At 41.9% G+C, this 72,089-nt stretch overlaps 2 protein-coding genes across 2 annotated transcripts; one reads left to right on the top strand and one right to left on the bottom strand.

Moving 5' to 3' along the window:
• Positions 1-12,382: 12,382 nt before the first annotated feature.
• On the bottom strand, positions 12,383-24,245 carry LOC307073359 (P2Y purinoceptor 2-like). Its single transcript, XM_079733145.1, has 5 exons — positions 24,114-24,245; positions 20,177-20,528; positions 19,654-19,822; positions 16,798-17,128; positions 12,383-13,030 (listed from the first exon to the last, which is right to left on the bottom strand). The coding sequence occupies exons 2-5, from the start codon at positions 20,508-20,510 to the stop codon at positions 12,821-12,823; spliced, it is 1,044 nt and encodes a 347-aa protein (XP_079589271.1). The 5' UTR covers positions 20,511-20,528; positions 24,114-24,245; the 3' UTR covers positions 12,383-12,820.
• A 24,094-nt stretch (positions 24,246-48,339) lies between these two features.
• Positions 48,340-58,803, top strand: LOC307073748 (P2Y purinoceptor 2-like; the record flags this gene model as incomplete). Its single annotated transcript, XM_079733710.1, has 6 exons — positions 48,340-48,430; positions 52,755-52,885; positions 56,335-56,686; positions 56,987-57,155; positions 57,663-57,999; positions 58,633-58,803. The coding sequence occupies exons 2-6, from the start codon at positions 52,808-52,810 to the stop codon at positions 58,801-58,803; spliced, it is 1,107 nt and encodes a 368-aa protein (XP_079589836.1). The 5' UTR covers positions 48,340-48,430; positions 52,755-52,807.
• Between the last annotated feature and the right edge of the window lie 13,286 nt (positions 58,804-72,089).

Genomic DNA, 72,089 nt, shown 5'->3' with positions numbered 1-72,089 from the left:
GACTTTGGACAAAAGCGTCTCAAATATCGTCATGACAGGGGCGTAGGAATGAGTTTAACATTGGGGGGGACACATATCGGAAACCTGACAGATCCGGTATAATTTTTAGGTGGGACAAATGCGCCTGTCTCCGATATTGGAGGGGACACATCCCCTCCGTCCCCCCCGGTTCCTACGCCCTTGCGTGATGATATCAGATCTTAAAACACAAATTCAACAATAGCACATGGTTGAACCACATTTTAGAACAAAACAAAAGTAGGCTAAATTAACAAACACAAAATAAATTATAATTGATGTCCCCAACTTATTAAAAGCAAACATGCTTTTCATGAAGTCTATGCAGCTCGTGAAAAAACGAACACCTTAAAGAAGTAATGAAGAAATTGTCTTGCTTCAAATGCATGATTACATGACAAATTAAGACTCCCATCTCATTTTACAGTTGATTTTTCGATTCAAAACATTGAAGATATCAAGTAAATACACATTGTTGAGGCCTATAGAGGCTAAGAACCCCACGTAAGAGATAATATCCATTTACATAAGGAAATCTATTAAAGCATGAAGTAAGGAGACCCAGGATGTTGATCAAGTTTATGTTTTTCAATAAATTTAGTGAGATCTTTTGTGGCAGTAAATTGGCCATCATGAGTAAGCTGCTTTCATATATTTTATTAGGGGTCCCCTATTGTTTCTGTAATGTTTTTTTTTTCCCTCAAATTCTGTAAAAGTCATACTGCAGCCTATACCGTAAGTCGAAAACTCTTGAAATCTTCAGGTATGGTTACCAATAACCCCCACTACCCATTAACCCAAATTGTGGTACTGCACCCAAAGGTGGCGCTATTTGAAAAAAATATGAGCTAGCCTTATTTCTCCTTACTAGAATGACCCGGACTCAAAATTCTTTCATCATATAGATTTCTAAAATCAGATGCATCTTTTTCACCCTGGCCTTCTGCTCTAAAAATGTTTACTTTTCCCACAATTTCATAGAAAAGCCAAACGTCCACAGTCTCAACCCATTTTGCCTATATGACAATTTTGTTATTGTATAACTATCATACAGCTATCACTAGGTGGATACCATTAACAGTGCAAATTTCAGATCTGTCCTCTTTTAAGAAAGCCCTTAATTCTCTTGTAAAATGTGTGCTTGGAGTTTTCTTGATGTTGTGTGCTTATCAATCATCATTTTCAAAATGTGAATGAGGCTTCATGCAGTTCAGGAATGTCAGTGGCTCAACGGGATAATGCAGTGTACTGGTGCTCCTTAGGTTGAAAGTTTGAATCCTGATTAGAGCATTATGAACAAGCTGAACATTACATTCTGTCATTGCAACTCATTTAAGAAACACAACATTGAACAGCACCTGAAATTCTTCAGGCAATCAACATTCCGGGTCATTAGTTTCCAAGAATCGAACTGCCAAGACACAGTATGGCATAGGGGAACTTCTTCGTTAACCGTTTTTACCTTCATAATTAACTGTCATGTTTATATTTCTTCCATTAGTGTTCTTGGCTACAAATGTTTAATTTCCCCAGAATTTCAACGATTTTTCAGGTATATGCTTTGATGAAAGCCCTTAATTCACTTGAGAAATGTGTGCTTTGTGTTTTCTGGATGTTGTGTGCTTATCAATAGACATTTTGACCATGTGAATGAGGCTGCAGTTCAGGTTTATAAGTGGAACATCTTTCCTTAAATATGACAATTATATGTTATATTTATATATCTTCCATTGTGTGTTCTTGACTTTTAATTTTGCTCGGACCCCGTTAATCACCGCTTGCGGTTATATTTATTATTAGTCCAAAAGTAAAACAAAGTATCAGACTGATATCGGCAGTTAGCCAAAGCTGCAATATCGGAAGTGAGAAAGTGGTATCAGGACATGACTGACAGTTATCACGGTCTTAAGCAGATATGTATAGCCTGTCAGATAAAAATATATTTTAAAACTTTATGTAAACTATAAGATATTTACAGGATTATATTTGTTGAATTTTAAATTTCCTCCCTGGCAACCATGACACAAAACATGTCACATGGAACATCCTTGGCCGCATGTTCCATGATGATGTTGGGATGAAAATAAATTGGAAAGGGATAAATGGGAAAAGGTGGCAGATGGCATTGTAGACATTGCTCCTGCCTCAATAATTGTTGTAAGTATTTGAAACTTTTTGAAGTCACACACTTAGCAGTATTGAAATTGATACTAGCACACGATACTACCAAAATTTCTATAAAGCCCTGCTAGTCCTAAATCATATATTATTACTTTTATTTTTATCATATATATGATATATATATATATATATATATCTATATCAACCAATTTTTCAACATGTACAGCTAGTTTCCGCTACAGTTCTTACAACAACTCTAACTTTAAATTAATCTAAGGGAAATCATGGTATCTGTGGTAAGCGATCAATTAAGTGGCATCAGTCATCACGACTTGACTTTCGCGGGTGAGGGTAAACGTTTATACACTTTAGGATTGGGGTAGTTTAGTAGTAGTAGGTGGCTTCAAATGTCATCGCGAATATAACTTGTTTTTCTAAAAACTAGAAGTTTATGTATTTAACTTGCGGCTTCTACAGGAGCATATACCATTGATTCACAATATAACTGCGCATGATAACATTCTTTGGATGGTTACGACATTATGGCTTTTAATCAAAACCTCTATAGAGAAAATGAATGGGATTTTAACTTCAGGAACCAGACTGCTCTATTGATCCGCGGTGTAGTAGTGGTGTAAAAAACACATACTGGTCTGTACCCCTGAAATCTCCAATATAGATGTTCTGGCTGCACCCTGTAGTACATGGATATCCATATCCAACTGCTCCGTCATAATCGTCATAGGTTTTATGCAAGCGATGATGTGAGTATATAACATTATCACTATCATGCAACATTTTTCATATAGTGGGACTTTTTTCATGATTCATTATTGCCACTGTAACTTGGTAAACGATACATTTTAACGATGTAATGGAAAGAACATAGTGCATTCACTTGCGAGCAAAAATCTGTCTCGCAAGCTAGCGCAACAGTGTAAATTGTAAGCGCAACAGGGTTAGGGTTAGCTGGGTTAGGGTAGTAATGGTTAGGTTTAGAAAGAAGATTGAAAGAGATTGAAAATTTCCCACGACCGGCGATTTGAACCATGCCTCACCAGAGTGACGGCAATGGGCCCGGTAAGTGGACGGGAGTGAGTTACGTAGCAGTTGGATATGGATGTCCATGGCCTACAGGCTGCAGCCAGACCCTACTCCATTTTTGGGGCAGGGGCTGTCATAATTTAAGCAAAAAAGTGTATCTTAAATATTTTTTAACGACCACGACGGTATTTGAGGTACGAAACGCAGCCCATTGGTTGATTTTCTTATAGGACATTGGGCTAGTCCAAGGAAATCTCCCAGCCCTCCCCTCCCTCCTCGGCCTGCCCCTCCCCTCCCACTTGACCAAATTTTGCCATTTGAGCTGACCGACATGAGTGTCCATCTGTGGAAATGGATAATAATAAACCTCCGCTTTCGATTGGCATGCATTTGAGCATTTGTCTGCAACCTGCGTCAGTAGCAAAGAGGCCACCTGCATTTTACATTGCGCAATTTGATGGCCGCCAAAGTGCAGAGGAGAAAACTTAAATAAGTTATCCACAACAAATCAACGAGTGGTCTGCTTCAGAACGCACTCAACTTTCTGAGATCTGAAGTCAGTCATGATTGGCCGAAATTGTTGTCAATCTTGACGCAGTGCAACAAGCAAACCTATCAAATTTCTTTGCGCAGACAGGCAGGTACACACACGTAGGCTACAAACGCATGCAGTCAGAACAACGAATTATTAAAGCCTGTACTAACAATGGTATTAACAAAGAAAATGTTTTGGGATGTGTTAAATCTTCACTAAATAGTATCTGGGGAAATTGTAGGCTAAAAGTCTACAAATGCTCAACACAGGAAATTTTACAGGACTCATTTTCACTCAGACTTAAAACGTCTGCAGCCTATATATAATAGCAGGTCCGTCGGACAAGTTGCTCCTCAACACTTGGTCAAGTGAGCATGTGCCAAGCAGGGTTAGGAAGAAGACAGCACGCACGCACACACACACCGCACGCATGCACACACACGCCGCTTTCACACACATGCACACACGCACGCACAAACACACCGCACACACGCAGATGCAGAAGTTGCATTAAAACGGCAGAATCAAGATAACAGTCCTTCCGTCGACTCCCAGCTCGACTTGTTTTAACATATCCGTCGTTGAAACACTCTCAGTAAAAAACACTCTAAAAACAAAAAAAACGCTCTAAGACTGTAGAAATTGCGATAAAAGAAGTGAAGAGAAAATTTCTCACTTCGACAACACAACGGCATGTCGTTTATTTTATCATATAATAACCGTTAAATTCGAACATCACGCCAACCGGCATATCAACAAGCAAGTCACACGATCTTAAAGAGACAGCGTCCCTATAACACAGAACGAAAACATGTCAATAACACAGTATGGTGAATTATGTCTATAGAGTCCACCACAAGACTACAATTTGTTGCTAAAATTTAATATTACCCTCCTCCTTGAGCCTCCCGAAATGTCTTTACACTTTGTTGCTCAAAGTGTAAACTCTTCTCCTTGAGCCTCCCGAAATGTCTTGCGATATTGATATCCCCCCTCCCCCCTGCCGACTGTTTTAGTTGTTTTATTTTTCTAAGGTTTTGTGTGTAGGCTATGTGTGACTGTAGGCTACTGCTGCCTGTCTTGGCCAGGACCCTTAAAAATTAGATTTTTAATCTCAATGACGTATTTTTCTGGTTAAAAAAACAAAACAAAAACTTCTTAGACTCTGTTAGCCAATGTGCAATCCGCAACCTTGCCCTCGCGCCCCTCCTCCCCCACACAAGCCTGTGCTTTATTTCACTCTAGTTAGCTGCTTCTGCAAATGAACACAATTTTTAACTTCAGAAGAGGCTGTTTGTTATTATTTTCAACTAACCAATAGTAGTTGCCATTCATTTGAAAAATGGCAATGCACTTTGAACCCTGAATTACAGTAAAAGCTATTGAATAATTTATTTGCATGCATAGTATACTATACTTTCCATTACCCCTGTAACCCATAAATTGACTCATTTTATAATGTAATCAAATGCTCACACACTAGCTGCTTTCACACATACGTGTAAGTCCTGATGAAAATCTCCAAAATAATACTACCCCTGAGGTAGTATTTTCTCTGTATGAAATGAAAATGACCTTATATGTGATTGAGGAGTACATAGTCTGTGTTTCTCGCACTACTTGAGTGGGCGTGTTGATGACACTTCGGTCTGCAATTGCATGTCATTGAGTGACATGAATAATAAATGATAAATTAATCCCTAAATGATAATCAGCCTGTTGCCTTTTGTTTGCTGAATGGTTAAAAAATATTTAAATGTTGGCACTGCTTTTCAGAGTCAGTCGTGGTGAACACTAACAGCTAGGTCTTATCATAACTCTAAAAGTCATCATACAATAAATGTTTTTTTTATTATTATTATTGACAACAGTTAGCTGAACATTATAGGTCCCGTCCTTCCACCCCCTGTTTTCTAAGTTAAGAACAGAAATCCACTACATTTGTCCCAGTGTTTGTTATATGTCAAAATTAAGCAAAATTTTCTCCGGTAACCCAGTCGTTCACAACGCCTTTCTTCTTCAAAATTTCTTCTATTAGTGTCTAACTCATACTCCAATCCTTCATAGATCGATGCTCGAGGGTCGATCTCCTGATATACAAATGCTACGAAAATACGGAGGACATGTGTTTAAACGGCTTGTAAGGAGGAAAATATTATGCTCACTTCCGTTAGCCTTAAGCTGCAGTAACGTTCCCTCACTGTCACTTTTGGTTAGGTTTTGGTTGCCCCTTGGTTGCCATGGAAAGTTTTGGTTACGTTCTCCTAACGGTATGTGTTGGTTACATGGTTTGGTTCCCCCAACCTTTGCAGAAGGTTAGTTTATCGTTCTCTTTTGGTTGCATTGTAATCCCCCCCCCCAACCCAACCTCTAAAACAATCTTGGTTTTATAAATTGCTAACTTGTACCTCCCTGTACATGAGCATATTGTAAGAATTGAATGAACAGGCAAATTTAGCATAACGTAAGGAGAAAATTATTATGCTTGATTCATTACGTAATAGGTGAACCAAAATGTTAGACGTTGTAACATTCTAGGCAAAATGTTATAATATGCTCTCAGAATTTGTTACATTATCAACCGGGGTCTCCAAATTATAGCTATGGGTTTAATTACAACTAGGTTTAGTAGCTATAGAGTTTTGTGCAGAGGCTCGTCCTTGCTGGCTTGGAGTCACCCTAGTGTCGGCTTAGCTCAGGAGGTAGAGCAGTTGTCTTGTAACCGAAAGGTTGCTAGTTCAATCCCTAGCTGACTGTTGATGTGTCCCTGAGAAAGAAACATAACCCTACCTGCTCCTGACAAGCTGGCTGACTCTGCTGTCGGTGTGTCAATGTGTGTATTAACCGATGTAAGTCGCTTTGGATAAAAGCGTCTGCTAAACGCCCTAATTGTAGTGTGTGTGGCCATAAAGTTATAGTTTGCAGGTGTTACAGCTTATCATGTAATATTAGTAAAACATTGCTTTGGCGAAATGGATGATTAATTAGTAGAATGTAACCAGAGAAATAACACTAGTGAAATTGTCTCTCTGTGTTTTTCATACTTTAAGGTGCCACTTTGAGGAGCTCTTTATTTTACATGGATGTATGGTCTTACTCTAGGCCTAATTGTCTTATTTGTATATGTATATTTCATTAAACACATGAAAAGACATCTCTAGCAGTGTTTCTTTGACAACCACTTTCACTTCAAGATGGGAATTGTGGTACTGTAGCCATCTCTCTCAAGATGAAAGTCTCAGTTAGTAGTGAAAGAGCATTGAAACAACACAATGTGCCCATATATTCTCTGGTATGTCGTGTACCTCCGCATATCGTATACATAATCAAGGTGGGCCGCCAGACCAGTGAACAAGCACCCTCCAACTGTTTGCACCCAAGTCCCCTTTTCAATCGCAATGTTTGCACAAAATACTATTTCAAGAGCCATTTATTCGCGGATAAATGACCTGTATCTCCAAACTACAGATTCCGCAACTTGTTATCAGGCTGTGATATCTGCAGTATTTTGGAAAAGCGCTTTTGAAAACAAGATGCAGGTATTTTTGTAATTTAGGATTTAGTCCGTCTGTAGGACTATGTCCTTCACTCACTGACAAATTGGTTTAACTTTTCCACTTCCGACGCATTAACTTTACCATCTCCAATGCTTATGCTTGACCATCTCCAACACCCTTTAACATAACTTTGCCATGTCAAACCCTCTAAATCTGTCAAACCAAAGAAACCGAAACTGATCCCAATTTCCATAAACATGACATCAACTTTAAATTAGAAAGCTTTGCGCTATTAAAAACTCACTCAACAAATGTAGAACAAATGTAGTAACTGCAGAAAATGTGTGCTTGAAGTCAATCCAAAGTCAAATACCAATGTACTTCTCCGTGTCGCAGAATGAACTTGCTTATCTCAGGGGTGTCTCAAAAAGACTGAAGTCTCAGGTTTGTGTGTGTGTGTGTGTGTGTGTGTGTGTGTGTGTGTGTGTGTGTGTGTGTGTGTGTGTGTGTGTGTGTGAATATGCATGAATATGCATGTGACATTGATAGCTGAAGGAAAAATTGCAAAGCATTGTTGAAATTGCAGAAATGTAAGATGAATTGGACTGAAAAATCTGAAAGATGAAATGTATTGCAGTGCACTGCTGAGAAATGTAAAACTGACAGAATTGGAGTGCATTACCTAAAGAAGCTAAGAGCTGACTGTAATTCTGTCAAAGCTGGAAGATAATAGTAGTAGTGGAGTATGTATAAGGTTTACCATCTCAAAGAGGAGAATGTTGAAGATTTGAGGTTTCTGCCCATTGACTACTTATATCAAATGTTCAAATTATTGGTAAATAAACAAATAAACTTTTAATTTTAAACTTATTCTAAAGATTATGACACGAGCAGCTATTAAAGTCTCCCTACAGCAGTGTTTCCATCCAGTTTTAAAAAGTCAAATTGCATTTGAAAATGCTCTTCAAAGATGAGTTTTCACTCTGAAATTCCGTCCACATTTTATAACTGTGATAACGTGAATTAGTTGGCCAATGGGTTATGCCATCCAGGCGGCAAATCATTGATATTTTAACTTATCGTCATGATTTTGTACAGCTCACAGTTGTGTATGGGATACCGTTTGTTAGGCGACATTAAACGAAAAGACATGTTAATTTATGCAAATGTAAAAAGACATGTAAATGTTAATTAATAATCATAAAAGACGTAGGCCTATTATTAAACAAAAAAACACACCATTAAAAAAACACTACAGCACACACAAATTCACCAGCTACATTTAAAGGTAAAAATATGTAACATTGATACCAAGCTGACAGAATGGGTACTGCAGTCAAAATTCACTATATATCAGAGGGCTGTCTCCGCCTATCCCCTCCTCCCCAGACTCAAAGCTCAGGTGGGTTGCCAGATTGAGGGCACTGTAAGAGCGCAACATTATACTATGAGACGAGCGCAATAATTATTTGTAGACAATGACAAGCAATGATAATTCCTACACTGAAAGTTTATTTTTATCATATATTCTACATCTACATATTTTTCAACATGTAAAGCTTCATTTAACAGCGAGCTCCACCAATCAAAGACGTCGTGTCACACTTCAGGATTTATGGGTAGTGCAGTGGTTTCATAACCTGACTCACCTCTTTAATGGAAGGAACGTTTTGGAAGGATCGAAAGTACTGCCGTGTTATTTTTAGACTGAACAAAGGGGTCTCGTTGCGTCACACCTAAGCCCACCTCAATACCAACGCTGATTGGCCGATCTTTAAGCGATCGGCTCCAAATTTTCTCCATCGCAGGTTACCAGACCGATCGAGTAATGGTGTGTTCCTGAATAACAAAGACGAACAGGACCGCTATGAAAGCTCCGAGACCAGAAGTGACGTCAAACGTGCAACTCGGAAGGCTGGCGTCCGAGGATTCAGGAACACACCATAAGCCGTGGCTGCAGCACGCAGAACGAGGAGTGGAGCTAAACGTTTGACTCCGCCTGCCCAATAGCAACCGGAAGAGCAAGAAGGTGTGTCTGAGTCCATAATATTGCGCGCTTTTCTGCCTAGAACAGGGGTCGGCAACCCTAGACACGCACCTTTAGTCACCACTAGCACAGGGCAGCATAATCATTGGCACACTTGGAAAAAAAAAAACTTTTATTTTTTATTATTATTATTTAAAAGATTCACAGCGCAATGCGGCAGCATAATCATTACTACCGATTTTTTTTTGCCGTTTATTCTGTTTTGGGCATTTCCTCCCAGTGCAAATATGTTTAAATTAGTTACAGAAAGTGTTCTGAAATGGGATCAATTAATCGTTTTTAAACCTATGTTGTGAGTAATAGAGAAGAAAATATTTAAAATATTGTTGCAAGTGGCCTGTGTGCATCGCCTTCACATGGTATTGCAAAGTTGTACATGTCTTAAAGATATTGATGTGGATGGTTCCAACATTCTCATATATTCTCGTTTTTTACATTTCTCACAGTGCAAATATGTTTTTGAATGAGTTTCTGAGAATGGTGTTTTAAGATGGGACATATGTAATTATTATTTGTAAGCCCATGTTGAAAATATAACAACCAAAAAAACATTAAAATGTTGATGCATGATTGTGGACTATATGGAAATAGTACAATTCCAGGTCTTCTGGAAATGTTTTTGGTCGCTGTGTCATAATTCAGCTTAATTTTAAATATATTGTTGCTTAAGGCACACTCATTAACGAGAAAATGTCAAACTGGCACTGCATATTGAAAAGGTTGCTGACCCCTGGCCTAGAGGTAAGTTGCCGTTCTCTGCTTGTGTAAATTATAAACTGCTTTATAAAGAAACCAACAAGTTGATGATTCAACTATTCATGCAAGTAAAGTTCATAGGCCTTTATGTCAGTCGTGTGAATAATTGCATTTAGGCTGTGTATTTGGCAAAGTTGCTGCAATGTGTTAAATATTATATATATATATATATTATATTTAAAATCCAGGTATATAAACACAGTAACTAATGCACTGTATTTGTGTGTGTTTCTACCCTAGAGTATGTCTGTGAGGAGTAAAGAAATATTCATTCACTTGAATTAGAGTATGATAAGGCATTTGAATATCAACATTTAATGCATGGCCTTACTCTTTGCGTGCATTAAATTTGGTTGGAATTCAGTATAATCAAAATAAATGTAATGAAATACCTTCTTTCATTCATTCTCTGTGTCCATTTGTTACCCTACAAATGGACACTTTGATTATACTTTGATTTACCTTGTGTTGTCTTTGTGTGTGTGTGTGTGTGTGTGTGTGTGTGTGTGTGTGTGTGTGTGTGTGTGTGTGTGTGTGTGTGTGTGTGTGTGTGCATGACAGGTGACCCCCCCACACACACACAGTAAAAAAACAAAAAAAATCAATGATGCAAAGTTCTTCTGTCGTTGGTTTATTTGACTTGAATAATATATTTGAGTGTACAAAATAACGTCTCATTATATATACTGTTTGTCACTCTCTGAGAAAATGCTGTGTTGTGTATATATCTAATTTTTTTTTATTATTATTATTTTTATTAGTACTATTATTATGTAGGCTGGTATTGACATTTAAGATACGAAAAAAAACACGTTAAACCAAAATAACTACATATTGGCACCAGACCTGATCCTGACCGGAACCAGAGGTGTAACATATCAGGACAGAGTGGATCAAGCACAGAGCCGGCGCTGGCGCTGGCCGTTTTGGCGCCCTAGGCGACTCGACATCAACTTGCGTCCTGGACAGGTCTTCCGAGCGGGGGGAGCCTTGCATTGTCCTGTGTACTACGGGGACGGTTTCGGGGCGCCCTAGCAATTGCTCCCGCCTCCCTTCTCCGTTTGTTTCGTATATTTTAACTGACTAATTAATGGCGCCACCAAAGGGCGCCCCCAACGCATTTGTCGCCCTAGGCGATCGCCTAAGTCGCCTATGCCGAGCGCCAGCCCTGATCAAGCGTAATACATTTAACTTACTTATCAGCTCTCCCTGTGTATTTTAATGAAATTATATTATAATCTATCTATATTATAATCTACATGTAATATAGATAACGTTATTCTACATTCTACAATGTGGGTTTTACCCCACTCTGTCCGTAGGCGGAGTCAAACGTTTTACATTTAGCACACTCCTCGATCTGTGCGCTGCAGTCAGGTGCAATTGGAGTGATCTGCGAGTAAATACAATGGAGCTCGCGAGATCAGGATGGTCTCACGAGGCTAGTGGTTAAAATGTTATCGCGAATAAAACATGTTTTTCTAAAAAACTAGATGTTGCCCCGTTTAACTCTTGGCTTCAACAGGTGCCACAGGAGCCAGGAGCCATACAGGGGCCATCGATTTACAATAAAACGGCGCGTGGTATGTATAATCAGAATGGTTACGACTTTTAATCAAAACCTCTGGTGAAAATTAATGGGATTTTTAATTTAACAAAATATTTTTTTTAATTTAACATAATTGAGCATGAATTGCTATTTTTATACAATTCAGGTAGTTATATCTAATACTGCTCATATATCTGAACATTAAATTTAGGTCGAAATTCTCAAGAAGGGATTTACATGTTAAAAGCACTGTCCCTGACCATTGATCTGGTATTAGCCTATACGTTAGAACCTTCTTTAATAGGTCCATGGTTAGAACCACCCCTAAGCTGTCATCATAGCTATTATGTTGAGTTAAGATGTTTTTTTAACCCCTGAACACCCTTATATAAAGATAGGTCTGAATGACACAACTTACAATAAGTGCTCCATGTTCGCCATTGTTGGGTTAAATTCTTGAGCCGTTTTCTTTGATTATGTTATGGACAAACCATATTTTGACCACTTCAAAACAATGAATATTATTTTGAATATAACAACACACACTATTCTGGAAAAGAAATGTTTGAATTTCCAAGAGGTGAATACTAAACAAACATTCAGATGAGTTTGTTTTCAAAGTATAATATGGATATAATTCAATGTAATAAATTAAACAATTTCCATAGACAAAATTCAATGGCTTTTCAAATTAAAAACATTATGGCAGTGATCTAAATGAATCGCATACATACATTTTTCCGAGAAAGTATTTCAAAATAATTTAATTCAAGTAAATTATGGCAGATGAGTGATTCAATGAATAATAGACATAATAGACTTTAAAGCTTAGTGTCCCCTTTATTTAAAACACGTCTTTCATTAACATACGGTGCATTTTAAGATCAAATTAATAACGTTTCCATCTCACTCGCTTGAACGCCTGGTCGAGTGTGGCTTGACGAGGCTGGCTGTAGCGCCAGCTTCAGGGGCTGTGGCAGCTCGTACCTGCGAGCTTGCTAGCAAATGTTTTGCGTTGAGGTGATATTTAAGGGTTGATGAACTCCTGCAATAGGAAAATTCCTTACTACAGAGATTGCAGATAACGGCGTTCCAATCTACAGTTACGTCTGGGAGTTGTTTAAACTTGAATTTTCCGTTCACGGGGCCGAGCAGCGTCTTCTCGTCTGCCTCCATTTTTTTTCAACAGAAATTACGCACCAAGTCAAAGGGCACTATAGAAGCGATTAATCTGCGTAAATTTTTTTAACGCGTTATTTTTTCTGTGATTGATTAATCGGGCCTAATTCAGATACTTCTGGGAGCCCTTTGCTGCTTTTTTCCTGCTTCTTCCTCTTCATGGTTTTACGAAAGTCTTGGCCAGCCATGAAGTAGAGGATGGGGTCCATTATGCTGTTGGCAGTGAGCATCAGACAGGTCACCTGGTAGGCTATGGTGGACGCGTCCATCTGTTCACAGGTCGTCTGATCAGGAGATACAGAAGGAAGATCAAAACAAAACATGCTTGAACCATTTCATATGAATGAGAAGATCTTGCATTGCTCTCAGGACATTGAGAGATAGTGGCAGGTGTTGTCAATTACCAATAATCTGCCATCTCGGGAAAACACAGCATTTAATGCTGAGTTCCAGGGCAGGGACACTTTTCAACCCTTAAGTTACGACTTAAAGGGTAATTCCGGTGTAAAATGGATTTGGGATATGTTTTGTATGATAACGAGTTGAAACGTTCCTTTTGGAGCACAAAAAACGCATATAGACGCTTTCTTCAGTTGGCTGTTTTTAGCCGATTCTATCAAAACGCTATAACCTTGGAACGATGGGGTCACTGGTTATGGTAAAAACTAAATCGTTATTTTAAACCACTTAAAAGGCTAAAAGTAGCCAGACACTTCTTTGGTAGTATAATAAGGGTCTTAACATATAAAACAAGGCATTGAGAACTTTGTAAGTGTACAGATTGTTTATTAAAAAGGACATTTTATACACACAATACCATCAGTGGATCACCCGTCGACGCCATTTTGTTTTTAAGACTCGATAAGTAGATTGGCGAACAGAGTTTGCGTGTTGCTGACCGATGTCACAATCTCTGTGTTCGTCAATCTACCTCTACCTCAAAGAAGTGTCAGGCTACTTTTGGCCTTTTAAGTGGTTTAAAATAGCGATTTAGTATTTACCATAACCAGTGCCCCCATCGTTCCAAGTTTATAGCGTTTTGATAGAATCGGCTCAAAACAGCCAACTAAAGGATGCGTCTATATGCAGATTTTGTGCTCCAAAACGAACGTTTCAACTCGTTATCACACAAAAAATATCCCAAATCCATTTGACACCGGAATTACACTTTAAAGTCACGACTTTGTAGCGCTCCAGCCAAGTCACGACAACAAACCTTTCTGCGGCTCCGTGAGCTATACTACGAACCTCGATTAGCGGGTTGGCTAAGGATGTTGCGCTCAAAGCCTAGGTATGCTGTGACACGGAAGTGGCTGTGTTTTAGCATCGCTATATCACCATGGTGTCTAATGCTGCCAACCTAACCTGGGGGGAATCTCTGCTAAGTAACCATGACAATTTATCAGACTAAATGAACCTGGTCGGTACCAGGGGCCTCTACGAATAGTCAAATCTCCTAACCTTTATGCCTCCTTTCCTTAACCTTTGAGAAAAACGTCATCGGGTCAAGGGGAGATGAAAGGTGACATCTTCCTAACCGACGTCATTGCGCAACGGCGGGTATTGCCGATCTCTAGCGTCTCTAGTGTGAAACTACAACTTTCCGAAGATTGACTAAAACAAGCGCTCTTTGATCCATGCGTTCTTGTCGTATTGATTTAAATCAGGTTATGGCCAACACCGAGAATCACTTAGGTCGGACTTAGCCAACGGGAATATTTTAGGCCACTTGAATTCCAATTCACATGTGGAAAAAGAAGAGGCTAAACTTATGTTGATGTTGAAATTAACTGCCCCCATAGTCTTTGTTAAATGTGAAGTTGGCATTTTCTTTTCTTATGGTGTATTTTATGTGCTTACTAACCAGCAATAAATGAATTCATTTATATTCAAATAATTATGTTTCTGGAATTGGTATCCATTATTATCAATTGTATTTTCTTCTCTTCTATTCTTCTGCTTTACCGCGTCTCTCATGCGTCTTCGCGTAGTGTTGGTAAACTTCGTCGGTGGCATGTTGCTTTAAATGTTGCCGGCGTAAAGGATTATGGGATACCACTATCTCCTTTCCTTTCGCAATGGAAGCTCAGGAGTAACCTATGCTAAAGGAGGATTAAAGGAAGCATCGAGGCTCCTTTCCTAAGCATTTTTAGAATTCGAACCACCTTTCCTCCAAGCATCTCCATAGGAGATGCAGAAATGCAAAAAGGAGAATTCGTAGAGGCCCCAGGCTAACTGTCAGGCTTACTTGAGCAGTGTATCAGAGAAGTCCCATCTATCGGAAACAACTGTACCATCAGAAGGTTGCGCTAAGCCTAGTCCTCACGATTTTGTCCTAAATGTACATATATGAAGTACAAACAGCCTATATTTTCACTAAGGGTCTAAGATTAAATTATGCAAATAAAATAATAAAATGAATTGCTATCTATTGTTATCGTAGATATTTTCGAAACATATTTTCAGACGAATTTATGTATTATTTCATGAATGGAAACCAGCAGCTGGGTGAGTGGTCTAGCATCTGCCCTGTAGTACGGGCGACCTAGGTTCGCGTCCTGGGCCCGTCATTTAATTCTTGCCGTTGGCTTATTTCCTTTATATCAGAGAAATTAGGCCTAACAATTGACTTTTTATATAATACATATGTCTTACAATATCCCTAGAACCCAAATATAACTTGCAAAAACCCATGGTAAAGTTAATGTTAATATTAATGTTACTGATAAGCCTTTGTCACAATGACAAAGACACTACTGCATGGGAAATTGCAGCCACATAAATTCCATTCAGGTGAGTTTCTTGTCAGGCAGCCAAGAAAAATACTATGGTCAGTCAATTTAGAATATTCAAAGAAATGGAAAATAAACGGCATGAAACGTTTTCTGATTTCTCCAGTAATCCTTCCTAAATCACTAATTAGGTGTGGATTGAACCCCGGACGACCGGGTGCAAGTCTGACACGTTACCTCAAGACTATCTCCCTGATTATGACTCTGCGGTCAATGTTACATTTAATTATGTCACGCTTAATACTACTTATTCATTCAAAAGATCAGCTATTTTATTGCCAGGCGGTCTCCCTGTTTTTATTAATGGTTAAGGTGTTCCCTTTTTGAGTTATTATATGCTTGTACTCCTCATAGACCTCCACAAGCAGCTTCTGTTCGCCGCTGGAAAAGATTCCGCTCTGTCCTTTTCTGACATTTAATCCATGATTCGACATTCACGTTACATATCTCGTGAGCACGCATAATCCACGATAACGTAAGCCTGGCTTGAACTAACCTGAGCAAGGCGCGGCTGAACTGGGTTGATGGAACGGCTTTAGCCTCAAGTGGAAGTTGGAGTTAGTTCTAACCGGGCTTAATCAACTAAGCGCCACTTTCGTTAGCGACTTTAATGGAATACCCCCCTGGTCCGGAGCAGTTGTGTAAAAGCACTGCCTACTGACCAATCAATTATCTTGAAAAACAAAGTTATCTCACGTGTAAGAATAAGTCATATATGTTCCAGGGGGAGCTCCGCCTATCCAACATTTTTTGAGCTCGCAGGTGCATTTAACACTGTTGCGTGCACCAAAATGCCATGGATGTTCATACCATTAAACATGTCCTAACAAACGATTTATTTGATTTAGATAGTACCGACAGAGGTCGCCATTGTTGTATATGTGTGTGTGTCTTCAAAGCTGTAACTTGGAGTACATCGATCTGGTACGAGTTTGCGGGTAGTGAGTTACGGGTTTGACTGCAGTTCCAGGGCACTTTCACGGGTAGAAGGTTGTGAAAACACGAGTTACGAGTTGTCTGGAACACACCAAAACATTAAAAGAATATCTGAACTAGAAAGTTTCTCAAGGATAAAACGTGCCATCCAGCAAATGTTTCTCTTCAAATCTTTTTATTCTCTTCTGAAAATCATATAGCTATATCTGTAGCTACAACCCAAGCCATTAGAGGTTGCTAATGAGAAAACCTACATAATGTAGATTTAAACTGACAGATCCTGTGTGTCATATATCTGATTGAAGGATGTGTGCAGCACTGACCTGCTCTGGGTGGTTAAAATATAGGGAGATGACGAAGAAGTACAGGCTCTTGGAGATGTGGAAGGGCAGGAAGCAGAGCGTGAATGTCACCAGCACGATGATAATCATCTTCAACGCCTTCTGCTTGGTGCGGTGGGCTGCCCAAAGCCCCTGCTGGCCCTCCCCTGATCCCCAGCTGGACACCAGCAACTTGTGCAACATCAGGCTGTAGCACACCATCACCACCATGAAGGGCAGGACGAACATCACCACAGAGGTCACGGAGCTGTAGACCAGGAAGTCATCGAAGAGCTCCCCGTCTTCTATGCAAAGAATGACTTCGTTGAATTTCCTGGTAAACAACAGATGCATTGTGGTTGGATGCAAGCAGCACTCGAGTTGAGGGGGGATGAGGGGGGATGGCCAGTGTTGGGAAAGTTCACTTTCTACGTGAACTAGTTCAAAGTTCAGTTCACAAATTTTAAAATTAACTAGTTCAGTTAAACGTTCATAGTTCAACATTTTTAACAAAGTTCACAGTTCCAAAAAATGAACAAGTTCATAGTTCTTTTTTTCAATATGTTGTTGTGAGCTATTATTTTTTTCCGGTATTTTGAACATTGAGCCCCCTTTGTGGTTTGTCTAGGATGAAATAGAGTGGTTGAATCAAGTATCGTAGTGAAATACAGTTTCTATCGTGTTTTATTGCACATTTAGCGCATTTTGTAAATCCCATTGATTTCTGTTGGAAGACTCATTGCTCGTTGGCCGGAAACGGAAAGGGGGGGTGTTCGCGTTTGGTTGTAGTCTTTTCTCTCTGTTCTAGCCCTACTATTGAGACGGAGAACCGAGCGAAAAGACTACAACCAAACGTAAACAGCCCCCCTTTCCGTTTCCGGCCAACAAGCAATGATTCTAGGAGGTATTCTAGTCCGCTGAGCTATGAGCTAACGTTATGGATTGTGCATATTTATAATTCGAAATTCGTCTCAGCCTTTATACCACAGATACTCTTTTCACAATTTAACAGCTCTCGTTTTGAAGAACAATCACCGCGCCATTCGTTTCAATGGGAATCGCGACGGTCTATACTTTCAACATAAAGTGTACATATCTATAATTTGAAATTCGTCCCAGCCTTTATACGACAGATACTATAGGGTCTATAGCATATAACCGCGTTTTCTGAATTCAGTTTAATGCAACAGTAAGCTGACAACACCGCAACTGCAAATTAATCACACAGAGATAACCATGGCAACCGGTCAAACAACACGACATTCTGCTCGCGCATCCGCCGTGTTGATAAACAAATAACCCCCCTATTGAACAAAGTTAAACCGAGTGAGCGTGCCGTTCACAGACACCAGAATGAACGAGTTCACAGTAACGTTCATCAGGCAGTAATACAGTACGTTCAGTTCACGTTCGCCAAAAATATGAACGAGTTCATGAACTATCGTTCAATGAACGCGTTCAGGCACAACAATGGGGATGGCATCCCCCTTTGGAATTAAAATGATCAAAATCATCCCCCTTCTGAAACAGCCATCCCCCCTTCCCATCCCGTTATTTTATCAATTAATGTGGAAATATTACCGCTATTTCATTATAGTGGTTTCCTTTTTCAATTCGGCGCAACGTTACTTTTCCCAGGGACAGATTTGACAACGACACTGCATTCTCAGGCAGTATGCTATTGCGCAAGCACGCAGGCACGCTTGCTGCGCGCCTGCGTACTTGCACAATAGTGCCTTCACGAGCTCTCATTCCACACCGTACGAGACAGACACTGGTAGCCTGAAGCTGTCTCTGCATCTAAGACATCGCTTCCGCAGGCAACTCTGTCCCCTTTTCTCCCTTTCATTCCAACCCATGAGCAACGCTAGCCTCCCTTCTCTGCCGAATGCATTTTTGAAAAAAATAATAAGAATCAATTTTTAAAATAAAAAATAAAATCCTTAAAAGTGATGCATGCCTCGAATCGTGTGATGCGTCCGATGAGCTGCGTTTGGGGATAAAATTAGAGCGATGACAGTAGTCATCGCTCTTATTTTATTCCAAAAAATATATAATAATATAATAATAATAATACTACTTATAATAATAATTATCACACCGCTGGTCTCCCACCATATGCGCTGTTATCAGCACAAATTATCTGTCCCTAAAAGTTCCACCATCCCCCCTGGCTTTTTTTTACAACTCGACCGCTGGATGCAAGTGTAGCTTTCTTGAGCATCCAAAACTACTGAGAGTTGGGTGAGATAGAGTAGTGCAGTGGCTATAGTATAGGGAAGGCTACTCCCCGACCAAAATGTATATTTTGTATACCCAATACTGGGTTCGATCTCTAATGTAATTTTACCTATGGCATCCTTGAAAGTGATGCCTAACCCTTGCTGCTGAGATATCTGTAAATTGGATAGATTGGCAAGATTCAGACGAGTTGTTTAATTCCAAATTCACATTTCCGGGTCCAGAAGGGGAGTTGGCAGGTTACCATTTGCTTTCCTTTAGCCACTTCTATTGACTCACAGTTACAGCCTAGCTCCTGCTCATGTGAGGGGAATACACTTCATTATGTTCCATAGAGTTCAATGTGTTCCATAATGCTAACCATGCGAACACACTGGGCCCACGGTATTAAACAACTCGTCTGAATCTGGGTAAGACACTGACAGGCATCTGCCAATCTACAGATATCTCTGCGTATCCCTTTAATCATCTATAACAAGGACACTGGAGGTCACACTAGTTAGAATTGTCTTGTCTGCTAATCAACCTTATAGTAACATTTTAACATAACACTCCCTTATGTATTGCCTTCCAGTGTGTGTGTGTGTGTGTGTGTGTTTGTGTGTGTTGCTTCCTCACTTGGTCCCGGAGAAGTAGAGAATGGGTGCCTGACTAGAGAGCACACAGGCCCACATGCCCACGGACACCAGCTTTGCATGTCGAGTGCTGTTCCAGCTGAGGGAGCGGACCGGGTAGCAGATACCAATGAAGCGATGCAGACTGATGACGGACAGGAAAAGAATGGAGCCTGGAGGCACAGGCGGTGTGTTTACACTGCAGTAGCATGCATCCAACCTTTTTTAACACATGATGGGACATGATTACATTCTATGCTCATCATACGAGTTTAACTATTTGAATGTGGTAATGTGTCATGTGTTGTATTTTGAGGCCACAATATTAGATAGTCAACCCCTCTAGTTTTATGAGCACATCTCTGACTTGCACTAACCTTTCAAAACAGCTCTTCTGTGTTGAATTAAGCACACACTTCGTATGGATGTTAGCTACTATATCAGTTCTTGAGATGTATTTATGTAGTCACCATCACAACAAAAATACTTAAAAAGCCCTAATACTGTTTACTACACGTACTGCGTACCATAATGATTGGTGTTTACGACAAAGAAGGTGATTTTGCAGAGTGGCTCGCCAAAGGGCCAGTCGATGACCTGTTGGTAGATCGCCATGGGCAGCATTAAGACAAACAGGGTGTCGCACGCGGTCAGGTTGAACATGTAGATGGTGAACGGGGTCCAGTGCTTTGTGCGGAACTTGATGAAGAATAGCGCCATGGCATTCAGCGAGAGGCCGGATAAGAAGAGCAAAGAGGAGCTGATGGGCAGCAGGTATTTGAGGACCATATTGTAGTCTCTTTCAGGACATGAGTTGCTACTGTTCTGGTTCGACACCGCGGACTTGCTGCTAAAATTCATCCTGGTTGCTGGGGCCCCCTGTAGTGAGAAAAGTGATAATCTTGTTTTATTTGAGTGTGTTTTAGAAATGTTCATTATGTTATATTTGTCTCTCATTTTGCCCAGACTACTGTAATGAACTAATGCCCTTAAATGTGACTACTTTGTATATGAAATGTTTGTTTCCCTGGGTAAAGGGACATTAGCACCCCCTATCGCCTATTGACAATTAATGCCGGAGGACGTTCCTCCCTCAGCCTCCATTGACTCCCATTCATTTCCACAGGTGAGCCGGCGGCCGGTGAATAACATGGGGTTCAATGGGAGAGAGGAGGAAATTCCTCCTCTGATTGGGTGTGACTAGTGCTGGATTCGATGATTCTTTTCCTTGATTCAGTTTGCGTCGGACAGTTCGCCAGGAAGAGTCGTTCAGAATCGTTCGTTAGTTCGTTCAGTCGAGTTTCCGGTAGCGGTGAATCGAATCATGGAAAGCACGGTTCTCAGATGAGTCAGTCAGACTCAGCTCCTCCCTCGTTCTCATTCTCAAACGATCGTGGAAGTCGGTCATCAATCAACATTACAACTAGGGCTGCAACTAACGATTATTTTAATAATCGATTAATCGGTTGATTATTTTTTCGATTAATCGATGAATCTGATAAAAAAGGAAACACTTGTAATTGCCGCATATTTGTTCAAAAACTGAACATTACTTCAAATTCACAGTGCAGACTGAAGTGTGAAAACACCCAAGTTATTACTCCAACGTCCCGGAACTATTAAAAGTAATATTAAATGATAAAAAAATAAAAAAACATAACTGGGATAACACAAAAAAACATACAATGTATGATATACATTTATATATAAACAGTATATAAGGGATTTCCATGGTTAACCGGTTAACCGATAAGTTCTTTAACCAGTAAATACCAACGGTTAAAAAGAAATTAAATCATCTTAATTTCTCTCAGATGACAGGAGATTGTTAATTTTTATTGATATTGATGCCATTTTCAAGACTCCTTAACCTTTTCTATAATTTTGTTGAAATAGAACTTGTATTATTACTTTAATTGCTGATAAGATGATCATAGCTCAAGATAGGATGTTAAACAGGTCATAATTCCATCTTTACTATCTATTTTATATTGCTGGGAAAACAAGTTTTCTCTGGCTAATTTGCACACTCGCACAGGACTGGCTGGCTCCGCTTGCCAAAAAATAGAACATAGCCTATTTGTGAATCTAAATAAATAGTTTGATAATTTGCAAATGAAAAAAAATCTATTTTCGATATGTTTTACAATTTAAGCTCACCATGTCCAGTATTCAGAATTCAAAACATTTATTCACAAATAGGCTATGTTCTATTTTTTTGGCAAGCGGAGCCAGCCAGTCCTGTGCGAGTGTGCAAATTAGCCATGTGCGCCAAACAGAAGAAAGATGCAATGTATAGAACTGATTGTTGTGCATAGGTAGGCCTACTGCAGGGTTAGTTGTGGTTGGTTGTGGTCTTAGTGAAACAGCCTAGCCTTGGAGTTGGAGTAGTTGGAGTGATTGCGTGATTTTGCGAGAGAGAGCGCACCTGCCGTGGTGATGTTTGGCTTGTTGTGGGCTTTGTGTATGTGTTCAATGATGTATCTGTCTGATCGTGTTAGCTGTAGATGGATGGTTAAATAATGTCACAAGATCGGTCATACTGCAGGCTGTCGTTTGCAAGTGCACTGATTGTGTGCCCGTCTCCGATATGCTATATAGGCCTACCTGGCATTTATTCAGTTCATTGTTCTTCTGAGTGCGCAAGAATGGTGCCAATTATTGTCGTGTTTGCATTGAAACGCACAACTTTGCCTCTCCTTGTTATAAAACAACGTGCACTTCAACAACTTTAGCCAATGCAGGCTCCTATGTCAGTGTTGCTTTACGAGTGTGTTTAAGTGTGTGTGTGCGCGCGTGCGTGTGTGTGTGTGGTGTGTGCGTGTGCGTGTGTGTGTGTGTGTCATTTAGGCTATAGATAGACTGATTGTCTTGGCTTGCATCCATGAAATATTGTTATGTTATGGCTTAGGCTACTGCATATTGAGAACATTTAGATCGGTGTTGCGCAACAATCTGGCGATGAGGACATCTCCGAATATTGACGGGTATTTCGCACACTGCCATCTCAATATATAGCCTAACATATAAAAATATAACACTGTACTAGACACAAATGTATTTTCCACTAGCTAGTGGTGGTCAATACATTGTAGTATAATACTGCAGAGAAACTAGTAAAGTCAACACAACTTTATGTTACGGTGTAACATGGCAGGCACTGCAGCTCTCGACAATGCATTACTTTAGTCTGGCATTTCTCTTCACTGATTGGTTAGAAAGCTTTCAAATTTAGTGGTCACGTAAAAAAGTGGGAGGGGCTCGTTTTGCATACCTAATAGCCGCGTCTATTAGTACGGATTCCGGCCGGCGTCCAGCCGGTTTAGCCCTTTTACCGCGCCATTCTAGGGCCGGATTATGGCCTTCTTGGCTTTCCATATAGATGAGACTTCCACCCTCTCCTCATCCAAAGGGGGAACGCCTCAATATCCACCGCAGATAAGTTAGCTTGAAATTAGACATTCGCCAGAAATTCAAATTCAATTCAGTTTATATGTCAACATTAGACTGGTATTGACTAAATACACAAATAAATACAGCTGTGAACGGTAAGTGATATTTGTGAAAACAGGAAATGCATGAAAAAGGTATATTAGTTTAGTGTGTTGCCCTGGTGTGTTGTGGTATGTGATACTGTGAGACAAATCTAATACTGGAGGTAAGAATTTCAGTGAAATGTAAGTTTAGTTTAGTATTTTTGTAAGGAATAAGAAATTCAGAAAACATGTTCAGAAAATCTATGGTATTTAACAGATGCATGTTTAGAACATGTGTTGAAGAATATTTTAATTGCAATCATGGAGAAAAAGGCAATGCAAGTATGATCTATCAAATAGTGTTTTAACTTATCTTATAACTTGCAAGTATAGCAAGCGTGACAAAGTAGATGAATGTTGCAATAGTGTGGGGGAGCTCCCCTCCCCCACACTATTGCAACATTCATCTTTTTTATCTATTGAAACATTCATCTTTTTTAATGCATTTCCTGTTAAAACACATTTCTGACAGCTTTCACAGTTGTAATTATGAGTGTATTTAGTCTAATGTTGACATATAAAATGAATTTAATTTGATTTTCTGGGGAATGTCTAATTTCAAGCTAACTTATCTGCGTTGGGGATGAGAGGCTCATCCTGAGAGCCACTTCAGGGTCAATGTCTTTAATGCCAGCCTGGACATTATTATAAATCAGCTACTGCAGAGGTTTGTTGCTCTGCGTGAAATCAGTGAAATTTTCCAGGCTATCCAACCCTCAGAAACACAGCGCCTTGCTGACCGCTACAACAGGGCCATAAGCCCATGTTTCCCGAGCCAACTCCTTGCCTTCAGAGCGTTTTAAGACTGAATTTGCAGAAGGACAATCGATTAACCAAATGTTATAACAAGAAACTGAAAGTGATCCCAATTTCCATTAACATGACAGCAACTTTAAATTAGAAAAAATAGGCGTTATTCAAAACTCACCCAACAAATGTAGAAAGAATGTAGAAACTGCAGCAGATGTGAATTGGAATTCAATCAAAGGTGCAGGTTGTAAGCAAAGAGCAGGTCAAATACCAATATCCGTGTTGCCGAATCAATGTCCGTATCTCTCGGAGGTGTCTCAAAGACTGAAGTCTCAAACTTCGCCAAGAGCGCGAGCTGTGAAACGTGACGCCCAGTTTGAGACGTAGAGGTGTCTCAAAGACTGAAGTCTCAAACTTCGCCAAGAGCGCGAGCTGTGAAACGCCCCCCCCCCCTCCCCCCCCCCCCCACACACACACACACACACATACACACACACACACACACACGCAGGAGCGCGCAGAAACAAGGAACATTTCGCATCACCATCCGAGGATTATGCTCGATGTAATAAAATATATATTACGTTTTGTGCTCACTGCAGTCACGAAATAGTGCATTTACGCATCCATGTCAAGTCGATATTCTAGTTCTGCCATAGATTTAAGGATGTGTGTTGAGGTCAAGAATTTATGAACATTTTGGTGGATCCTATCCCTGGTGGACCAACCAAATATTTAAACTGAATGTAGAAATAAATGCACAATACATTGCTGTGTCTGTGTGAGTGTGGATGTTTGTGCTGGTGTGGGAGTGCGTGTTGGTGTGTGTTTGTGTGTGCACGTGTAGGCATGTGTGTGTTCATGTGCATGTGCATGCGCGAGTGTCTGTGTGTGTGTTGGTGCGGGTGTGAGTGTGCGTGTGGTTGTGTGTGTGTGTGTGTGCATGTGTGTGCGTGAGTGTATGTGTGCATGCATGTGTGGGTGTGTGCGTGTAGGCATGTGCGTGAGTGTAGGCATGTACGTGTGTGTGTGAGTGTGCATGTGTGTGGGTGCTCGAGTGTGTGTGGGTATTAGTGCAGGTGTGTGTGTGTGTATGTTTAGGCACGTGTATATGTGTAGGCATGTGTGTGTGTGTGTGTGTGTGTGTGTGTGTGTGAGGCGCTCTCACTGTGAGCCCTAGGCCGGTAGGGTGGGGGTTGCGGAGCGAGCGTGCTGCCGTGGGCACGGAGCTGCCAAAGCCCACGCTGATCCGCCGTACTGACATCAACACGATACGATGGGTAAAAAATAGGAAAATGACATTAATTGCCCCCGGGAGCAGAACATTCAAGATGGGAAAATGAAAACCTCTCATCTCATTGTTTTCCTTTCTTGACCAGGAACTTATAGATTGCAGCTGTGCTTCTGTCCGGATATTTAGTATCCACTACTTACACATGTGGGTTCAGGTAAAGGTACATATGCTTTTACATGCTCTGTGTGTGTGTGTGTGTGTGTGTGTGTGTGTGTGTGTGTGTGTGTGTGTGTGTGTGTGTGTGTGTGTCCCTACAGCTCCCTGCCCTACACCAAGAGGTGGGTACAGGTGATATTGGACCCAGCCCTCCTTGCTTGTCCAATGAGAGGTTAGATAAATGGCCTTGAAATAAAGATATAGGAGATACAGAAAAAGGAGATGTTTCCCATTCTACTACAAAGTTCCGCCACAGCAGAGGTTTTTTGAAACACTTATGTTTGTTGACTACTATGAAGTTCATAGCATAGGAAGCTGTTGTTTATGAATTGCAATAAAAGTGCAGAAACACTCCTGAGGAAAAACAGAATGTACAGCAGAGACTCCAAGGTCCATCAGAAGACGCTCACCTGTTCACAGACCTAGCGCTGAATCAATCAGCACTACGAACTAAAGGCGTCCCGCATCATCACGGCCGCCATTAGGACGCCACACGCCGTTAGCCACGGAGATAGTTTAGCGCGATGAAAATGGATTACGTTAATGAGGGATTTGTTGACATTAAAAAGCATGATATAAACCAAAGGGATTAACATTAGAAGTTAGCGATTGGTCAGTAGTGATTGGTCTTATCGGCTGTTTAAGTTTAAATCCCATTTGTTCTCGTCCCAGCACAGGGGCTTAGAGCTAAGATTATATGAAAGGAGATAAACATATTGTGTGGCTAAAGAGCTAAATTGAAATGTGCAGGGTGAATAATAAAGTATTTGAGCACTAAGCCCCTTCTATTCATTTTCCCCGATATGCATTTACTGAATAAGATATTACCTAATGCAGTTTTAGTCGTGTAGACTTAACTGCGTTAACTTAACTGAGTGTGTATGTCACTGAATAAACTATGCTATCTCTCTCTTTCTCTTTTTCTCTGTCCATCTTATTTCTTTCTATCACTATGTTTCTATGTATGTATCTATCCATCCATACATCCATCCCTACATCTATCAATCTAGGCCCATGTGGTCTCTGTGTGGATTTTATTCAGCAATTTGAATTTTCCAAGGTGTACCTTCATTTGATTACCATTGGCTCCAAGATGGCTCCTGTGTGGCTCTACAGTGGGCTTCTGTTTCATTCCCTCCTAAGCTGTTTGTTCAGAGCAAAGAAGCTTCGACTGAATTTGCTCAAAACAACACCAAAAACATTTCCCTCCCGAAAGCCAGATTCTGTATATTTCATGGAAAAGTATTTTAATTAAAAGGATAACGTTGGAACATTGTTTATACTGCCATTACATTTCACTGTGCCCTTTTACAAATTCCTTTCGAAATTGTATCACACAAACTTGCCTTTGCAAATAAGCTTATATTTGGCTTTATTTTCTCAGCTGCCTTCTTGAATTGCATGCTTTTTTTTTTCAGTGGCTTTGTTAACAGTTCCTCTGGTTACTGATGCTGAGTAGATCTGCCTGTAACATTGATTTTACCCTACCATTGCCATCAAACTTTGGATGGCCAATTGATGTGTGAAGTTTCCCAGAAAAAAATGAGCTTTGCAGAGAGTGAGTTTGTAAAATCAGCTGAGATCCCAGGTTTAAATTCAAGGTAAGAGTTACAAACTATCAGACCACAAACTACCACAATGTTAGACAAAAGATAGACAATAGATGGCCTTGCTAGCCAAGGATTAAAATAATATAGTTACGGAATACAATCTGACAAAACACGTTCCAGAATCCCAAGGAATCTTTCTCAGCTTGATTTGAATTCATGGGGTTGATTAGAATTCAAGATGGCCACTGGTTGAATAAGGATAATGTGTACCCTTGAGGCGTGTTCTGATATGGGATGGTAATATACTTAAATGAATAGCATACAGCCCACACAGCACCCTATATGGAAGCTGATCTGGATCAATACATTATTGCTGGTGCTGTCGGTTTAACACTTTATTAACGGCGTTAACGCAAACCAATTTTAACGGTGTTAATTTTTTTATTGCGCGATTAACTTGGCAAACGTTGTAGTTTTTTCACCTGCTGTCTAGCAACAACTAGTCACGCTAGAAAAACGACAACACCATACTGGATCTAGCTACACCGGAAACAAAACAACAAGCATGCCACACAAACTTGTTGGGGCAAGCAAGGATACGGAGCGGGTGAAAAACTCCATTCCCTTACAGCAGGAGAGGGCGGGCTGGGTCTGACAGCGCAACAAACACACACACACACACACGCAACACACATACACACAAACACACACACACACACACACATTCACACACACACGCGCGGATGATCCCTTAAATGTGTGTGTGTTTGTGTGTCACGCTGTTCGAGCCTGCACAAGAGTTTAATGTTGTCATTAGCTGTTACGTCTTTCTAACCAATCGCAGTTCAAGGCCCACCTGGGCTGTACCACTTCGGGAGGGGCCGCTCAGTTACTCCCCTCTAGACAAAATCGACTTGGTTGCGACGTTGACAGTTTGTGAGTGTTGCGTCTGTTGAGTGAGTGAGAGGATGCGGGCGCACAGCTCAGGCTGAATCTTGAATCCGGCGCCAGGTCACCGGGACCAGCGGTCGAGGCTGGCCCGTGGAGACGTCGCACCATAGCCTCACATCTGAGCTGCCCACCGCGACCTCCTCCAGGCGCAAACCCGTATCCGAATTCCTCAGGGTCTGGACCCCATGGTCAGAGGCCTGGTCCACGCTCATACGTACGTAATCCAGGCCCAGTTGGACGGCCCCGATGACTGTTCTTGAGAGGCAGTCTGCGACCACGTTGGACTTGCCAGCAATGTGTCGGATGTCCGTGGTGTACTCGGAGATGTACGAAAGCTGGCGCTGCTGGCGGGCAGACCACGGTTTCGCCACCTTGGACATGCAGAATGTTACTGGCTTGTGGTCCACGAAAGCCGCAAACTCTCGGCCTTCCAGGAGGAACCGGAAGTGGCGGATCGCCAGCCAAAGTCCAAGGAGTTCCCTGTCGAACGCGCTGTATTTGCGCTCCCTGGGGGTCAACTGGCAACTGAAAAAGGCGAGCGGCTGCCAGGCACCATCGACCCATTGTTTGTGTACCGCGCCAACGGCGTAATCAGACGCGTCGGTGGTGATGGCGATGGGGGCATTATGTGACGGATGGGCCAACATGGCGGCTTGGCCCAAGGCGGCCTTCGTGGCCTCGAATGCCTTCTCCCTCTCCGCCGTCCAGTCGACAGCCTGGCCAGGGGACTTGTCCTTGAGAGCCCCGTACAGCGGGTGCATGACATGAGCCACCTGGTGGATGAACCGGTGGTAAAACGTCACCATCCCCAGGAATTCTCGGAGTGCCCGAGCTGTGTGCGGGCGGGGAAAGCAGAAATCGCCTCCACTTTCGATGGAAGAGGGGCGGCCCCATCTTTGTTGATGACATGCCCCAGGAAGTGGATGGAGGACAACCCGAACAGGCACTTCGCCGGGTTGATGATCAGTCCGTGCTGGTCTGTTGCCCCTTTTCGGAGGAGCTGGCGACCAGGATGTCGTCCAAATATACGAAGACGAAAGGCATCCCCCTGAGCGCCGAGTCCATTAACCGCTGGAAGGTCCGAGCGGCGTTTTTGAGTCAGAACGGCATACGCAGGAACTCAAATAACCCGAAAGGTGTCACTACCGCCGTCTTGGCGATGTCCGAGGGATGCACTGGCACCTGGTGGTAACCGCGCACCAGGTCCACCTTCGAGAAGACCCGCTTCCCTGCCAGGTGTGCTGAGAAGTCCTGGATGTGCAGGATTGAGTAGCAGTCGGGCGTGGTAGCGTCGTTCAGGCGGCGGTAATTCCCACAAGTTCGCCACCCACCGTCTGGTGTGGAAACGATGTGGAGGGGTGAGGCCCAGGGGCTGTCTGAGCGGCGGATGATGCCCAGTTGCTCCATGTTGGCAAACTGCGACCTAGCGACCTTCAGCCTGTCGGGGTTAAGTCGTCGGGCCCTAGCATAGACGGGTGGGCCTTTGGTGTCTATATGATGCTCTACGCCATGTTTCGTTGTGACCGCGGAAATGGTAGGTTGGGTTATACCGGGGAGCCCGCCGTAAGCTGCTTGACCTCGGGCACATGCAAACGAGGAGAACGTCCGTGCGTCCACCAGGCGGTTGTTTTTGACGCCTACTAGCAGATTGTGCGCACAAAGGAAATCCGCGCCGAGTAGGGGAAAGGAGATGTCGGCCGTGACGAAATCCCACCTGAATTGCTGGCCTCCAAAACACAGGTCCGCAGTCTTTGTACCATACGTGCGGATGGTTGTGTCGTTAGCGGACCTCAACTGTGGACCGTGGACGCCAGGCGTGGTGTCCTCCACCGTAGCCGGCAGGACGCTTCTCTGAGCGCTGGTGTCGCAAAGAAACTCGCGGCCAGAGAGAGTGTCCCTGATGAACAATAGCCGGGTTGACGTGCCTGCACTCGCGGCCACTAATGAGGGCAAGCCTTGGCGTTTCCCGTCGGTTTGAAATTGCACAGGGACTGGCACCTCTTTGCCTTAGCGCCGAAACGTGCGTGAAAATAGCACATACCTGTGCTGGCGCGGCCTTTGGCAGCCACTGGGGCTCTGTTAGCTAGTCTGTCATTGTCGGGGGGTAGACACTGCGTGTTGGGGCTAGCACCTCAGGTACAAAACTCTGAGCAGCCTGGAAAAACCGGTCGGCTTCTTCTGCCAACGCGCATGGCTCGGTAATCCTCTCCTCGTGCCCGCGAGCGTCGTCCGGACCTGCGGTGGCATGTGTTGGAGGAACAGCTCTATGAAGAGGAAGTTAGGCTCTTCCGCACCCAGCAGGTTGAGCATCATCTCCATATGCTCAGAGGGTTTGCTGTCCCCGAGGCCCCGAATAGCCAACAACCGTTGGGCCCACTCTGACTGCGACAGCTCAAAAGTCTTCAAGAGAAAGGCTTTGAAGTCTCTGTACTTGCCCTGGTTCGGGGTATTCGCCATGAAATTTGCCGCCCGGGTCGCAGTGGATCTCCCCAGTGCCGATACGACGTGGTAATAGCGTGCAGTGTCGTCCGTGACGTCACGGATGGTGAACTGCGTCTCCGTCTGCGCGAACCACGCCGTCTGTGAAAACTCCCAGAACTCCGGCAACTTGATAAAAGCGTTATTCGCCATGTTCGTTTTGGTCCCTGAACCTTCAGCAAGACCTACGTCGGGGTCACCAGTGTAGTGCCGAGAGACGGGAGTCGGAGTATCCAGCACTGAGTTTTAAATTAACAACTTGAAAACCAGTATATTCCAAAAACCAACAGAACTGAACTGAGACATTCATTCCGTCTGCTAAAAGAGTCCGTACTAAACACGCCCCCCACCCATAGTTCTGTGGGTGAATTATGTTAACCACCACACAATCGTTCATAAATGTTAGAAGAAATATTTGTAAATAATTAATAATTACTGTTCCAACTTTATTATAAGGGTCCCCCATACTAATAGTTATATATTACTAATATATTAATTAAGCTTAACCAACTTTATTATAAGGGTCCCACATACTGATAGTTATATATTGCTAATATATTAATTAAGCTTAACCAACTTCATTATAAGGGGCCCCACGCTGATAGCTATATATTACTAATATATTAATTAATTTAACCAACTTTATTGTAAGGGTCCTATTAGGAGTAGTCCATATTGGGATAGGCAGAAGCACAGTTTACAATTAGTTAAATAATATATCATTAACATATAGTTTATAAAAAAAAACTTTTAACATTTAAATGATGTAAGAAATAACTGTCAATTAGTGCCAAAAAGACATTTAGTTAACTATTAACAAATATTAATACAATATTAGTCAATAGATAGTTTAATATTTGTTAAAACATTAACATACAGATTGTATGCAAACAACTAATATTTAATCAATGATGAAAAAACTATTCACTTGTGCCAAATAGATATTTTAGTAACATTTAACAAATATTAACAAAGGGTTAGGTAATGACTAGTTTGCCATTTATTATGGCACCTTATTATAAAGTGTTACCGGTTGGTCAGAAGTAGCCTAATTACCCGTAGGTGTGGTTTGGGCGTAACGTGCAATAAACCAATGAGAGTGCCAGCTCCTATCCCCTTTAAGAGCCATGAGCTCATTTGAATCTGACGAGTTGATATTTTGACAGCGCGTCTGCAGTCTCCGATGAGACAGATGCACATGAATTTCAAACTTCAAATGGCTCAGTTTATGGCCAAATAATATGGCCTAATTCACACATGGAATAAGGTTTTCTTCCACAACTTCAGAAATACTGAGTCCTCATATAAATTTCGGCAAAGAAAACTTAGCACACATATGATATGCGGTAACTGTGGTTCTATTTAATGATACACGCAATACATTATAAACATCGTTTCTTATCAGTATTGTATGCATTATTGTTATCGACTTTTTAACACTCACTCGCGGTAAAACAATGTTTTCTCACGATCAAAGACTCATCAATCCTAAAAGTTATGGGCATGTACACGATGTCTGTGTCAAGAAAATGTGTTTGCTGTACGGTGTTTGCAGATGCATTGATTTAAAAGTATAACTTATTACCGCTGTATCAGCTGTTCTTTCCCAAATAATTTAACAAGAATGTGTGGCTAGGTAGATGAGAGAAGCAAAGTGTATGCGCGAGGTGCACAAGCAACATTATGCACGCACCCTAAAAATAGCATCTGAACAACGCCCCGCTGACTTTAAACCAGGTATTTCCTGGTTTGTGGTGCAAGTGATTTCTGAAACTGCAAAATAGCACCAGGGAACGTTTGCGCCAGAACACGCCTCCTCCTTTCGCCGAACCGCCCCTTGGGGCGCAAGATCATTCCCTAATTACCGACGCGTGGCGCAGGAGGGAAAAGAACGCTCTGCGCCAGTTGCAAACTAGCACAGTAGGGCCGAGATCGTTTATTGGCCTGTGGCATGTGCCACCGCGACCACTGACATACCCTCGACCCTCGATGTGGCCCTCGACGTGGCGGAACGGGCAGAGCGGGAGTTTTGCGACCAACCCAGCCTGCAGCCGTCCACGGAGGATGATTGCCAGGACCAGTGTGGTCCGGCCAAGTACTGCTGCCGCCGCTGTGGTGCCCGGGTGGACGCGGCTGGGGCAGCCCTCTCCCGTGGCACAATGCCAGTGGCATTCCAGTCCGGGCAGGACAAGGACCGGGTCCGGAAACCCAGGCCACCGGACCTCGAGCCGGAGCAGTGTCGGTGGGTCAAGGATTGCGGGCGGACTGGACAGCGTCCAGTCCATCCCAGCTGCCGGCGTGGCCGTCGGAGGGCCAGACGTTGGAGGGCGGCGGAGGATGGGGTGAACGGACGGCGCTCCAGCGCCGCCCTACGGCAGGAACTGGTGGGGGCCCCGATGGCGGTGGTCCCCGACCACACCCCCAGCACTTCTACGGACTGTTGGAGACGGGCGTCCCAACCAGGGAGGAAGGCTGCGCCGCATTGGGGCCGCCGCTGGCAGGGGCCAAGGCGGCGGCGCCGACCCCCTGAACTATCGGGACTATGTGTTGGGTGTTGGGGTCGACGGGACGTCTGACCCCTAAGGTGGGGGCTGTGTGGCGACCACGGGTGTGGGCGCCATGTTCCGGAGCCGGGGGGATTCTGGGAATTGGGGTTGTCAGTTGACAAAAGGGGTTTTGTTTATTTATTCTGTTGTTAGGTTAAGTGGGGTTAACGGGTTTGGGGTCTTTATTGGTTGTGTGTTAATTGTGTGTTGTTCCATTGTTGTGTGATGTGTAGTGTGATCGGGACCATTAGTGAGAGTGTTGTGTGTGTTGATCAGGTGTCCCGTGTTTCTCTTATGTTCGTTGTTCAATAAAGGCAGTCCGTAGTCGTGCGGTGTATGGGGCACGGAACTGCATAATTGTTCAACCTGGGCTCCCGTCTCGTCCTTCCCGTGCTGCTCGCCACAATATATAGCTTTACATTTACGGCAATACTTGTCTTGAAATGATACGGAGGAGGCGGGGCGTGCTGGTGTCATATACCATTGTTGGGAACGGCACTTACCGTTCCTGAACGGCATATGCCGTTCCACCCGAACGGCATTTACCGTTCCTAAACGGCATGTGCCGTTCCACCTGAATGGCAGTTACCATTCCTAAACGGCATGCCGTTCCACCTGAACGGCAGTTACCGATCCTAAACGGCATATGCCGTTCCTGAATGGTATGTCAGTGGTCGCGGTGGCACATGCCACAGGCCAATAAACGATCTCGGCGTCTCTCAACTAGCAACGACACATGCGCCAGTGAGAAAGTCAATTGCGCCGGATGCAAGATAGGGCCCTATGGCTTTTCTGAATGAATACTCTCTTTTTCTTGTTCAGTTGTGTTTTCTCTCTTTCTGTCTCTCTCTCTCTCTGTGTCTCTCTCTCTCCCTCTCTCTTTCTAGCTCTCTCTCCCTCTTTCTTTCTCTCTCTCCCTCTCTCTGTCTTTCCAATCTCAGATAAGGCATGTGCCTCTCTTTCCATATTGCTTGTTTATGTTTTGTCTCTCTGTTTGTCCTCGTCTATATGTGCAAAGCAATATTGAAGGAGAGGCATGTGCCTCTCTTTCCATATTGCTTGTTTATGTCTTGTCTCTCTGTTTGTCCTAGTCTATATGTGCAAAATCCCCTTACTCAGTATATTTTTGCTAGTTCTTGCTCGTTTATGTCTTGTCTCTCTGTTTGTCCATGTCTATATGTGTAAAAGTCACCGTACCCAGTATCTGTTTGTTAACTCTGTATTCATGTTCAACACTACTATTCCATTTCAGCTCAACCCCAAGTAAAAACGCTGGAAAACATGTGAGATATGACACACACCCACCCAACACTGACGAGCAAAAATACACATGCCATATTCCCTCAACCGTACCCCTTCATCCCTCTCTCCCCTTCCTCACTCTTTCTTTTTCTTTATCATTTCATAACCCACATATACGTACTAGTCCACAACTCTGATACACCTGACATTCACACATGCAACCATTTAACTTGATAACATGGAATATACGCGGCTTCCGTAACCAATCCAAAAGACTTAAAGTAATTAATCATCTAATAAAATTAAGGGCTGATATTTGCTTCCTACAAGAAACAGACTCAGAATTGCAGCATCTTAAATTTAGACAATTTGACAAAATATACTCCTAAAAATAACAGCAAACAAAGAGGTGTCTCTATTTTAATAAATAAAGATATTCAGTTCTCACAAAAGCAATCTATCGTGGACCCAGACGGAATCAATCATATAACATTTACACTGGCAAACATTTATGGCCCTAACAGTGATGATCCATCTTTCTTTCATAATCTCTTCTCCATATTAGCAAATCCAAACAACCTTATCATAGCAGGAGACTTCAATACTGTCATCAATCCCACAATTGACCGCTCCAGCACCTCTGGCAACTTAACAAACTGGCACTCCACTGATATAATAAAACAATATATGGAGGACTATGGCCTTAGCGACAGTTGGAGAATGAGGAACCCTTCTTTGAGGGAATATTCATATTTTTCAACAGTTCACCAATGTTCATCTAGAATTGACCTATTTATCATCAGCAACTCGCTAATAACCAAGATATCAGATAACACAATCCACCCAATTGTAATCAGTGATCACACCCCTGTCTCTCTGTCTATAAACACCCAAAGGCATACTAAAACTTCAGCAACTTGGCGCTTTAATACCTCACTGTTAGAAGACCCTAACTTTACAACCCTTATAAGGCAAGAGTGGGCATTCTTTTTGGAGATGAACGGTTCACTAGACACCTCACCTTCACTGCTATGGGAAGGCTGTAATTAGAGGAAAAATCATATTGTACTCATCATACAGGAAAAAACAGCAACAACAATTGGAGAATACATAGAACAAAAAATCAAACTCATAACAAATGAAGTATCCTGCCATCCCAGTGAACAAAAACAGAAGGGATTAAAGGAACTCAAAACACAATATGAAGATATCATACAGAAAAAAACACAATTTCAAATTCAGTAACTGAAATATAATGGTTTTCAATACAGCAATAAAACAAACAGTAAATATTTAGCAAATCTACTCCAACATAAGAAAGAGAAATCAATCATCCAAGCCATCTTGGACCCCACAGGACACATTAATCAAAATCCACAGGATATAAATAATATATTTCAGAATTTCTACAGCAACCTCTACTCCCCCACTCACCAACCTACCCAATCAGAAATCGACACCTTCTTAAACAGTTTAACATTACCAAAATTAACTGCAGAACAAGCTAACATTCTAGACGCACCCCTTAGCCCTAATGAACTCACCAAAGTACTCGATACAATTCCTAGCAACAAGTCTCCCGGACCAGATGGATTACCAGCCGAATTCTACAGACACTTTTGGGACATATTATCACCACTATTCAACAGAGTAATCATAGAAATAAAAACTTCCTCCACCATACCCACACACATGAATACAGCATGATATTACTGCTAAAACCCAATAAAGATCCATCTCACCGCTCTAGCTACCGACCTCTCTCACTATTGAATACTGACTTGAAAGTTATTACCAAAGCACTAGCATCCAGAATAGAAACAGTCACTACTCATTCATTCAGATCAGACAGGCTTCATAAAAAATAGACACGCCACAGATAATGTCTGCAGACTTTTCAACCTAATCAATATATCACAAGAAAGACAACAGAAAACCATTATCATTTCACTTGACGCAGAAAAAGCTTTTGATAAGGTAAATTGGTCCTTTTTTTTAATACACTTCACAAATTTGGTTTTGGAGAATCGTTCATTCACTGGATTAAAATGCTGTACACATCACCCAGGGCCACCATCACCACTAATGGAATCACTTCACAGAGTTTTACACTACATCAGGGCACCAGACAGGGATGCCCCCTCTCGCCTTCCCTCTTTGCCATTTTTATTGAACCTCTTGCAGCAGCAATGCGACAAAACAGCACAATCAAAGGAATTCAGGTAGCCAACGTACAACACAAAATTAGTTTATATGCAGATGATATTTTACTTTATTTACAGAACCCACGAGTATCACTTAAAGAAACGTTCAAAGTCATCAACAAATTCTCCCTTGTCTCACATTACATTATCAACTGGAATAAGTCAATTTGACTACCCCTCTCAGATGATGCTTGGGATTCTGGAGCCCAGGACCCTTCCCTCCACTTTCACACAGGCAACATCAAGTACCTAGGGATTCAGATTTCCCCCAGGTTGTTGGAGCTTCTTACCCTCAATTACACTCCTCTTCTCAGGAAAAATGAAGACGAATACAAACGCTGGTCTAAACTCCCACTCACACTCATCGGCTGAATAGCTGCAGTCAAAATGAAAACCCTACCACAGATTAACTACCTATTTTCTATGATCCCCATCACTCCTACAGACAAATGGTTCAAAACTCTCAATTCATTAACAACACAATTCTATTGGAAAAAACAAAAAGCTAGAATAGTACTCACAACTCTACAAAATAAAAAAAACACATGGGGGGCTTGAGGCACCAAACTTCCATCACTACATCCTGGCAAATCAATTACAGTACCTGGTTAAATGGATTAATGTACACAAATCAACTACAGTACCTGGTTAAATGGATTAATGTACACAAATCAATTACAGTACCTGGTTAAATGGATTAATGTACACAAATCAATTACAGTACCTGGTTAAATGGATTAATGTACACAAGCACAATTACAGTACCTGGTTAAATGGATTAATGTACACAAGCACAATTACAGTACCTGGTTAAATGGATTAATGTACACAAGCACAATTACAGTACCTGGTTAAATGGATTAATATACACAAATAAATTACAGTACCTGGTTAAATGGATTAATGTACACAAATCAATTACAGTACCTGGTTAAATGGATTAATATACACAAATCAATTACAGTACCTGGTTAAATGGATTAATATACACAAATCAATTACAGTACCTGGTTAAATGGATTAATGTACACAAATCAATTACAGTACCTGGTTAAATGGATTAATGTACACAAATCAATTACAGTACCTGGTTAAATGGATTAATGTACACAAATCAATTACAGTACCTGGTTAAATGGATTAATATACACAAATCAATTACAGTACCTGGTTAAATGGATTAATGTACACAAATCAATTACAGTACCTGGTTAAATGGATTAATGTACACAAATCAATTACAGTACCTGGTTAAATGGATTCATGTACACAAATCAATTACAGTACCTGGTTAAATGGATTAATGTACACAAATCAATTACAGTACCTGGTTAAATGGATTAATGTACACAAGCACAATTACCTATGGCTGGAATTGGAACAAAACCAATGTACAAATATCTCAATTGCAGACCTCCCCTTCCTCTCACAATCAATCAAGAAATCCAACTTCTGCCAATGCATTACCACTCAACCACTCAATCCACTCAACTCTGACAGCCTGGTGGAAAACTAACCAAATCACAAAATCATCATTAGAAATAAACAAGTTCACCCCACTCTGGCACAACCCAGTGTTCATGATACAGAACAAACCTTTTTATTTCGCCACATGGGCACAAAAAGGAATCACACATCTTCACCACCTATTTAAGAACAACCATTTAATGTTATTTAACACACTCACACAGAAATATGGGGTTGGGAGAGAACAATTCCTTCAATATCAACAACTTAGACTTAAAATTAAAGATAATACCAGACTTACCGACAACACATTACAACCCTCTCAGCTTATAGAAGAACTTAATGAAAATCAAAAACTTCAAAAAATCAACCTCCCAGCTATATACAATGATTGCCAACTTTAATGCTAAAATAACACTCCCAACAGCCAAATGGGAAACTGATCTGGCCTTCTCGCCCAACCCTGATTACTGGGAACAAATCTGTGAAAATACATTTACAATGACGATAACACAAACCTGCAGCTTAAACAATATAAAGTCATTCACAGAACTCACATCACCCAAAGTAAAATGTTCAAAATGGGCCTTGCCAACACAGGTATCTGTTCACAATGCACTTTAGGTAGCACAGACGCCTATTAGCACGCCATATGGCTCTGTCAACCGGTTCACTTTTTCTGGATCACAGTCACTGAGACTCTATCCACCATCCTGAGCTACAGAATCCCTTCATCCCCTACACTATCTCCTTGGTGACATTTCCTGAATCCACATCCCGCAAAAACATAGGAATCCGTTGCTTATCTCCCTATTTGTTGCTAAAAAAGTAGTCCTCCAAAACTGGAAGTCAAAGAAATCTTGCCACATCAATAACTGGACAAATCTAATCTCAGAATACATTTCAATGGAAAAATACAATGCACACAGAAAGAAGCAAATATCAACCTTTGAAGACATCTGGTCCTCATTTTTAACATTTATAAATTCAACTAAAACATAACTACAAGCCGTGTATATTACCACCTGCATACCTCCCTCTTCAATTATGTGACGCTTATTTATTTATATTTCTCCTTTTATTTTATTTTTCTCTTCCTCTTCCTTTTCTTTTGTCCCTGCAACTACCACTTTACACATACACATAGGCACACACCTTCCACACTCACGTATAGCATGACCAACCCGTTTCTACACCCTAACCGTGACCACTTAATGTTGAACCACAGATCACTCCACCTAATCTTTAATACCATCACAGTGTGTTTGTCAATTGTCTTGTCCAGTCACATTTTGTTGGTTCTGATGTCGTCCTGTATCGTTTCCCTCTGTCATCTGTTGTCTGTCTCTAACCTTGTCGCGTTGTATGTGTTATGTGTTACACTTTATCGTGGGGCTATAATCCCCCCTCCCCTTATATGGATTCAGGACCTTACTAAAACAGGGTGAATTGTTATGGTAGGAAAAAAGTAAATGCAATGTATATAGATCTAAATGTAAGATATTGTGTATGCTATATATGTGTATGTATATATATATATATATATATATTGCTTCATTAAATATAAAGAAGCCCTCCGAAGAGGGGGGGGTGGTGGCGGGATAAAAAAAACAAAAAAACAAAACAAAAGGAAGCTTGGCTGCTGGTACTGGTTGGATGTAATTTTGTGTGTGTGTGTGTATCTCCGTGTGTGTGTGTGTGTATCTCTGTATGTTTGTATGTGTGTGAATATGTGCTTGTATGTATGTGTGCGGTGTGTGTGTGTATGCATGTATGTTTGTGTCTATGTCTTCTGAATGTGTTTGTGTGTGTCTATGTTTTGTGTCTATGTTTTGTGTGTGTGTTTGTGTGTGTGTATGTCGGTGTGCGGTGTGTGTGTGTGTGTGTGTCTGTGCGTGTGCGTGTCCCAGCTCCTTTTAACTGAGATTCCAAGAGGAGCATAATACTTGGTCGAATCTGCCATGCGCTGTGCTGCTCTCCCTGAGGTCCTCAGCCAGCGCAGTACGTTCGAAACATAAAACACATCAAAGTACCGATGGGTTCTCCCTATGCTATATTTAGTCGTATAACGTAGAAGCATACATGCCGCACGCTATATACATCATCATCTGTATGCTATAAGAGTGACATCAGGAATAGCTCTGGACCAATCAGAACACACAAAGTCACAGTTGTGGAAGAGCAAGAGAGCAAGCAAGGAGCCCAGTTGAACTTCATAATCATCAAGGCCTTTGATTGCCCACGTTATATCATAAAAAACAAAATCAAATTGTTCTGATTCTGATTCAGCTGCGTGTGCATCCTTCCTTGCGAGGGCAAACAAAACGTGTGAGAGTGTGACTATCATGTGACTATCATGTGCTGTGATGCCACGCGCACGAGTGAAGGCCCCACAGAGACCTCCAATCCAGCTCCGCCATGTTTTGCATCGGACCATGTTTTGATGCGCCTGTTTTATTTTGTGCTGTGTGGTGTGCTGAAATAGTTATTTGATCGTTGGCTTTTTGACAGCTGTTTAGTCAAACTATAAGTCACGCGATGTAGCATTTGGCTATTATGCCCCAGACAGAGCGGCTGAAGTTTATTTCCATTGAGGGGTGACACTTACATTGTTTTGTAGTAGATATGGGACACGGGAGCATAATAATATTGGCAACAATGACATTGGCCTATTTTAATGATACGTTTATATCAAAGAATGAATAAAAACTCAACTCTTTGCGGACAGCAATGTGTGTCAGACCAAAGAACACACACAAATAGTTAGTTTTATAGGCTATATTTTGAAATGCGAGAGACATTAAATATAGGCCCATTTGATTTGTTTCAAACGGATGGAACACACACATTCATATCCGCGATGATGAATCAATAAGGCTCAACAATCAATTTGAGAGACATTAATTTGAGAGCCATTTGATATAGGCCAACCTAATATAGTGTGTAGGCTTTATAATATGCAGACAACTCACAGTCATATTTCCCATTGGCACCATGACTGATCTGCGCTCCAAGCGAAGCGCTTCTCTCTGGCATAGCCGGGTTGGCAGTTTTACCATCTCAAGGCTTTACCTTCATGGACATTTCATTTTCCCCTTTTTTTGATCTCAATTGGATTGCAGTCTTATTGGCGGGCACGGATGGGCGTTTGCGTCCTTGGTCCTTTGTTGTTTTGCACGGCTGGAGTGGATTCATGTTCCTGGCGACGGCAATGAAGACAGGGAGGAAGAACAAAAGGACAACTCAGAGGGAAAGGAAGGAGTGGAAGATAGTGGGGCAGCAGAAGCTCAGGGGTAGAGCAGGTTGATTGGTAACTGGAAGGTTGCTAGTTGGATCCCCGGCTCCTCCTAGCTGAGTGTCGAGTTGTCCCATAGCAAGACGCCTCACCCTGACGGCTCACGACGAGCTGGCTGTCGCCCTGGGTGGTTGACTCCGCCGTAAGTGTGTGAATGAATGGTTGTAAGTCTCTTTGGATAAAAGCATTGGAATCCCCTCAATGTAAATATAAGAATATGATCTACATTTTGCTACACGTGGGGGATGCTTTTCTCTCATGTGCATCACAATACTGTGAGTTCATATATTTATCAGCACTGCGTGGCACCTGTGGGAATTGAATCCCCAGCCCTTTACTCTGCTTATGCAACTGCTCTTCAAAATGAGCTACAAACAAATAGGACCGGATCCAAAGGTCAGTAAAATAGGAATTCTCCCATCTGTATACTGCTCTCTGCACAATTAATAAAGGGCATTATTCCCCCACCTGATTGGACAAACAAAGACAGACGCCTCTCCTAAATTGCTCCATCACTGCCATCCAACCAGAGCGCTAATGGGTGCAGATGGCACCCTGGGGTTCATTATCCAGACCAATAGGGATGCAATAAAAACAAGGGAAAAATAAATAAGGGAAAAAACAGGGCAGGGCCCTGTTTCCCGAAAGCATCATTTGCCTAAGTGGTTCATGAAGTGCGGCTTATGAGCATCACACAGTTTTCACACCGTTTCCCAAAAGCATCGTTGGTAATGAACGTCGTGGAAACACTCGTAGCTAACGAGGACTCCAGGGGTTCTCGTAGGGTGCTAAGAGCATCGTTAGCCTTCTATAGCCTCAGTTGCATCACCAGCGGACATTCTGTGTATTGGTTGTGTTTTATTAAAGGTCCCATGGCATGAAAATCTCACTTTATGAGGTTTTCTAACATAAATATGAGTTCCCCTAGCCTGCCTATGGTCCTTCAGTGGCTAAAACTTGCGTTCAGTGTAAAACGAGCACTAGGTGTTCTGCTAGCCTTTGAAGGAAACGGAGGCTCAAGCAGACTGATTTGGAATGTGGTCCCATATGTCGTCATAAAGGATCTAAGCTCCTCCCCTTTCTCTGCCTTGCTCGCCGAGAGAATTTGACCCACAAATGAGACACGACCGTGTGAGCGCCACATGTGTGTGTGTGTGTGATTACACACACTGTAACGCAAGTGTTTGCTGTTGGTGTTATGGCGCATAACACGTCGGTTCTTTGACGTCTCTTGTATTTCCACAACGCTGCTGTGGTTGAGGTTATCTCAGCCATGGTTGAGAAGGAATTGGGGGAAAGGAACTTTGGCTTTGACTCCCTGAAGTATGAACTGCGACATGCTGCCTGCCGCCGGTTGCCGCGAGGCACCACCGTCGCAAAGCACCACCACCCGGCAGCAGGCAGCCGGCAGCAGGCAGCCGGCAGCAGGCAGCCGGCAGCAGGCAGCCGGCAGCAGGCAGCGTGCGGTTCAGTCTACTTCAGATTGATGTGGAAGTGGAGGAACCAGAGACGTCGGAGAACCCAACAAAGTCGTTTGTGATTCATAATATCGTCTGGAAGCGCACACAGCTTTTGGCCGTGATAATATGTATTATATGATATAGATATCTATGTATTATATGATATTATTTAGATATAGCGCTCCAGGACTGTAACGCAAGTGTTGAACACTTCCTTGTTATTTGGATGAATGTTCTGCTGTTGGTGTTATGGCGCATAACACGTCGAACTCTCGTCTCTGGTATTTCCACAATGAGACTCGTAGTGGGGGTTATCTCAGCCATTGTTGAGAATGAATTGGGGGAAAGGAACTTTGGCTTTGATTCCCTGAGGTACATGAACCACGACATGGAGGAGAAAGGGATTGTTGGCTGTGAATGTCTCCCGCTTGAGCCCCACTTCCCCCTACTGAGAGATCACCGCCTCGGCGCTGCAGGAGGCGGTGGTGCTTAAGCGCTGACCGCTCCCTCATTAGCGAGGCTCCAGCGGGAGACAACCGCGGGCAACAATCCCTTTCTCCTCCATGTCGTGGTTCAGTCTACTTCAGATTGATGTGGACGTCGAAGAACCAGAGACGTCGAAGAACCCGGTCAACAACACGGTCGTTTGAGATTCATAATATTGTCTGGAGGCTCACACAGCTTTTGACCTTGACAATATATATTATATGATATAGATATCTATGTATAATATGATGTTATTTAGATATAGAGCAACAGGACTCCCCTGTGTTCTAGAATATTTACAGAACATGGCTAAAGGCTGTGTGCGCCTCGATATTTCGATACACCCACTGTAAACAGAGCGCATGGTACCATTGCTGCAAGCTGCTCAGGGCCACACCCCCACTCTCCTCCTTGACCCGCCTCTCTCTCCTCCTCATTTGCATTAAAGCTACAGACACCGAAACGGCGCATTTGGGGAAAGCTCAATGTGCGACTGGCTCGTAGTGGCTGTAAATTCTGCACCACGGCTGAATCACGGGAATGTCTTCAAATCCTGTGTTTGGGGCCTACTAATATCTATATTAAAGCATCCATAAAGTAGCATACCATGGGACCTTTATAACACATCCAATTCCACAGAATATACAGCTGGCGCAATTTGCAATACCCCCAAAACTGTGGTTGCCGCCGATATATTACTCATAGACTACTGTTAGTTTTAAACAGCAAAGACAGAGACATGCTAGAAGTCACAAACAACATAATTTATTGCAGCAATTTAAAATTCCATAAATACTTGCGCAGCCGAAATGTACCGATCAAACACCACGTCAAAAGGCAACCCTCTCACAAGGCATATAATTTGACCCCCTCGGTTTTACAGGGGAAACTTGAGATAAGACGGTGAAATCGCCGGGCGTGCCAAGCTGCGACCGAACCGGCTTGGCAGTGTAAAAATGCCTATGCATCATCCTGCCCAACATTGTTCTCCCCCCCGGTCAACAACTGGTCTTTCACCCAGGTCAACAATTCTGCGCTGGGGGCTGGTAGGGGGAATTCGGAGGGGGCCATCAGTACCTCTTGTATGGGGCTCTTGTACAGGGCCCAGAATTTGGTGCTACGGTCCACGGTGCACACACTGACACACGGCTTTCAACCGTTTCCGTCAACTTTTAATGCGTAGACAAAATATCACTGCGCGCTTTACGGGGCGATCACCGGACGCAGCTCCACACACACACACACACACACACACACACACACACACACACACACACACACACACACACACGCAGCACCGCGCGACTAATTCCGCCGCTAATAACAACTGGTGGCGCGGACTCTTGAGAGTCAAGGTCGACGCTCGCCTCTGATAGATTGAAGTCTTTGGAGACTTACGCTTTACACGCACTCTCACGCAAACAGACAGACAGGCAGACAGACAGACAGACAGACAGACAGACAGACAGACAGACAGACAGACAGACAGACAGACAGACAGACAGACAGACAGACAGACAGACAGACAGACAGACAGACAGACACGCACACACACGCGCGCGCTGGGGGCTGGTAGGGGGAATTAACGCCAATCAATGATCCGGTAAAAAAATTAAAAAATAGTAACGAACAGTGACTTTGATGAGTAACTTTAATCTGATTACTGGTTTGGAAATAGTAACTCGTTACTGAAAAAAGTGGTCTGAGGCCAGTAATGCGTTACTAAGTAACGTGTTATTGGCATCACTGGCCCCGACAGGGCGAACCAGACCCCGATGCAAAGCGGAGCTGTCTTGCTTCGCCCAGAAGGGTATTATTTTCGATAATGACCGGCGACGTTCTATTCATTATCCCGCTTATTACACGGCTCCTTGCCAAAACAAAACAATATCTTCACACGGTGTGTCTTTTTACATTTACCATTCGTAGTGTTGATCAGCAGAGAAATAGTTCGCCAAAGACGTTGACATCGCTCAGCAACCGGACACGCTCGCTGGGTTAGTTACCGGTGACTGATTACTGGTTTGGAAATAGTAACAAAGACGTGAATCAGGCAAAAAATCCACTTTCCTTGACAGCGGTCAAGTTTGGTGTGCATAAAAGTACAGACGGACCAATTGCGAACTACTGCAGCTGCTGATGCAATCTCTCTAAGTTAAAAAGTAGCGCACCAACCCCAAACCAATCAGAATAAGTGTATACATGTCGATTATAGCGGACTACACCACCTCTTCTATTCCGCATGGAATTGTATTCCAATTGAGGCGCATATATGATCAATTTTATTTTTTTTATCGGATCAGAAGTGTCCATGTAAACACGGCTAGTGATTGGCGTGCACTCTCTAGTCTAGAATCTTTGGTGTAAACATTAAAAATGTAACGTTCCATTCATTCATTATCATTCAAACGCAGAGGCTGGGCATTGACACATGGCTATTGCTGACCCGATTAGGAGAGCTTGGTCTAGATCCTGCCCATATTGTTGGGCAGGATGATAGGCCTTTTTACACTGCCAAGCCGGTTCGGTCCATCTTATTTGCATACTCCCAAATGTTTTTATTTTTTTATGAATGAAGACACCCGCATGCAATAATGAGTTCATGTCTGAGTGTAGACCACAAACGCGATTAACTATGGTCAGGGACGTTCGTTACTGTAGAGGTCACTAAATGGCGGACTCTGGTCCGGATCCGGACCGATTGACGTTCTTTCTGGACCGCGACACATTTTTTTTTTCAACCGGCGCGGCATTGTAGCAGCTTGTCTATGGAGCCAGTATCCTGCCATAATTCAAACCTGAAAAAAAAAGTTTCAAAGGCTTTTAAGTCTGGGTTTGAAAACTCAACACCTTGTAAAAAAAGATTTTGCAACACTGAAAAAAGAGATTATAGCCTGAAAAAAAATTAAAACATCTGCAAACATGATTTTGTGTTCTATTTTATCTTCTTCATCATTTTCACCAACACATTTTCAAAGTTACATTTTTTTCGCAAACACATTTTCAAAGTTTAAAAATGTCACCAGCGCATTTGCAGAGCTTCAAATCTGGCACTGTTCTACAGTGTATTTCATGGTTTTCTGGTTTTGAAACCTTGTAAATGGGATTCTGCAAACAGGTGTTCATACATTGAGAAGTAAGTTTTGAAAGGTTGAATTTTTATTTTTAAAAACTTGTAAAGGTGTAAATTTACACCATTGCTATGTATTTTTTCAGAACTGACTTTTCAGCACTGACTTTTCAGAGATTTGACCACACAGGCGCAAGCTTTGAGTCACGTGATTATTGGCAGTGTTCTGTCGCGCATTCGTTTTGAAACTCCTGACAGTCAAAGGTCTGAAATCGTTGATCTGCAAAAAGACGATCTAGAAAAAAAAGACGTTCCTGGGGGCGGGACCATTTGGCTCTAAACCTATTGGTTGCTCTCTGCTGACGTACATTCCAATCACATGTGCCGATGACCGGGCTGTGCGTGATTGACAGTGCTCTGCCGATGACAAGAATAACAAGCGACCTGCGCGGTTGATTTTGTTTTCCATCCACGCTATACTGCATAAACAGGTCAGCTTGGAAACATATTTCAAAATAAAATAAATATAGATAAATATACAATGATTTATTTAAATGTGGTGTCATTCTTATTAAACTATTCTTTTATGAAATATAGAATTATTATAATAAACCAAATGTATGCAACTGTTTCTGCTGGCAGCTACAATGTGTGTGTGTGTGTGTTCGTGTGTGTGTGTGTGTGTGTGTTTGTGTGTGTGTTTGCTAAATGTAGGCCTACACAACGTGAACGGCGGGAAGAACCAAGACATCATGCTTCATTGAGCACCGTAAGAGTTTGCTAAAGACTGTAGACATGGCATTTGTGGATAAGGTATATAAAATGACAGTTTAAAAATCTGTATGCATAAATGTAATACGAATATAAGAGATTCTGAAATTAATTTCCACAATTGAGCATGAATTGCTTTAATATACTACAATATATTCATGTATAATTATGCTGATATATTTGGAACTGAAATCTAGGTGTAAATTCTTCACAAAAAGTGGATAGTTTACAGGTTAATACCAGTGGACCTGATTACTGAATCAAGTATTTAGCCAATAGTTATAACCACCCAAAGCCAAGAGTTGTCATATAGCTATTTTGTTAAGATGTTTTTTTAAACCCTAAACACCCCTACTTACCCATAGTTCTTCATGTTCACATTGTTGGGTTAAATTCTCAAGCCGTTTCCTTTAATTATGTGACGGACAGACTGTATTTTGACCACTGTATTACCACATGTGTTCAAAACAACATAAATGTTGTTTTGAATATCTGCAAACATCTTTTTCTTGAAATACCATGTTTGAATTTCAAAGAGATGAATTCAAAACAAACACATTCAGATTATTTTGTTTTCAAAGGTGTTCACGTTTTCTTATATAAAATGCAATGGCCTTTAGGGTTTCTGACCATTATGAATGCAACGTAAGAACTATTTCACCTCCATTCGGGCAAGAAAAGTAGGCTACAAAGGATATGAAGGAAAATTCCAGTCCCAGAATTACTTGCAAAGTAGGTCAATGTATTTACATTCAACAGAACATAGACTACACAGAACTGTCTGTACACAGTTGTATAATATGTACCTACGAGTATAATATGCGATGCTTCATTGAACAAAAACATAGAACCTAGAACCATGTAGACGACATAAAAGTAGTGTTTATCTAACATATATAGTCGGCTGCTGTATGTCTGGACGGTCAGAGAAAGTCTAAAACTTTGTGAAAACAGGCAGATGTGTGAAACAAGCCCCAGCAAAAATGTTGCCTCCATAGTAATGTGGCTTCTTGACGCTGAGTTGTATTTTTCGTTGGTCCTCGGTTTGGGTACCGAGCGGTCTGAAAGGGTGGCGAAAAGATGGAGCAAAATTACTTTATTCTATGCTACTTCTGACTAATGTTTCAAGCTAAAAACAGTTATGAATGTTTTCTTCTCAACATAATGGACAACACCATCTAAGGTTTCTAAAACGATAAACTCACTTTATCAGAACTAAGCCGAAGCCCTCCAACCTGTACCTTAACACCATATAAGGTTTTTATGATTTTTTTTAAAGTTAAAGACTACAAACATGGACACTTTACCATTTCCTCTAAAGCCAAGACAGACCAAAGGTTTACCCGGGTAAATTCGAACATGTAGGCGTGGCTTATTTACCATTCCCCCACTCCCAATGTAAACTGCTTGTTAACCTGTTCGACAGATGCCACATGAACCACCTCCAGAATGCAAGCTCGTTTACCTTGTGTCTGTGACAACTGAACTCGACGAGCCTTGTATTCTCAGTCAACAGCCGGCACAGGTAAGCAGAGCCTTTTGTAGTGCTTGCGGCTGAGCAGGTGCTTGTAACGTCCGAAGAGGCGTATGCTTTTTAGAACTGGATCGGACCGAGGTGCGTTCGTTTTCACATCTCAAGCGAACCGCACCAGGGTTCGTTTGGAAGCGAACCGAGACCTCTTCAGGGAGGTCTCGGCCGGCTGATTTGATGCGCATCAAAGTGAGGCGGTTGCATGCACACCAACGCAAACCTACCGTACCAAGGGAGCAAACTCGTTTAGTGCGCAAAATGCTGTTAGTGTGAAAGCACGAATAAACTTGTGAAACTGAGAAGTATCGTCATGTAATCCATTGATTTCAACAATGTAACTTTATTCTAAATACCTATTTAAATTGTATCTGTAACGGAACAGTTACTACTTATAATTTGTTTTCTGAATAGGCTACATAATGCCGGTAAATGTAGGCCTATTCGGTAACTCCCCACACTGACACTAGAATTACAATTAGGGCATTTAGCAGATGCTTTTATCCAAAGCGACTTACATCGGTTAATACACACATTCCTCCCCCCCCCCCCCCCCCCACACTCACACTCGTGTTATGTGTCAATGCATCGTTTTTCATTGATTTTGCGGTGGTCACTAATAGCAATGAATGCCCTCTGAGTTGAGAGCGAGAGAGGGAGAGGGAGAGGGAGAGGGAGAGAGAGAGAGAGAGAGAGAGAGAGAGAGAGAGAGAGAGAGAGAGAGAGAGAGAGAGAGAGAGAGAGAGAGATCTTTTGGCCAAGAAAGAAGAGTTGAGGAAGAAATGGTTGGATTGAACATTCATTCCCCGTGACCGCGGTGCGGGCACTTCCGCGCCTCCCGGCCACCACGTCTCCCATCGTGCCCTGGCAGCGGCACCCCCCCACTCACACTCGTGTTATATTGCTTAAAGGTGTCAATGCATCGTTTTTCATTGATTTTGCGGTGGTCACTAATAGCAATGAATGCCCTCTGAGTCGGTTTTGGTGCAAAAAATAAAAAATATATAATTGAATATTCATGACATGCAAATGTCCCACCTCTGATTGGCTATCAACACTGTCCTGAAAGTTTAAACCCATTTAAACTTCCAGAGCGACAGGGGGTGGGGGGGGTTGAGAGAGAGAGAGAGAGAGAGAGAGAGAGAGAGAGAGAGAGAGAGAGAGAGAGAGAGAGAGAGAGAGAGAGAGAGAGAGAGAGAGAGAGAGAGAGATCTATTGGCCAAGAAAGAAGAGTTGAGGAAGAAATGGTTGGATTTAACATTCATTCCCCGTGACCGCGGTGCGGGCACTCCCGCGCCTCCCGGCCGCCACGTCTCCCGTCGTGCCCCGGCAGCGGCACCCCTGCCCCGGCCCGGGCACCGTTACCTTGGGCACCCCGACCACTCCCGCGTCTCCTGCGACTCCCTCCGTGCCCCGTGAACGAACAAATGAATGGCCTGGGCAACGCGGGCACCGCGAAAACAGATCGCGCGCAGAGGCCTAATTAGGCCTATATATCTTGCATTTGGAATGCAACGGTCTTTTCGTGGAGAGTACGCTCAGAGCAGCTGGAACTGAACAACAGCAAGAGGAAGGCGGAAAACGGGCTATGAAACAATTATTTTTTTCTTGCTATCGGCCATGTTTGATTGTGTTGTGTTGGTTATTGAACTGTTAACCCGCTAACTTGGGTTATGTTTATCAGCGTTACTATAGAGATATTGACGACAGCTGAGTCCGGGCGTGTGCAGGACCGAACCGCGCTGTATGACCACTGTTCCACTGTGCATAGACTGTAAGAAGTAGCTGAGACGGCGGAGGGGTTAGAAACCAATAAATGAAAATAGGCTATTTATTTCAGGTAGCCTAGTATTTTTTCATTCAGTCCATGGAATCACGTTCCCAGCGCCCCCCTAGGTTGTGCGAACGCTCCCCAGGGTGCGGTACCACCCCCGTTGAGAAACCATGATGTAAGTCGACAGCCAGCTCGTCAGGAGCAGTTAGGGTTAAGTGTCCTGCTCAGGGACACATCAACACTCAGCTAGGAGAAGCTGGGGATCGAACTAACAACCTTTCGGTTACAAGGCAACTGCTCTACCTCCTCACAAGTCGCCGCATGTGTATTTTCTTAAAGGGGACATATCATACCACCAGGTGTGAGTGTGATTAGCCATTACAAGCCTTTTTCAAAATGTGCAGCATTGTGACATCACAGGTGGGCGTGTCCATCTAGATGTGTGACGGATAGATGGACACGCCAACCTGTGATTTCACAATGCTGCACATTTTCAAACCTGCTTGTAATGGCTAATCACACTCACACCTGGTGGTATGATATGTCCCCTTTAAGAAACCTTGTTTTGGCTAGGGATGGCACATATTTTAGTGTTGATTGGAATCGGCTGCCCCTGGAAAACACCAGAACAGCACTTTTCCTCCGAGACAAGTGAACAAGCACCCTCCCACTGTTTGCACCCAAGGTTCTTTTTCAATCGCAATGTTTGCACCAAAGACTCTTAAGAGCCACTAGTCTCGGATAATTAGTACTCTTATCTCCAAAGTAGGAGATTCCGCAACTTGTTATCAGGCTGTGATATCTGCAGTTTTGGGGAAAAGCGTTTCTGAAGACAAGCGTTAGGGTATTTAATTTAGGATGTCTATATATTAATTTACATTATCTTAACGTGCACTCATTAATATTCAGATCCTTTCCATAAAATAATTGTTGGACTATGTTCTACACTAGAAACCGAAACTGATCCCAATTTCCATATACATGACAGGAACTTTAAATAAGAAAAGCTTTGCGTTATCAAAAACTCACCCAACAAATATAGAACGAATGTAGAAACTGCAGCAAATGTGTATTGGAAGTCAATCCAGAGTAAAATACCAATGTACTTCTCCGTATCGCAGAATCAACGTGCGTTGACACCTTGTTCGTTGTAGGCTACCTTAATCAAATGACGCGCCTACCTTGATTAGCACGTTTCTGTACGTTCACGCCAAAAGCTATAAAAGATGCATATTCGCCGAATAGCAAAAAACGCAACGCTGTCAAAAATATTTACAGGTCATATGCTCATTCGATCTTGCTTTTCCATTTAAAGAAGGCGCTTTTTGTCTACTAGGCCTACTCGCTCGCTTGCTGATGCCGAGCCACAAAAACAAAAGATTGTCACAAGTTTGGTCAATAGAAAAATAATAATAAGCTTAAATACATGAAACACTGAATAACTAATTAATGGAGCGATTGGGCGCGTGTGTGTGTGTGTGTGTGAGTGAGAGAGATTTCAACCTCATAGATCTCCGAAAACATGACCTAAACACAGAGACAAACGCTATTCAAATGAGCCTAAACATATTTGTTTGAGTGAATTTGCTCCAAAATCGATTTGTTTGCTGACAGCGTGCTGCGGAATTGCGGACAGGTGTAAAGCAACGCCTTCATGGTGGGAACGGTCATGCGGACATCTCCACGCTCGTCCGTTGGTTTCGTTTAATAGGCCTATATATTCACTTAAATGATTCAATACATCTTATTAGTATCCAAAGTAAAAATGACATTTTCAAATATCAATAAATTGCTGTAACCGATTGTTTTCATTGCAAATGAGGGCAACGCGCATTCCCTTGCTTAAATGATCCTTGTCTATCCACCAGTGGCGGCTGGCCTATAGAGGGCGCTAGGGCAAAAAGTAAAATAAAATAAAATTTCCATTTTTTATTTTGAGGCTACTTAACTATTCAATTGTATTTAAGAATGCTTACTAAATTAATATCTGGCACTGTACATTTCATGGCGAAATTCGGGCTCTAAACAGACTCATTTGACTTCTACGGTCGCCAGTTCACGCGCCCAAACCCGTCGTTCACTCTAAAGTGGCCATATCAATTCTGATGCCATTCAGTTTTAACGAAGGCTTTAGGGTGCTGGCATTTGAGCCCAGAAACTGGTTACCTGGCAACATCAACGCTACCGCAGATGCGTTGCTCGCGTGAGTTGTTTGAAAGAAGGCTAGTTGTGTTGCAGCTGTGCTCAATATTGACAAATTACCCCCTAATCCGGTTCAAATGCTTTTAGAAAACTAATTTGTGAAGAGAACGTACGCTGAAAAAGTTAGAATAAAACAACTTGGACCAGACAGGCCGAAGAACATTAATATTACACAGCCTGCCAAACAGAAGCAGAAGTCCTACACAAGGAGTTTCACGTGGACTTGGTTTGACAGAAAGGCTTGGCTAACTGGATGTGGATCTAAAAATGCGCTGTTTTGCTTTCCTTGTCTACTTTTCAAATCATCTTCATCTGATTCTGCCTGGACCGAAACTGGAGTAACAGACCTCAAGCATCTGTCTGAAAGGTTGAAGAAACATGAACAATCCACAATTCACATGAACAACTGTGTCAAACTAGCCATGGTAGGCAGAATTAGCATCGCTACACAGCTGGACGAGGGTCATCGGATAGGGGTAAGATGACAAGACGAAGGGGTTGACAAAAATTGACATTTTGTCAAAACTAATTGATTGCATTACATTATGTGGTGCCTTTGAATTGGCTATGCGGGGGCACGATGAACGTGACAAATCAAAAAACACTGGGATATTTCGGGGGTTAGTCGATCTGATGGCTTCAGTGTGCATATTGTATATAGTTCTCTGCAAACCTATGGTGGCATCATGACTTCAGTGTGCATATTTTAGAATTACATTCTCTCTCTCACTCACTCACTTTCTCACAAACACACATACAGACACAGACAGAGAGAGAATGTTAACTTGTGTATAATTCCCAACTTTTATTGATGTATTTACACTTTTAATCTTGCTGAATTCTACAAGGCAAATTAATTCATTTAAAACCGCGTTGCGGGCGGTTTTTGTCTTTATTATTTTGTCAGAATGCACCAGAGTGCTTCGTTTCTATGTGAAAATCACAAAAAAATCTTCTGGGGGAGGATGCCCCCAGACCCCCATACAGGGGTTTGGTTTGCAGACTTTCAGCCCCACCTAAAATAAAATTCACTAGCCGTCACTGCTATCCACACATGATTGGTTACATGCAGGTGACATTCTGTCATTGTACAAACGCATAGCATGAACGGAGCACCCGTAGCTCAGAGATCTTCATATCATTCTGCCTCACAAATTTTATATATAAAAAAAAATGAATGGCTCGCGGCCGGAAGCCGACTCCCATCGCTCACATAAAAGAGCCGGCTCTTTGAACCGGCTCGTTTGCGACCGACCCATCACTCCAGTCTCTCCCAAAATCACCACTGACCCAATTCAAGCTTGGACTTTTCGATTTTGTTTCTAAATGTTGGGACTGATGGACACTGAACTCTGGGGGTTATTTGAACGTTCATTGTGAAGTTGTCCTACTGTAAAAGGAGCGTCGGAAACAGGGGCAGAGTGGGGCGGTTTTTCATACCGGGAGCTTACCGTAACAGCTTCGCGCTGAGTTGTTGACGGGGGGGAAGGTGATGCTCGTTCGCGTGACCTACGGTACAGCGGCCGCTAGGGCGTGCCCACGGCCCAAATTACTTCCGCGGCCCACATAAATGGACCGGCCAACCGGGACAACTCCCGATCTTCCCGATGGCCACTCTGCCTCTGGTCGGTAACCCCGCCTGTCTTTGTGCACCGAGGCCATTAATTATGGGAATGCTGAGAGAATGCTCGAGAGTCGAGAAAAATAAAACTTAATATGCAAACATGTTACGTGCAATCTAACAACTGCATGCAGGCCTATGGCATGTACAAATAAGACTATTGTTATTATGTGGCTCAATCAATTTCACCTGACCGGTTCTGATAATCTCCGAGGTCCGGAATATTGTTCAACAGCCTATGTTTAACGGATTTGCCTTCTATGGGCAAAAACTGTAGGTTTATTTTTATTGATCCCCAACGAGCATTTGTGTTTAAAGGGGTGGGCCTAGGTTACATTCTCGCCTTTCTCCTTTGTAAAGCGCATTGCATTGCCTTTGTGCCGATATGAAGTTAGCCGCGCCCATTCCTTGATTCGCTCTGCCGTGGCACTCCAAACAATTCATTTCGTTCTTATATTCGTCCAATCCACTCCAAAAGTGGTCCTGCATTGAGTTTAAATCCAACTCTAATGAATAAATGGTCCAGTTTTAAGTTTCATAGAATATTTTTACATTCCCAGGGCATTTTTCAATAAGTGCACGCTCTGCCAGTGTAACACACTTGTAAAATGCAGTAGTCAATTAAATGGGTTATTTCATACATCACATACAAAATTTTGAATTAATCAAATAAATTACAGATCAATAATACTGAAATGTCTACTTTTTTGTTGAACACATTAGAACGAAATATTTATTATCCCCCTATAGCCGCATTTACATGGACACTTCTGATCCGACTAGAAGTGGAAGAGCAGCTCTATCGGAATAAAAAATGATAACATATGCGCCTCAATCGGAATACAATTCTCTGATCGGAATAGAAATCTATGCTGAATAGGAGAGGTGCTTTAGTCCGCTATAATCAACATGTATACACTTAATACGATTGGTTTAGGGTGGATGCGGCTACTTTATCTTAGAGAGGTGGCATCAGCAGCTGCAGTAGTTCGCAATTGGTCCTTCGGTACTTTTATGCACACCGAACTTGACCACTGTTAAGGAAAGTGGAATTTTTGCCTGATTCACGTCTTTCTTATCACGCCGCAAGTCGGGTAATTTATCAACCCCATTATCGGGACGAACCCATCCCCGTCATCACAATAATGACCGGCGTTCTGTACATTATCCCTTACATAACAGCACTCTCTTTCCCAGCAGTTTTGGCTGCACACTCTCATCCAAATACCTATTGTTTGCGGAGGAGGGGGGGGGGGTAGATATAAAGACCGGACGAGAAACTGACGTCGCTGTGCTGTCCTCCTTCTTCTTAATTGAAGGAGCAGGCAGAGAAAAGCCTTCTCCTGCTGGGCTTTCATTAAAATCGAATAGGCATAACAATTTCGCCGCCTGGTCAAATCACATTTCATTGCCCATCAAGCAAGCCGGAGACAACTAAAAACCCATGTTACGTCCCCCGCTAGGGAAAGGGGTGGCAACATAAAACCAGATGTCTTTGGTTAACTTAACGTTGTTTATTTAACCCGGATCTTGGGTTAATCAATTAAACACAAACAGAGGAGGCAACACTACAAAAGGAAAAGGGCCATTGGGTGCTATCCAAATCAAAGAAACGAATATGACCAAAGAAAAGCTCCCCAAAATACACAAGTGGAACAGCACCCCTGCACCTAGTGTTCCTAAACAAAGGTGTAACTGCGTGTCGGTTTTCGATAACTTCTAACAAACTTACCCTGGCCCAGTTCCCAGGTAGCTAACAAGAGCCTCAATAAAGTACAAAATAAGCATTTCAAGACCTAAATGGAAAGCTGCAAATCCAAGACAAGTTGCCGCGAATGTTCGCTCCCCCATCTTTTGTCTTCCTCGGATCCTCGGCTTTCTGATGCGGCAACCAATCACGTCCGGGGAAAGGCACATCAAAATTAACATAATGGTAAACAAATCACATGCGGGGAAAAACACAGTCATCTGCATGGCCATCGACAAACGGAGGATTTTACCCATGAGGGCGGGGCGTCGGTCCGCAACCGTAACAAATGTCTAAAATAACAAAATAACTAATTTCGGACCCTAGATCAACTAGCCCTAGGATTGAATAAAGTCTTGTCTCCTAAAGGAAATGGCCTGTCCGTAACAACCTTAAGATAATTCTAACTCGCACGCACACACACACACACACACACACACACACACACACACACACACACACACACACACACACACACACACACACACACACACACACACACACAAACAAACACATTGAGGGGGCTAAAAATGAGATGATGGCTTTTCTCACTACAGGGGGTCCCAGCATCTAGGATGGATTTTAGCAACAAGTCTGCCGCATCGAACGAGACCAGCCTGAACCCATGTCCCTTCAAAGAGGACTTCAAATACGTGCCGCTGACCATCATCTACTCTTTACTCTTCTTATTCGGCCTCTCCCTGAACGCCTTGGCACTAGTCTTCATCACGTTCCGCACAAAGCGCTGGACCCCGTTCACCATCTACATGCTCAACCTGACCATGTGCGACTTCCTGTACGTCTTCATGCTGCCCTTCCTCATCTACTACTACGCGGGTGCCAACGAATGGCCCTTTGGCGAGCCCGTCTGCAAAATCGTACGCTTTATCTTCTACACCAACCTCTATGGTAGGCTGTACACTCATAGTAAACTGTATTAGGGATTTCTACGTTTCTTTGTTGTATTATGATGACTGCATGACTACATCTTAAAGAACTAATATAGTAGCTTACATCCATACCAAGTGTTTGCTAAATTCAGCACAGAAGAGCTGTGTTGAAATATGCTAAAGTGCAACAGATGACACATTACCACATTCAAATTGTTAAACTCGTATGAGGAGCACAGAATGTAGTGACGTACCATTACGTGGTAAATCAGGTTACATGCATGATACTGCAATGTCAACACCCCACCTGTGCCTACAGGCTCCATTATTTTCCTGTCCGTCATCAGTCTGCATCGCTTCATTGGCATCTGCTACCCGGTCCGTTCCCTCAGCTGGATCAGCATTCGACGCGCCAAGCTGGTGGCCGTCGGCGTGTGGGCCTGTGTGCTCTCCGGTCAGGCTCCTGTTCTCTACTTCTCCAGCACCAGGTGAGGAATAAACACACACACCCCGATGCCCGGCATAAGGGAGTGTTAAAATGTAAGTTGTTCAGCAGACGAGACATTTCTAACCAAAGCGACCTCCAGTGTCCTTGTTATAGCTGATTAAAGGGATTTGCAGAGATATCTCTAAATTGGCAGATGCCTGTCTTACCCAGCTGGGCTTCTGTACTCTGCAAGTCAGAAGAAGTGGCTAACAGAAAGCAAATGCTAACCGGAAAACATCTGGACACGCAATTGTGATTTGGAATTTAACAATTCAACTGAATCTTGGCAGGACAGGCAAATGCAAATGTATAGATATCTCGGCAGTAGAGTTAAGCCTCTTTCTCAAGGATGTCATAGGTAGAATGAATCAATCCCAGTACCTTTTTGGTCTGGCAGTAGCCTACCCTATAGCCACAGCACTATTCTACCTCACCCAACTCGCAGTAGTTTTTGATGCACAAGAAAGCTACACTTGCATCCAACCACAATGCATCTATTGTTTACCAGGAAGTCCCGCAAAGGCCTTTTTTGCGTCGGCACCACGGGCCCTGAGGTCTTCTATGAAGTCCTGGTCTACAGTTGTGTGATATCTGTGGTGATGTTCGCCCTGCCCTTCATGGTGGTGATGGTGTGCTACGGCCTGATGGTGCGCAAGTTGCTGGAGCCCAGCTGGAGATCAGGGGAGGGCCAGCAGGGGCTCCGGGCGGCCCACCGCACCAAGCAGAAGTCGGTGAAGATGATCATCATCGTGCTGGTGACGTTCATGTTCTGCTTCCTGCCCTTCCACCTCACCAGGAGCCTGTTCCACTCCTTCAGCTACCTCAGGGATAAGCACCCAGAGCAGGTCAGTGATGCACACATCCTTTAATCAGATGCCTGACACATGATTGATTAGAAATCTAATAAAAGTATATTTTACAGTTAGCAACCTCTAATAGCTTGGGTTGTAGTGACCGATATAGCTATATGATTTTCAGGAGAATAAAACGATTTGCAGAGAAACATTTGGTAGGTGGCACGTTTTATTGTTAAAAAACCTTCTGGTTCAGAGGCTTTTTTAAAAGGGACATATTATACCACCAGGTGTGAGTGTGTGTCAGAAAATCTGCCCCATATTACATCACTAGTGGGCGTGTCCACCTAGATCTGTGCTTGATAGATGAGCAACGTTTACTTCAGTCCACAGGGTAGGGTAGATAGATCTATCCAGCACAGATCTAGGTGGACACGCCCACTAGTGATGTCATATGGGACAGATTTTCGAAACGGCTTGTAAGGCTAATCACACTCACAACTGGTGGCATAATATGTACCCTTTAATGTTTAATGCTGTGTTTTCCCGAGATGGCAGGTGATTGCTGATTGAGAACACCTGCCACTAACTCCCACTGTCCTGAGTGCCACGCCTCTTTTTTCCTTCATATGAAGTGGTTCAAGCACGTTTTGTTTTGATCTTCCTTCTGTGTCTCTGGATCAGATAACCTGTGAACTGCTGGAGGGGTCCAGCATAGCCTACGTGTTGACCAGGGTGATGGCCAGCGCCAACAGCCTATTCAACCCCATCCTCTACTTCAGTCTTTCCCAAAGACTGGTTCGCGACCCACATGTGGGTCTCGGGAGATTTGAATTGAGTCGCCAAATAAATTGAACTAAAAAATATATATATATATATATATATATATATATTTTTTTTTTTATACTTTAGCATTTAAAAAACTTTCAACAAGAAGCATGTTTTTGATAGTGCTGAATGTTTGTATTGTTCTGATAATTGTACTTATAACATTGAATCTAGTTGAAAGGCTAATGTACATTGTGAGAGGAAATAACAACAATGAGATAGCCAATTCAAGGAGACGTGAACTCCGCCTAAATGCATTTATTTGGTCTCATTAAGGGCCGAGTATTTAATGTGTATTATGGTTTCAATAACAAGTGCATAAAACAAAGTTGAGATTTATCTCTTCGAAATGGCTGGTTTAAGTTCTTATATCAGGTGGTGCGGAATTGGCAGTAAAAACGTCCAGGAATGTTAATTTATGGACAAATTTGTTCTTCTCACGATTTTATAGATAAGGCCTATTGTGAATTGAGTCGCGATGGTTTGTAATTTAAAAAAAAAGGGTCCCCAGAAAAAAACTGTGGGAAACACTGCTCTACTTCATGGCTGGCCAAGACTTCCGAAAAACCATGAAGAAGCATAAGAAACCTAAAAACGGCCTTCCAGAATGTGCAAATATATAGCGTTGATGACGCCACTGTGACATTTTACCAGATTCCGACCGATGTAAAAAGCCTTGTTCTCTATGAAAAAGCTCTATGCTAGAACGGTGCACAGTAACTGTGCACAGCATGCTGAAACAGCGTACAAAAAAAATCAGACATTTTTTAATTTGAAAAGCCATTGAATTTTATATAAGGAAATATTAATACCTTGAATTCATTCCATTGAATTATCTATACATTATACTTTGAAAGCAAAGTCATCTGAATGTGTTTCTATTCCCCTCCTTGAAGTTCAAACATGGCATTTCAAGAAATATATTTAACTTGCAGATATTCAAAAAAAGAATCATAACACATTTAAGTGGTCAAAATACGGTCTGTCAGTCAAGTACTGAAAGGAACTAGAGAATTGAACGAACACGGCGAACTATGGCTGAGTTGTCTGGTTTTGTTATGATCGAACGGGAGGAACCCAAGCGCAGACAACGCAGGTTGAATTAAACCAGAGGTTTATTGCAGGGAGGACAAGAGCACTAGGGAACAAACAGGAGATGGACAGAAAAGGATGGATGACAGGCAAGCAGGGCTACTGGCAGGTAGGCAGGCAGATGAGCACACAGGGTGGATGGCAGGGGGGTATGGGAGTTGGTGATCCATGGGCAAGAAGGACACAGAGATTAGGAACAGGATAAAACATGGACCACAAAAGGTATTTAGAAATACAAAAATTCACTAGTGCCGAGACTGGGGCTCTACCACAGTGGCTGAAACAACGATCTGGCGATAAGTAGCTGAAGAACCAGGGATTAAGTAAGGCAGAGATGATGACTGGAGATGGATGGCAGGTGTGCAAGTCGAACAGGTGTAGAGCCGGGGAAAACGAGTGAACACCTTGCCCAAGAGGGGAGACAGAACAGAGCATCTGCTGGGTATGAGTCGTTGTTGCAGCCTGGTCTACCAGGAATCCGTGAAATGACCACGGTTGCTTAACTCAAAATCCTTGGTATCCTCACGGAAACACTCCAATTTCCGTGATATGGCCACGGATTTTGCTCCAATGCAAGTAAATGTGGCACAAACACAGATCCCCGTCTCAATAACCGAGTCGATCACGTCTTATCTCAAAATCCGTGGTGGTCTCACGGAATCAATGAAATTGTCCGTTATATTTCAACAGAATTTGGACCAATACAAGTCAATGACTCTCATATTCGGTGGCACACACAGATACCCGTTTTAACGGCAGAGTCAAACTGGCCTCACAGGGATCCGTGAAATTACCATATATAAGGGCTGTCAAGCGATTAAAAAAATGTATCTAATTAAGTACAGGCTCTGTGATTAATTAATCTAAATTAATCGCACACATACATTTTTCCGAGAAAGTATTGAAAAATCATTTAATTCAAGTACGTTATGGCAGATGAGTGATTCAATGAATAATAGACATAATAGACTTTAAGTTCGATGTCTTTTTTATTTAATACATGTCTTTCATTAACATACGGTGCATTTTAAGATCAGATTAATAACATTTCCATCTCACTCGCTTGAACGCCTGGTCGAGTGTGGCTTGACGAGGCTGGCTGTAGCGCCAGCTTCGGGGGCTGTGGCAGCTCGTACCTGCGAGCTTGCTAGCAAATGTTTTGCGTTGAGGTGATATTTAAGGGTTAATGAACTCCGGTGATAAAAGTATTCATTACTACAGAGATTGCAGATAACGGTGTTCCTATCTACAGTTTGTCTGGGAGTTATTTAAACTTGAATTTTCTGTTTACGGGGGCCGAGCAGCGTCTTCTCGTCTGCCTCCATTTAGTTTCAACGCAAATGACGCACCGGGTCAAAGGGCACTATAGAAGCGCGATTAATCTGCATTAAACGCATTATTTTTTCTGATTAATTAATCGAAATTAACGCGTTAATCGGACAGCCCTAATATATATATGAAATTCATATTAACGGTATGGCACTATGTCCCTATTCTCGCCCATGCACCCATCTTGAATTTAATACCATTTTCATTGCTTGAGGAGGTCTGGTGGTCTCCGTATATAACAAATAAATAAATATAACAAAGTAAATAAATATATATAAATATGTATGTATACATACATATATATATTTATTAACTTCTTCATATATTTATATATAAATATGTATGTGTATATATATATATATATACACATACATATTTATATATATTTATTTATTTTGTTATATATACATTTATTTATATATATATATATATGCATACATATTTATATATATATATATATATATATATATATATATATATTATTAATCGTGTTTTTCATGACACGTGGGGGGCGGCACAAGCACATAAATAAAAAAAAATTAACTGCGCTTTCAAGCGTTTTTTTTATGATATATCACTGTGTGGGGAATTGGCTTTTGGTGCCCCCTCCGGCCCCCTCCTGCTTCCTGAGAAGGTGCCATGTGGATTGAAACCCCTACTGAAGCTCGCAGGGCAATGCAATAACCCCCAAAAGGATGCATACAATTATTAACTTGGGGACTCCAGCCCTAGAAGAAATTACTCAGCAAGTTCTCCATCTTGTTGCACCTCACCGAGGATCTCGCTTGCAAGATTTTGGCCTGAAGTTCTTCCCAGACCTACATCCTAGCCATCCAACATGCATATTTTAGAATCAGGCCTCTGTTTAATAATTCACATTCACTTTTTGTTATCTCATAAGGGGCGTGGTGCCGGCTCCTTTTTACCTTTTGACCCAAGTCTTCAAAAACTTGTCCACAGGCCAGCTATCTATAGATGGCGTTAATTTGTGCATTAAGGTGTGTATACACACCTTAATGCACAAATTAACGCCTCCATCCCACCAAAAATGGCGAGTAGTAACTAACCTGTGCACCCCCTGCAACCTATGCACGTTTACCTTACTTTTGGAGGTCACGCCCCTTTTCCTGCCTTTTCAAGATAGATGCCAAAATGTATATGCACATACCCCAGGGTCCCGAGAACGACATATCTGATTTGGAGTTCTAGCCTTTACAGAAAAAGGTTATCCAAAATGGACTGTTTTTTGGACAATGCCTCTCAGAAGTGCTGTGTGCAAGAACCTGGTGGATCAGAATGTGGTGGAAAGAATGTGAGATAGGAAGGTCCTACCACCCTGAAACTTGACCACCTTATTCTAGGGCCTAACTGGGACCCCCACACTGAAACTTGTCCCTCTCGGACCCCGAGGGCAGGGAGGGGGGGGGGGGTCTGAGGTTTCGGGTTAGGGTTTTATATCTCTTTGATATAAAAGAGATCCCAGGTCTATAGCCTACTTGTTAATGTCCTCGCCTCAGTCACCTATTGCATCGCTTCCTTCACTCTAAAAACTTTAACTATACTCTACTCAATTTAATCTGTGTAACATTTTACACCTAAAAATATTGAGTAAATTTGAAAACTGTGAAATCATTTAGATTTACATGAATTAAGTAAATGTAATTAGAAAATCTAAGTAGATCTGAACAACCACATTGAGTACCATGAAATATAAAATAGAGTTGAAATAATTAAAATTATAAGTGTATGCAATAGTAAACCTAAATTCAAACCACTCACAAAAAATGAATATGGTAGATGCAACTGAAAATGAGATTATTTAACAAAAACAATCTGCTACTTACTTAATTTTTTTTAACATAATGTAATTCATACTGAACTATCAAATATCAGAATAAATATGTTACATTTAATTTATTTTTATTAAATGTATTTACTCTTTAATCTAGTAGTACTTCAGGTCAATATATGAAACAAAAATAATAAACAAAGCAGTTCTACACACATCAACATTTTAATTAAACATTTATTTGTCTGATCAAGTTTAAATTCGAATAGCTTATCTTTGCAAATGACATGTAAAAATGTCCATGCTATAATAACAGCTGAATTTAACTCTTGATAAGTGGTCTCTCAAGCCTGGGTGAAATGCACCTAGAACCATGGGCCCTTCAATCTAAGTCACCACACAATGCATAAAATGCCATTTAACATAATCTGTTTGGCATTAATGGAAATCTCAACTTGCATTACTCTTGGCATATTATCTAGTTTAACTTTCAACATGGTTTACTCTCACCAGTGAGCATGTTACAATGTCCATGTGAGCATCAGGCTGAGATGAATGCAGCATATGGCTGTAATGCACCAAGAACAATGACATTTTGCATTTCTCTAAAATGCACCAAGAACAACATTTTGCATCCTCCTGAAATGAACTATAAACTATTTAAGGTATTTCACATTAAAGTTCCACAAAAGCAAACAATACAAGTCCAACATGCAATTGAACTATGAATGGAAACAGTTATGTAAACATTAAGACAACAGTTCATCAACTAAACTTTAGACTTTCCAATGAACAATTCCCTCACTAAGAGAGCATCTTGCTGAACAGAAGCCAGCAACTACATACAGAGGTAATTCTTCACTTTCTGAACCTTGTTGGAAAGGTTTCCGGAATCCAGCTCCAGCAGTACATTCTGGAATACCTCAAAACTGCACTTGAGGTTCTTGGGATATCGCAGATCTAACGCGTAGGTCAATCCCAACAGATAGCAGCAGGCTCTGCTAAGATCCCCCAAGACTGCTGAGGACAGTGTTGCCCTCAATCACAATCCCGACATCGACCGACCCGTCTTGGTTTTGCAGCAGGTAAATCTTCATAACCTCCTCTGCCAACTCCACTTGAACACTGGCAGATCCATCAGCAGCATCCTGCAGACATTGTAAAGAAAAAAACTGTTTAGCGCTCACTTTCAACCTGTATGTCACAAGACAAATACCACCTACTAACATAACAGAGCATAGCAGGACATAGAGTGGACAAATTGAACTGTGGTGGTCCCAAATTAGTTTTTGATCTCTTTTTAAAAGCAGACAAAATAACTAATTAATGCTTCCATATAATTTATTTCTCTCTCCAAACAAAATGGACACAGAAAATAACATTTGATGTATTTTTTTGAGTGGGTGACTCGTACAGTATCTGATGTCCACAGATGCTTTATACCATTTGTTCTCAAAGTGCGGCCCGCGGGCCAATGGCGGCCCGCAGAAACATTCCTGGCGGCCCGCAATGACATACAGATTTAATTTAAAAAAATAATAAATAAACAATAAACAAAAATAAATAAATATAAAGAGAAAAGTCGACTCTCTCTAGCTTTCAATTAAATCCTGTTACATTTGTTAGTTTTAATCCGACTGTACATTACTTTGAAAGGATGAACCTTAGTTTCGTGATTTAGACCTCACTTGACCTCACTCCCAGAGGTCCACGGTGCAATGTTTCTTTTCACCACTGGGATGATGACGGCATCTCCCGTCTAATTTTTTTCCTTTGGCGGCCCTCAGTCAAATTCTGGGTTCCTAAACTGGCCCTCAGCTGTCAAAACTTTGAGAACCCCTGCTTTATACTATATGAAAAGCAGCTTCTTCTTTGTGTGCGGTAAGGAAAAAACAAACTGTACTGCAGCAGCTCTATGGTCACCCATTACATTACATTGATTACATTGTTAAAAATGACAAAAACTACAGTATTATACTAACCTCAAAGTCCTTTAACAAGGCACTGGCATCTTCTCCCAGATGACAACCTCACGTGTCTGTTGAATGGGGATTCCACTTTGCAGAACAGAAAGTCTTTCAACAACTAATAAAATACAATACTACACATTCAAGCAGAGCTTTGATTTTTTGGAAAAACTTTAACGTCAAACCTTTCAATAGCATTTACATTAGAAGAAGTTGGAGTGTAGTGATGCAAGAATCAAAACATATAAAATGGTGTACAGAGGATGTGAGAGATTGAGGGACAGAAAACTAAGAAAGAAAAAGCAAGAACTGTTAAGAAGGCTGGAGGATAGGAGGAGGAATCAGGGAGAGTCAAAGGGGATAAAGATAAGTTGTTTGATTAGGATATGAACATGTAATTATTGATGGTAATAACTTAAAGGAGAGAAATGTGAATGAGACAGGTGGAATTATGATTATTACAGGTAAGGTATGAATTGAGTTGGTGGAGGGTAAATTTTAATACCTGAAGTAGAACACTCATTTGTGCCCGATGTCTCTTTCCTGCAGCACCTTTCTTTGCTTGAAACAAGGACAGCAGTTTAGGTGTATAGATGTCCAACATTGCCATGAATTTTGGCTCAAGATTCAGTGTGGTGATCCTCTGAAACTCTGCACTAACCTGAAAGAGAGAGGGATGAGAAAAGAGAAAAAGGAACTGGTGACTCATCTATTGTCATTCAGCCAAAACTTAAGTCCATACTGAGATGAATAGGATGCAAGACTGTTCCATTATAATTTTTATATATAATGGAACAAGACTGTTCCATTATAAAGACAGTCACCAGCCACTTCATTAGGTACACCCATCTAATGCAATCCAGTACAACAGCTGTGCCATAAATTCTATTTTTATTTAGCTTATACATTTTCAGTTTTTGTTGACATTGTCAGAAATGTGATAATTATACTTTGTTTATCATTGAGGTCATCGTGGATGGTGGTGTATTGTAGTGCATTATATTGAGCGGCATCCTTATACTTTTGTCCAATCCATTAACATACGTTGAGGGGGACAAAATATTAGGAACAATTTTCAATGTATTGCACTCCAGCACCACCCACTACAACCTCAATAATAAACAAAGTATAATAATCACCTTTCTGACAATGTCAACAAAAACTAAAAATGTATGTGTGGCACAGCTGTTGTATGTGATTGCATTAGATGACACAGGTCTAACTAATGAAGTGCCGGTGAGTGTTTAACTGTGAAACATGCAGGTTTTCAAACCACAATATGTGTTGACCACTCTGTTACAACAATTCCAATTGCTCACTTGCGAGACATCAAACAAGGCGGGCCATCTGTCCTTGATGTCACTGATGCTCATCTGTAGGCTGACAACATCATGTCTCCTTTGTGCAAAAGTTCTGCACATCAAGTCCTTGATGACTGTGCTGTCTCTCTTCTTTGATTCAGCGATTAGTTGGTTTTCGGTCCAGCTCTTGTTGTTTCTTACTGTCTCCTGCAGGATAGTGTGGGAGAAACACCACTTCTCCTTTCCGCACTTTCTTAAATTCTTTGCAGCACACTTGTCATCTGGTTGCATGTTCTTAAGTGAGTTGCAGGCAACCTCAGGGAATCCAAGGTTTCGGAGCTTCGACCTGTAATTTCCCATCTTATATTTAAGACTATACATGCATCCAAGCCAGCCATTATGACTGCCTAGCTCTGTCAGGCATGGATATTTACTGACTAAAGCCTCTGCCACCTCACCGATCTGAAGGCCTGTGGGGTAGGGTGTGTAGCTGTACATGTAGTCCACTAATTGTTCCATGATTTCAGATTAGACCCGAGAATTGTTAAGCACAGTACCATCTTTGACAAACTGTTCATTGGCATTCCTCAGTACTGCCTCTGTTGCCACAGAGAAAAGTGGAATGATTTTATTTGGCCATGATGTCGTCTGAGGGCTTCCACGTGGAGAAAGGATAATAATGTCTTGTGAAGACACTGAATCTGCTGTTGTATCAGTAGCAGAGCTTGAACTGTCTTGTCTGTCTGGTTTAAGTCAAAGCAGTCAATGTAAGAACTACAGATGGAATAATCACAACTTTGATTGTCCCCTTGTGTTTAATCTGGTTGGTAGAATGGAGAGTGAAGTAATCACCAAAGTCCTCATCCAGGTAATGCAGGGTAAAATCCTCAATGAGTCCAAATTTCTCTTTTACAGTTTCATGTAACTGTTCTACAGTGCTGGGTATTCCTGAGGACAGTGTATGCTTTTCACTCCGGTGTCCTATAACAACTTTCAAGGCAACCGAATCCATCTGGAAATAAACAGACAAAAATCAATCTGAAGGAAGGAAGGTGTTAGACATTTAAGAGTCAGACTTATCACCTAACACTGGCAAACAATGTGACGTTTCAATGTAACCATGAGTTTTCCTCCCAAAAAATATGCTGTCAAGGGTTATGTGTCCCCAAGTTCACTATGCTGTACCAGGGTCATTTTCCCAGAGTGCCCAGAACATAAATGCCCTAAAATGTTAATACCAGCTGTTAAGCATTTTCACAATGAAACTGACACTGCCATCTACAATAACAATCTGTGAAATCATAACAAAATCAGGTATATCACCAGTTGACCCATAAGGCAAAGCCATCCCAGCAGCATATTTAGTTCCATGGAGTATGGCCACATTAGTCAAATTCACAGAGGTTTCTGTTGGATAAACTGCCTTGAAAGACTGCTGTATTCCTGTATCAAGTATGTCTAATGGAAGAGATGATATTTTTGTGACAAACACTGCAGGTTTCAAAGCATTTTCTTGTGAACTGTATGCCATCATCATTTGGTGCTTTGAGGCAAGTGACATCAATACATTTCTGAAGTTGTTTGTGTGTCTAACAACTCGCTTAAAGAAGCTATGTTTTGCCTCAAATTGCATAGTCCAGAGGCTAACCAAAGGACAAATCCCTCTTATCAAATCAGGATAATGCTCCAAAAAATGGTGCTTTGAATCAATTTTTGATCTGGGAAAACTTCCAACAGCCTGTGACGATGTTCTGATATCAGCGTGTCTAGGTAAAAATACTAGGTGCAAATACTATACTATCATCCAGTGGTATAGTTGCACCAATAATGAATGATAATAATCTTAACAATGTCCAGTTTTCACTGGCAATCCCACCAATGCTTTTACGAGAGGCAACATTTGCTGGGATAGATTGGGGTTGATCAGTTTTATCAGTAAATTTGTATGGAAATTGAGTGATGGACTTGTTAGGTTATGTCAAGGTGAAGTACTTCTTGTGGATTAGCACATTAAGACACAGTGCCAGTTCCAAAGGAATTATTCCTTCAAATAGGTCATGTAGAAGGTCTAGTGGGTAGCCGGTTACAAAATTGAAATGACTTAATTTCTCAGTGATGGGACAACCTTTCTTCACACCACAACAGTGTACCAGAGCAGGATTTCTCTCATTTCATTTACACATTGATGTAAATTATATCTACAACTATAATGGAAAATATGCACTAAAAAGATAAAATTATTTCTTAAAATTATTATTTATTTATTTTATTTTAGGTTTCATGCAATATGGGGAAAAAGAAAGGTCCCTTTTTTCAAAATTTAAACACCTAATCCTTCTGTACATTATAAATCGATGCCATTTACCTTGTCTGATTATTATGTCTTCCTTCACCGTCTCCCCATTAGCAGTGTTGGTGCTGTAAAGCAGACGTCCAAATTTTGAACATGCTTGACAGAACAATTCAACCTTTACTTGCTCTAGGTATCATCAAGTGTTCCCTCCAAAATATCACAAAAAATCCTGACAGCTGAGAATATTACAGGTATTGCCCGCCCCTCTATTAATGGAGGCTGAAAATCAGCATTCCTGAAATGTGTGCTTCTCTTTATAATTAGTCAGTCCCTCCAGAAAAACCTGATTATGCGATCGCATAATTCAACGCATAATCAGCCAAAGTCCGCATATTCATGCGGGGGCCACATTTTTTCAAATATGCCGCACTTACACCGCATAAATTTCCTTGCAAAATATGCGGGGCTTGCATGATATTATAATCCCCGCATTTTCATTGCAAAAAAGTCACATATATTTCAGAAGAAAGTTGAAAAATGTTGCGTTTTCACACAAGAGCAGCCATTTCCCCCTGTTGCCATGGGAACGTTATGAAGTAACGTAATTACGCGACGTGAACGAAAATCGAAAAGCTGCATTTTTCCAAGTTGCCGCAAATTCATTGCATAAAATTGCATAAATATGCCGCATATCGCATTTTTTTAAGGAAACGTGCCGCATAATTAAGGATTTTTCGCCGCAACAATCACAAAAAAACACCGCATTTTTCTGGAGGGACTGATTAGTGTGGAGCGGGTTTTTACTCCAAATCCGCGTTCATAATGGGTGTGTATTGCGCCTGCTAGAGTGAATGACGTCAGCGCTAGAGTGAAGAAGCAGCGAAAAAAACCGTCCTGGCCATAAAGTTCGTGTTTTTTGTGCTCAAATTTTCAGCCACAAAGTGTAGGAAAACTCCCTACCTATGCAGTGATATCACCAGGCTCGGACTGGCAATCTGTACAACCGGGCAAATGCCCGGTGGGCCGGCCCACATGTTATTTATTTGACCAGCAATCGCGCCCACCCCCGTCGGTCGTCGGTCCGGGGTGTGCTACGATCGCGCCCCCCCACCTCCCTTCGGTCTGTGGTGTGTTACGATCGCGCCACCCCCTCCCCGGTTGGTCGGTGCCAGCGTAACGGGTTAAAGAACGCATTTTATATTTTGTGGTTAGGGGAGTTTTATTTCACCAAAATCTTGTATTGTTTGTGGTAATTTATAGGTATTGGGAGATGTGTTTGCTGTGAAGGTGCGCCCTCTGTTGGATAGTGGTGGCTATGTGTTAGATTTTCGCGTTCCTTTTTCAGTCTGCATTCCACTTGATTGGGAGAGGTGCGTATCCACAGCGGTGCAATGTAAACTTGAAATTGACCTGTTCTAACTTTAGTTTTGGTACACATGATGACTTTTACATGTATTTCATTTTGGGTGCACTTACATTTAGTCGTGTTTTATCGAGAATATTGATGTTTTGAGAGCTTTAAAGATTATTAACATAGCTAACCTCGTGGTTTGTTTCGTTGTATGCTAGCGCTCGCCATTCTATTTGTGTAATATAGCCCAAATGTTTCAGTTGTCCTTTTTTTCTTGTGTTAGGCTAATTCATTCCGTGAAGAGAATTATTAATCTTTACTCTCATTGGAATGTTTTCTTGTATGGTTTCTTGTTCCATTGTACTAAACAGCCCGATGTAAAGTACATGCAACATACACGTACGACACAGACATATACATGCTACACATGAGCCTAATGTGATATATTATATATTTTCCATGATAATTCTGTATTTAGTTTTCTGGTTTTGAAATATTATATTGTAGTGAGTCTGCATTCCACTTGATTGGGAGAGGCTAATTCATTCCGTGAAGAGAATTATTAATCTCTACTCTCATTGGAATTTGAACAGAATAAAGTGCCATAAATGAACGTCAGCGTCCTGTCGTGAGTGCACCGGAACACAACGCAGTAGCTGGCGAAATGCAGGCAGAGCCGGCTACACCAGGGCCGAATTTTGTTCCCAGTCCGACCCTGGATACCACTTCTGAAGCTGTCAGTCTTACAGTTTTGGCGGTGTGAGCTTCAAAGCACCAGCTACTCCCTGCCACAGCCCCGTTAACACCCATGTTAAGAAGGAGGGATTTTTCTGCAGGGAAGCAGACAAACCCGTTTCTCTCCCTCGTGCTAGAAGTTAATTCCGTAACGAGTGTCACAAACTAAGCATGTTGTTTAGCGCTAAAATATGAATAAATTAGTAATTTTGCACCCATTTTTCGGTGACGTTAGCTGTATAAACTGTGTTAGCTGAGCAATGTGGTGGCTAGAAAACTGTTAATGAAGTTAGCTAATGTACAACCGCATGGTGGTGACAGTATTTTTTAAAAAAACAATAACGTTTATATGCAGGAAGAGAGGGTCGCTATTTCATTAAACTTTGCTACTGCTCTACTTACCGTCGTATGAAATCATCCAAGTGATGTTCACCACGGTGTCTCCGAGACCATTGCTTGCCTCTGTTTTTGCAAAAAGCAGGCTAGATATCCCATGATTCCACTCTTTGCGCGCAAAAACTACTCAATTTCTTAAATTGTCGTTAGAGATGAAGACTATTGAGTTAGAGTGAGTAATAATTAAAGTTCAAGAAACCGATTGGTACACTGTAAAAAAAATTACTTGCAATTGTTGGACTAATTATAGTTTTCAAGTTAGTCAGACTCCGAAATAAGGTTTTGCTATGTTTAACTACCGAAACAGAGTCTGGCCAGCGAACTTCCCCCCATCGTTGCCTCAAAAGCTATTTTCATAACACTGCAACTAGGATTTTGGAGTTGCAAAAAGGTAGACGTCTTTTTGTTGGAAACCCCGTAGATTTCGTTTCGGGGGTGGGGCAGTCTGGGCTGCGCACGTGAGTGAGTGGATGTCAGTTTGGACGGACGGAATCTCATTGTCGACCTTGGTGCCAGATCTGGATAATAACGAGCATGTTTGGGGGATTCGTCAAACATTTGTTTGGCTAAAAAGGTATGTCTGCAGATAACCTTGGAGCACATATTCTTGCAGGCTTCTATGAAAGTTTTAATGTTGCAAAGTTCTGTCGGTTTTGTTTGATAAGTCGGGACCAAATTACAACCACTGAAGTGAATGATTTGCAATTGAGGGATATTGATGAACATGACACCTTTTTGGAAGAGCTTAGGCAAAATGACGACCTCCAAAGCATTAATGGGGTGAAACGGGAATGTGTTCTGAGCAAACATCTGGCGTTCTTTCATCCAGTCACTGGATTTCCTCCAGATGTCTTACATGACCTTTTTGAAGGTGTCATACCTGTCGAATTGTCTTTGTGTTTAAAAAAGCTGATCTCAAAACGTTTCTTTACATTTGATGCATTAAACGACTGCATTTAATCATTCCCATACAAGGACTCGGACAAAGTTAACAAACCACAAAAAATTCCAAGAGCGAGCTTTGTTAAAGGAACTGTTGGTGGTAACGGACATTAAAATT

The sequence above is a fragment of the Pollachius pollachius genome (assembly GCF_949987615.1).
Source record: "Pollachius pollachius genome assembly, chromosome: 3".
NCBI lineage: Eukaryota > Metazoa > Chordata > Actinopteri > Gadiformes > Gadidae > Pollachius > Pollachius pollachius.
This window is presented reverse-complemented; position numbering and strand designations above follow the sequence as displayed.

Bases quoted from the DNA above. Each gene is read 5' to 3' on its own strand.
- LOC307073359 (XM_079733145.1), bottom strand. From the start codon at position 20,510: ATGAATTTTAGCAGCAAGTCCGCGGTGTCGAACCAGAACAGTAGCAAC. The intron at 19,823-20,176 runs GTACGCAGTACG...CTGTGCCTCCAG, and splicing joins CGTAAACACCAATCATTATG to GCTCCATTCTTTTCCTGTCC. The intron at 17,129-19,653 runs GTGAGGAAGCAA...GTTGTTTACCAG, and splicing joins CTCTACTTCTCCGGGACCAA to GAAATTCAACGAAGTCATTC.